The sequence below is a fragment of the Humulus lupulus genome, chromosome X, assembly GCF_963169125.1.
Source record: "Humulus lupulus chromosome X, drHumLupu1.1, whole genome shotgun sequence".
NCBI lineage: Eukaryota > Viridiplantae > Streptophyta > Magnoliopsida > Rosales > Cannabaceae > Humulus > Humulus lupulus.
In genome coordinates, this window is record NC_084802.1 from 220520159 (window position 1) to 220592247 (window position 72089).

General features: G+C 38.6%; 1 long non-coding RNA gene and 1 other non-coding gene across 2 annotated transcripts; one reads left to right on the forward strand and one right to left on the reverse strand.

Moving 5' to 3' along the window:
- Positions 1-28534: 28534 nt before the first annotated feature.
- LOC133807960 (small nucleolar RNA R71) lies at positions 28535-28641 on the reverse strand. The gene has a single exon (XR_009879838.1). It is a non-coding gene; the product is annotated as a small nucleolar RNA R71 (small nucleolar RNA).
- Positions 28642-31420: 2779 nt separating this feature from the next.
- Positions 31421-35356, forward strand: LOC133804490 (uncharacterized). The gene is made up of 4 exons (XR_009878506.1): positions 31421-31663; positions 32285-32409; positions 32778-32951; positions 35252-35356. It is a non-coding gene; the product is annotated as an uncharacterized LOC133804490 (long non-coding RNA).
- The last annotated feature ends 36733 nt before the right edge of the window (positions 35357-72089 follow it).

The window sequence follows — 72089 nt, forward strand, 5'->3', positions numbered from 1 at the left end:
GTTTCTTTCAAGGATGAACTTTCCTCTATTTTTCTTTCTTGGTGGGTATTCTGGGTCAACCTACAATTTATGAACAATAATCTTGGGGTCAATTCCAGTCATGTTCGCATGGGACCATGAAAAACAGTCATAATTATTAGAAAGGAATTCAATAATCTTTGCTCTGAGGTCAAGGTCTAGTCTTGATCTGATTTGGACTTTGTGGTCAGGGAAGTCTTGATGGATCAAGGCTTCATCTAACTCCTCCATGTCCGGTTGGTCTGGCTATGAGTTAGTCGGTCCTTCCTACTGTAGCTGCTATAACTGGGATGGTTTGGATTTCATGGTGGTCTAGTTGCATGCCCTCGAGTCCTTCTACCGTCCTCTAATCTCCTTCACCCCCCATTTGGTTGGGAACCTCAGTACTTTGTGGTAGGTTGATGGCACAACCTCCATCTCGTGTATCTATGGTCGGCCTAGTATGGCATTATACGATGAGGATGAGTCTACCACCTGGAACCTTGTGTATGGGATGACTCCTTCTGCGTAGGCAGGAAGCTCAATTTACCCTACTGTGTTCTTTTGTTCTCCACTGAATCTAATGAGGACGTTGATCTTCTTTACAATCTTGGACTCGTTTATCCCCATTTCCCTGAGAGCATTCAGAAACAAAACATTGGCTAAACTGTCGTTATCAATGAGAATACATTTAGTCAAAAAATTAGCAATATAAATGCAATAACAAGAGTATCATGGTGTGGGTTGACTCTGATGTAGAGAAGCTAAGGGCTTGATATGGTGAGTTGGTCGTCATCTTCTCTGTTCCACTTGACTCCCCATTGATCCAGCTGGTCTGTCTGGTATGTCTTCTAGCTTCTAAATGGGTGACTCTACTTACCTCAGAGCCACCTGTTATTACTTTGATGGATCGTTTATGGGTGGGGGGTCTGGGTGGAGTTAACTCTTTCTGGCTTTCTGACTTGTCTTCCCTGCTTTGGAAGGTTCTTTTTCCTTTGTCTATTAGAAGGTCGGTTAGGTGTCTGCGTTTCAATAGGTTTGATACTTCAAGCTTCAGGGAAATACATTTGTCTATCCGGTGGCCATGGTCAGCATGGAATTCGCACCATTTGGTTTTGTCCCTCTGGTCGGCTAGTGTTCTCATTTTTTTGGGCCACCCCGCTCTATCTCTAAGCCCTTTTAATGTCACTACACTTCAATAAGAGATATTGAGAAGTTGTACTCTGGTATTTTTGGTCCATCTCGGGGGCGTGTCTCGGATGACTAGTTGTACTCCCTTCTTCTGTTCTCAAGCCTGCTAGGATATGGGTATGACTCAGATCATCTGTCACTCTGTTGTCTACCCACCCTTGAGTTTCTTCGAGTGTCCTTTCATGGGGAGGAGCAATAATAGTTGGCTTCGTCTTCCTCCCACTAGATCTCTACCCAGGCCTTAGCGAGGAGGTCTTCCATTATCTTGCAAGGGTACTTGGTAAGTTCTATGTACATGATTAAGTCGTAGTGGAGTCCTTTCCTAAGGTTGAGATGGCTGTGTCCTGATTACAGTTGGTAATGGATACCTTCTCCTTGTTGAAACGACCTACGTAGTCTCGAAGAGGCTCACCACACCACTAGACTATGGCATACAAGTCTTCTGCAGCCTTATCAAGTTTCCTGCTACGGGGAAATTGCTCAACAAAAGTTTAAGTTAATTATGCAAAAGTGGAAATTGAATTATTAGGTAAATTAGTGTACCATTGGAGGGCTGGTCCAATCAAACTGGAACCAAACCCCTTACATATGGAAGCTTCCCTCATGTCACATGGGATGGCCACCGTAAACATGCTCTGTTTGTATTGGGCGATGTGGTCATCAGGGTTAGACATCCCATCGAACATCTTCATGTGACAAAAGCTGGACTTTTTATACATCTCGACCATAGCTATATCGTTAGCGAATGGGGAATTGGCATAGATACTTGTTGTGTTCTTCTTGATTGGAGCAGGCATCTCGGGGATCTGCTGGATAAGTGCCTCCTCCTCAGCCAATTTAAAGTCAGGAGTTGGGAAGGAACTGGTGATGGGTTGGTGTGCTGGCTCGGTCGTGGTTGGCTGACTTTGTTCGAAAATGGATGGTTTCTCTAGAGCACTCTGTCCAACTCCAAAGGTAGGCTGACCGACTCCCATGGTTTGCTGTTGTCCACACTCAAAGATCGGTTGACCAATTCCTGGTGTCTGCAACTGTCCAGCAATAAAGGCTGGCTAGCTGATTCCTGGAGTCTGCTGTTGTCTGGCTCCAGAGGCTTGCTGGCTAACTCTTAGAGCCTAGTGTTGTGCAGGGGCAGATGAATATCCACATTCAGTCATGGTTACATGTTCACCTGCATTGAAAGTAGAATTCTGTGTGTTAGGCATGGTATGTGGAGTTTGATAATTCCTTACCGATGATGATGGATCTGTCTGACTCGGTCCATCATTATTAGAGATAGGGGTGAAATCACCCAAAGGTTGTATCAACTAATTGAGCCTCAGAAGCGGAATGGTTGAACCTCGGTAGCCTGAGAAGACATGGCCTCCATTTGTACGAGCATGTCAGCATTCTCAGCTTCGAGCTTCCTCATTTTCTTGCAATCTTCATTCATTTAGGACGTAAGGGTAGCGAGCTAGGCGCCCAGATTGAGTGTCTCAGCCATGTTTGACATAGTTCTCTGAACGAACTCTTGTATCTTTTGTCAATCGTTTGATTGCTAGGGCCCCACAGTGGGCGCCAAATTTTAGAAGTGATTTCCTACAAATGATTAAACGGGCACCAACAACCTAACAAGAACAAAGAGAGAGACAATAGTTCAATTGGGAGCACTGGTGGGGTGTCAGCCAAAGGGACTCTGACACTCAAGTCAGTCGGATTACTAGAGAATAATTAGAAGGGAAAGTAAGTCAAGAAACCAATAATGATAAACAATAAGTAAAAGAAACAGTGGTGACGATGGAGCTTGAGGGCGATGACTGGATCAGAAGACTGGTGAAGTTCACTGAGTCTGAGTAATTAGTTTCAGTATTCTATCTCCTCTGGCCTAAGGACTCCTTTCAATTTTTCTTATAGAGCCCTCTCAGGTGACGTTCTTCCTCACTCGTTCCAAGGTCTCGCCCTAGAATCTCGGCAGCTAAATAACATCTCTCTTAACTCATTCTTCTTGACTTCTTCTTTGGCCTTTTTGGCTGATTGGGTGTTCTTAGGCCCGGGTGCAAGTTAAGTTATTTGTTTCATCCCGTTACGTGAATATGGGATTATTTTGTGCTTTGGGCCTAGTTTGTCAGTCTGATTACCTCATGCCTTAAGTGCCACAGTAACACTGACTCTGTGTTACTTTGGGTTGAGCTGACTCTTTTGTCTTTCTTATTTGGCTTGATACGCATACTAAAATAATACTTAGATTTTTGCCACTACAAATGTCGCAACATTATCATAGGAAAATGGCAAAGGAAAAAAAAGGTTTTGACCATTATTACAGAATGCTCACTGCCCCTGTTGTGAGCATTATGGTTGACCATTTAAAAAAAGGATGGCATCACTCGAAAAGTACAAACCTTTGTTTCTTTAGCTCCTCGTGGATGACCTAGTCGTCACCCTTGTTTTCTAACTATCCTCTTGTGTATCTCCATCCACCACACTGCCATTTCTGTCTACCATTTTTGACAACCTATTGTGTACAACTCACCAATCTAGATCCAGATTGTTGATGTGGATAGACATCTTAGTAAATGTACTTTATATAATTAGATTATATATGACTGGACCGATGTGAATTAATTTCTTTATAAACATATTATTTTCCATAAAGATTTAATTCATATAAAAAAGATGATCATATGTAGATCAGTCTAAATCCTGAGTAGTCATATACTCATGTTTATGTCTATTGTATCTTTTGATTCTCTCATTAAGTTCTCTTAGAATAATGAGGCCGGTGACTTTTGTTTTAGAGATTCAATAATATGAATGACTGAGAACATGATCTTACAAGAATGGAATCCAAGCTTTCCTAACAGATCAGATATTGGTTCTTTTATGGGTTAATTTTGGAACTAATGTAGGTTTCCTTAATTAACTATTCGCTAGTGAGTAATGATACTTAAGGAACAAGAGGTAATTAAAAGGGTAAAACAGTAAATTTCATCAGCTCTAATTAATGAACTAATAAATTATTGCCAAACCTACATGAAATGATTATATCAATGGAAAAATCGAGACAACTCTGTAAATATAATTCTATAATTACTAAGAGTGCAATTCAATATTTATATTGGAGCAATAATGAAATTAATAAATAAGATTATTTGATTAAAGAGTTTAATTAATAATATAGTTTATTGGAGCTTAGTATTATAGGTCTATGGTCCCTAAGTCACCTTTATACCACACTGTCAAGGACGTGGATATAATTGACAAATTAAAAGAAGAAAAAGACTTAATTATCAATTAATTAATTTTCTAGGTCTAAGTAATAATTATGTGATAATTAATTAATTATGAATATATAAATAAACTAATATGTTTTATTTGAAAACTATATATTAGTTGTATTAATTAACTTTGAGTTCATTAATAACGAGAGAGAAAAATATTAATTTATTATATGATAACAGAACTTTAATTATTTATTTATTAAATAATTATTTTAATTTGATTAAAAATATTTATTAAATAATTTACATTTAAAAAAACCTAAATCAGTTTAGACTGAGTCTAAGTTTATTATATTAATTTTAGGTTTATAAAGTTTTAATCAAAGAATGAAAGAAAAAGAACGAAAGAATTTGATTAGTTTTATGAAAACATGAAAACTTCGTTTCTCTCTAGAGAGCCTTTGTCTTCACCAAACATCTTTTGATCTCATATGTTGAGTACATCAGTAGAGTCTAAATATTGTCATCTATATCCTACGTACCCACACACATGCTTGCGTGTTGAGGATTGACTTGTAAGAACTTGGTGTGGATCTCAAAGCAGTCTCATTGCATTGGATGATCGTTGTTGGTTTACGAAATTATATCAAGGATTCTTGATAGGCTTCGAGAGGTACGATTCTATGATTATGAATCTTGATTTAATGTATAGGTATATATGTGATCTTGGATATGGTAGTGGTTAAAAAATTTATTATCACCCTTCCACTGCACACTCTGATTTACAAAGTCAATACAACCAAAAACACCTTTAGCTGAATGTAGCACACCAATTTTTATTTATTTATTTATTATTAATTTGTTTATGTGTTAGGTTATTTTAAATTTAATTATTTAAATGTTAAGTGTTTGATTTTTTAATTTATTTTTAATTGCTTTTATTTAATAGATTTATTAGTAAATTATTGTGCATGAGTTTTGATTGTGTGCATGTGTGTTCATGGTTAGTAATGGTATAATTGTTGATTGTGTATCTGCATGTACATGGTGAGCAAGCAAGAGAATGCCATGAACCTAGACTAAATAGTGGAAGTGTGAGTTTTCTGTATTTTAGAAAAGACTATGAATTAGGAAGCTTTCTAGAAGGTTGTGATTCACAAAGTGTGAAAGGAAAACCAACTTGTAAGAGAGAGAGGATAGTGTCTTGATGCAATTGGAAGAGCGAAGGAAAGAAAAGTTTCTTTATTTATATTTTGGTTTGCTTTTCTTTGTTTGAAATTAGAGGAAATAAAATAGTGTACGAGATAGAGAGAGAAGAGAAGGAGGCGTGTGGGAGAGTAGAAGACAACTCTAGTTTCCAATTTAGGTAGTTGACATATCCCTTTAATTTGTCACCATTATTCCAATTTGATTTCAAGATAAAAATCAAGGGAATTAAAATTGGGTTTTTGCTTTTTCCCATTAGTATAGGGGTCAGCCACTAGGGTTAATATACACAAAAGAGAATAGCTTGTGAGCTCTCATTTGTGGCTGCTGAAACCTAGAGGAAAGAAGGAGAAAATAAGATGAAAGGAAGAAGAGAAACTCTAAGTATGTGTCTTGTCTTGTGCTTTGAATCCTTTAGCCTATGTCTTCTCTTTTTACTTTTCTAAGAGGATGTGTTTTGGGTTTCAAAAATCCTAGGTATTCAAGGGGGTTGACCATAGCTAGTGTTTTCTTGAACACTACCAAGGATGTAATGGAGAATCCTTGCCTTTTTACTATTATGATGTTGATTTATTATTATTCTTCTTTATGATTTTGAAATGTTGTTTGTTTTTTTGAGAAGACATGTCTATGGTGGATGTTGGTGTATATGTTCTAGTATATATTTTTTATAGTGTTGCTATGATGAATACATTTGTTGGTATGATATTTTGAATAGAAGCATGTTTGGTTTTAATTGAATAATGGATACAAGAATGTGTTTTGATGTATGTTTCAACATAGTGCACGTTTTAGGATTTAATTTGTTTCTTTTGAATTTTTATAAACATGCTTATTGATTTGAGTATATTGTGTAAATTTTGAGCATTATATCTACGATGGTTGGTTGTATATTTTTCAATAGGAAGCATGCTAGGGTATGAGTGATTTATGATGATGAGCTATGTGGAATTTATGGTTCATGAAATTTTTATGGTGGTTTTGGGTTTCGGCTATGGCATGTTTTAGGCTTTAGGTTCCTTTGTTTTATTTAATTATGACCATGAAAAGTTTAGTTTGATTTTATTGCAATAGGAGCATGTTAGATTTTTCAATGAACTAATGAGGACATATTTGAGTTTAATGTTACTTATATTGTAATGTTGTGTGTCTTGGATATATTAAGGTATATGTTTGAGTTAGGAAGAGCATGGTAGGGATGTTCTTAATTTATTTTGCATTTTTTTATCCTTGTTTGTGTGGTCACGGGAAAGGCTTCCATTTCGGGTGTGTGTTTTTGGAATGGCTCAATTTTATTGAATTTTTTGTTTTCATGCTAATTGTAATATTAAAATGCATAAAGTGTAGAAACATGTTAGGTTAATTTGTTAAAATGGTTAAAAAGGATTATGTGCACGTTTAGAATGTTGTGCAAATTTATGCTTGTTGATTTTATTATTTTTTAGAATAATGATTTGTAGAAATAATTTAAAAGGGAAAAAATATGTCTTGAGTTCATATTTTAAAAGTAAGATGAGAAAATGAGTAATTTTGTACCCGTGTCTTGCATTTTTTTTTTTAATTATGACATATGCTGAAATTCTAGTAATTAAAAGTTGTAAAAATTGGATTTTAAATGTGCTTAAAATTTGGTTATTGAAATAGTGCATATTGTGAGTTTTTACCAAATTTAAATGATTATGACTAATATGATTTTATGACCTAATAATAATTTCTAGGAAAGAAAATAATTCAGTCACGTTTTTTTTTTGGTAAAAGAAAAACATTATTCTTTTAATTTTGCCAAATTTAAAAGATAGCATTAATAAAGTTAATTAATTAATTTGAAAAGAGGGTTTCCAAAATAAGTTATTAAATAATAAACAAGTGTTGTACCTTAATTTCAACACGAGTTCATTTACTCAGCTCGCGTACAGTTGGCAAATAAAAATATGGAGAAATAAGAAAGGGAGTGATATCTGCCTTTATCCACAAGGACAACTCGAGATTCACAGTGGGCATACGAGGTGTAAGGCGTCCTGAGTTTATTCCGAACAAAGGATGCAATCGCTGTGAGGCACGAGCTCATAATTTAAATAGTTGTCGAAGCACGGGCTTGGAGGAGATATCTAGCACGTGGTAATTCTAGTATATTGCATACCTGCAGATCCCCAGAGACTCGGAGTCTCTTTTTACGTTTATTGTCCAATATAGTAGGAACATGCTATCCTGTTATCAAATCATATCCCAATATAAATGGGAATTATTTGTATTAAGTGTAATCATTATGTAAATGCATGATTGACTCACGCTGTTACCCAAACCTGTCCATGGAATTCCCTTATAAATATTGAGAATCTTAGACAGGAAAAGGGACCATTATTCTGTAATAACAAAACTCTGCCAAAATAGAGAGATAAACGACAATAATATTGACTCGTGGACTAGGTGGATTTTAACCACTGAACCACATAAAAATTGTGTTCTTGAGTGAATTCAATTTATTTGTCATTACGGTTTATTAAGCACTAATCTTCCCTATTATTTCATAATACACTGTTGGTGAAAAATAGCATCAACAGTTTAATGCTTTCATTGAGAGAAAATTAGTGCTACATCAAAATTCCAGTCGATTCTCATCATGGTGCTCACTCTCTCAATGAGCGATAATGAGATAGAACAGCCTGGTGGGCAGGAGGCCCATCATACAGCTGTTTTGAACGAGCACGGCCCTGAAATCCAGCAACGTCGGGGAAAGTAACAGACGGGTCATAGCGACACTGGGAGTTCGGCGTCATTTCCATCGAATCCAAACCCAGACTACCTAACGGCCGTCGAATTGGAAAACATTCAATTGAGAAGCCATCTCGCTAAGGAAAATAGGCATATTGAGGAGGTTTTTGCTCAGTTCCCACCTCTTGCAACTGACATTAATGTCAGAAAGAGGAAAAGTGGGTTTCACAAGTCCCATAGGAATAATCGATCCAAACCAAGTCGATCAGTCAGAACTGCCACCCCAAGTTTTGTACCTACAGGGAGAGATCCCCAGAATGGTCAACCCAGTGGCCCTCATAGGGGTCATCAACATGTTAGTCGGTCGGTTAGAACCGCAACCCCAAGTTCGATGCCTCTTTCACCGGTTTCTAGGAACGCCTATGGAAATCCACGAGGAAGGGTTGGGATAGGCTCACAGAGACAAAATGTTCCAGCAAACCCTGCTACGTCGCGATTGGATTGTCGGGCGCAGAGAGCTAGAGACAATGGGGAAGAACAGAGGCGGGCTAATCTAGTTCGCCCTGATGCAACAAGGATTGCTTCGCCAATAAGGCATCCCCTCTCACCTATAAGACATCCGATGCCACCTCGTCCTACATGGGACATTCCAGCTTATGGAGACTTTAGGAGAAATCCTCCTCCATCTGCCAATACCTACGTCTCACGGACACGTGTTGAAAATCCAGATCCTCGGCCCCAACCGCGAGCTGTAAGCTTCATAAATGGAAGTTACTGGACTGAAATTCATCGTAGTGGTAGGTCCAAGGGTGATCTAAGAAATTAGTTGAGTTCAGCACAAAGCCCTCGACCCAATTCACAACCTGATTTCCGTGATCGTCTAAATTCGCAGAGAAGGAATCCAGATCGGAATGAAGATGTTAGTTATACTCAACAAGAGGGAGGTTCGTCCATAGTACGTGATAATGGGAATGCCCCACAAAATCAAGCTCGAGCTTGGAGGGACAATAACCCATCAAACGCATACGATAGGATGGGAGCTATTGAGCAGCCCCCAGGTAACCTAGGAACCAGAGACCAAACCCTCAAGAGGCTGTCTCTGATGGAAGAGCAAATGAAGAGGCTTTTATCTGGAAAAGACAAAGACGATTGTGACTCAGAGGATGAGCTCGAGCCTTTTGCTCCAAATATTGCGGCGGCCACATATCTAATAGGCTTCAGAATGCCACACTTGTCAAAATTTGATGGAGATGGAGATTCGTCAGACCACCTCGGAATGTGTAACACCATGAAGATGGCCCATAATGTTGGACTCAATCTAAGGTGTATTTTATTCCCTACAACTCTGGTCGGGCTAGCCAGGCAGTGGTTTAAGCAATACAAGAGACAATCCATAAGCTTGTGGAAGAAGTTTTCCTCTGAGTTTAAAAAAGCATTCCGAGCTTCACAAAAAACTCGAGTAGAGGTTGATTCATTGGCCAATGTAAAGCAGGCCATCACGAGCTAGAGATGAAGGCATATCTGAGTAGATTTTCCAATGTCGTTGCACGAGCTAGAGATGCTGATGATAGCTCCAAGCTCATGGCAATGAGGACGAAAATCCTCGTCAGGGGCGATTTATGGCAGGAACTCCAAAGGAAAGGAGGTAAGAGTGTGGACAAATTCTTGGCCCGAACTCAAGAATGGATTAACCTAGAGGAGGTGTGAGCTTCCGTCACCGGAACCAGCCAACTCCCTGTCCAGCCCGTTGGAGCGGTAACAGATGTTGCAGCAACGGCTCAAACTGTTGCCCAGAATAACCTGTTTACGCTACTTATACCAACCTAACAGATACTAGGGAGCACATCTTCCTGGCAAATTCTGCTCGCCTTCCGTGGAAGAAGCCTGAACCGTTGAAGAATCAGAGTGTCAAGAGAGATTCTTCAAAGTTCTGTAGATTCCATAATGATATCGGTCATAACACTGATGACTGTCGATAGCTGAAGGATAAGATTGAAACTCTCATTAGAGCGGAACCTTTGGCCCAATAGGCCCGAAATAGGGTGGTCCCTAATCAGCCCGCTGGACCAAACCCTCAATCAATCCCCGATGCTCCAATAAGTCAAATCGGAGCTCAAGCAAGTTAGGTCGACCCTCCTCCAATAGTAGGGGGAGATAGAACCACCATATCTGGAGGACATCAGTTGGCAGGCACGAGCAGCGTGGCCCAGAAGAGGTACATTAATGAGCTGAAGTCCCATAAAGGAGTGGAGTTCGTCCCGGAATAGCGGTTGTCAAAACAACATCGATTAGAAAAGCAACCAATCATTTTCTTGGAAGAGGACTCTATCCACGTCCAGTTCCCACATAATGATCCATTGGTCATAATCGTTCAGCTTGCCAACTGGAGGGTCTAGAGGACACTAGTAGATAACGAAAGTTCTGTGAATCTACGTTTCAGGTCCACCTTTGAAAAAATGGGGTTGTCTGTAACTGACTTGAAGGCAGCCTCAACGACTCTGTACAATTTTTCTAGTGAAGGTTCAGCAGCCATCGGGGCGATCAGATTAGTGGTAACATTGGGAGAGGACTCACGAATTGTTTCCAAGTTACTTGAGTTCATGGTAATCGACTGTCCAGCTGCATACAATGCGATTTTGGGCCGACCAGCACTGATGGAGTTTGAAGCCATAACCTCTATCCGCCACCTAGCAATAAAATTCCCCTTATCTGCAGGAATATGCACCATCAGAGGTGATCAGTTCTCTGCCAGAGAATGCTATAGCATTTCTATGAAGGGAAAATCACAACCGGGCAACAAGCTATGGTCATAAAGTAGAAGTTACTTGCGGGACGGAAGAACCTCAACAAGAAGAGGACAATAACGTTGCCCAACGCGATGACATTGACCCACAGATAGGTAAAGACAGGTCAGAACTCCAAGCTATAAAGGAGCTCGAGGAAGTAAACATTGACCCAAAAGAAGCTTCAAGAGTCGTGAAGGTTGGGAAGAATCTTGATGACAAAAGAAAGAAGGAGCTGGTCAATTTCTTACAAGAGAATCTGGACGTTTTCGCCTGGTCACATGAAGATATGGTGGGAATAAGCCTGATTGTAATCATGCACACTTTAAATTTAAACAAAAATGTGCATGGAAAATCCCAAAAACGGAGATGCTTGGGAATAGTCTGAGCTGAAGCTCTTGAGGAAGAAGTAGCTTGACTATTAAAGTGCGGGTTTATCCGTGAAGCAAAATAGACGATTTGGGTCTCCAATCCCGTGCTGGTCCCAAAGCCAAATGGGAAATAGAGGACCTGCATCGACTTCTCCGATCTGAATAAATCTTGTCCCAAAGATTGTTTCCCACTACCATAGATTGATCAGTTGGTAGATGCCACGGCAGGTCACGAGCTTATTTCCTTCATGGATGCGTATTCTGGATATAACCAGATCGCGATGAATCCTTCTGACTAGGAACACACTAGCTTCATGACCCCAAATAATGTATATTGTTATAAAGTTATGCCCTTCGGGCTAAAGAATGCTGGAGCTACATATCAACGCTTGGTCAACAAGATGTTCACTAATCAGATCAGGAGAAGTATGGAAGTGTATGTCGATGATATGCTTGTTAAATCAAAAACTGCCGATAACCATGTGTCCGCTCTAGAAGAATGTTTTGGGATATTGAGGATGCATGACATGAAGTTGAATCCTCAGAAGTGCACTTTTCAGAGTGGCATCTGGAAAATTTCTGGGATTCATAGTCAACACGAGGGGGATAGAGGCGAATCCTAATAAAATCAGATCATTATTAGAAATGCCCTCGCCCAGGTCGCGTAAAAAAGTTCAAAGCCTGACTGGAAAGGTGGGAGCTTTGAATCGCTTCATTTCAAAATCAACTGAAAAATGCTTGCCATTCTACAACATGCTCAGGGGAAACAAAAAATTTGAATGGACTGAGGAGTGCGAACAGGCATTCCTCGACCTCAAAACGCACCTGGACGAGCCCCCAGTGTTATCTAAGACTATGTCTGGAGAACCTCTGTTCCTTTATTTGGTCATGATAGAAAATGCAGTCAGTGCCGTGTTAGTTCAAGAAGAATATTTGTGCTCAAAAACCAGTATATTATATAAGCAAGAGACTTCTCGGAGCCAAGTCACGATACCCACTGATAGAGAAGCTGGCATTTTGTCTGATATTGGCTTCCAGGAAGCTTCAACCATATTTCCAGTCCCATTCAATCAACGTCACGACCGACCAACCTTTAAGGCGGGTGTTGCAAAAACTTGAAACATTGGGACGTCATTTAAAGTGGCTATCAAGCTAGGATCATCTTAATCTCCCCAAAAGGACATCGATTTCATACAGCTCTGAGATTCAGATTCAAGGCCTCCAACAACGAAGTCGAATATGAGGCCTTATTAGCTGGGCTGAGAGTGGCAAGGGAGCTCAAGGTGAAGGTCATCCAATGCTATAGTGATTCTCAGCTCGTGATTAATTAGGTGTTGGGAGAATATCATGCTCGGAGGTGCCAAGATGGTAACCTACCTAGCTAAAGTGAAGGGAGAACTGTCTGAATTTGAGTACAGTACTATTGAACAGAGACCTCGTGACCAGAACTTTAATGCTTATGCTTTGGTGCGGCTTGCCACCACCAAAGAAGCTAAGACATTGAATGTGGTGCAGTGGAGTTCTTGGAAAGTCCAAGTGTTACAGAAGAAATGATAGAGGTCAAAATGATCGACACAAGACCGACCTGGATGACTCCAATAATGGAATACCTCACAACAGGAAGGCTACTTGACGACAGAAAGGACGCAAGAAAAATACTTTATCAAAGCTTTGCGGTATGTAATAGTGGATGGGACCTTGTTCTGACGTGGTCATTCATTGCCTCTCCTACAATGTGTTCTGCCCGTGGATGCTAAAACCATTTTACAAGAAGGGCACGAAGGCTTTTGTGGAGATCATGCTGGGGGGCAAAACCTAGCACTGAAAATACTGAGGAATGGCTATTTTTGGCCCACTTTAACAAAAGACTCAATATCCTATGTTCAAAAGTGCGAAAAATGCCAGCGTTTCGCCACAGTTGCTCGAGCTGCTCCAATCGAGCTAACAATGATCTCATCCCCATGGCCATTTGCGGTACGGGGAATTGGCCTAATAGGGTCCCTACCTATGGGAAAGGGAGGAGTTCGTTACGCGGTGGCGGCGATCGAATATTTCACAAAGAGGGTAGAAGCCGAACCTCTGGCAACCATCACTTCAAAAAGAGTCCTAGTCTTTGTGGTGAAGAGTATTATATGTTTGTTTGAGCTCCCTAGAAAGATCGTGTCAGACAATGGGACACAGTTCGAAAGTGATCTCTTCACTGACTTCTGTGAAAAATATGACATTACTAATAGTTTCTCCTCAGTAGCATATCCGTAGGCCAACGGGCAGGTCGAGGCTGTGAACAAAACCCTAAAGGTGAGCCTGAAGAAGAGGTTAGACGAAGCCAAAGGATTATGGCCCAAACAGCTCCCGCAAGTACTTTGGACCTACCGAACTTCTCACAGAACCTCCACGGGACATACTCCTTTTTCCTTAACTTTTGGAAGCGAAGTCGTGCTTCCAGTTGAAGCCAAGGTAGCCACCCATAGACAAAGGACATTCATCCAGGAATAGAATGATGAACTACTTAATGCATCTCTCGACCTTATTGAAGAAAAATGAGAAGAATTGCAGTTACAGCTCGCCTATTATCAACAAAAAATCGCTCACTATTTTAATTCTGAAGTTAAGAGGCGTAGATTTGGACTGGGCGAACTGGTTCTCCGAAGGGTCTTTTTCACGAATAAGGATCCCAAGGAGGGTGTATTAGGCCCGGACTAGGAGGGACCATATCAAGTCATTGAGGTTTTGCGTGAAGCAACTTTCAAGATAGCTCGGCTGAATGGGGAAGTAGTCCCACGGACCTGGAACGTCCTACATTTGAAAAAGTATTATAAGTAGTACCACCATCAATGTAAGGCTTATTTATAAAAGCTATTTGATTAAATAATAGATGGACTATTAAATAATTTTTTTTTTTTAAGATTGTATTAGTTCATGTTCTAATGTTTGTAAAAGCAACCAAGAAAGTTTCTACATTCTGGTTACTTGGGGGCACATAACAGGAGGTTGGCAAAATTAAGCCTGCTTGATAAGATTAGGAAACTTAGAAGCTTGGAAAATTTGAATATTCAATGACTTTTTTAAAGCTTGAGTGTTCAATAAACCTATCGCAAACTAAGTTTAAAATCATTTAAAATCTTGGACGTAACCAGGTTCGAAATTTAGAAGCTTGGAAAACTTGATTATTCAAGAGCTTTTTAAAGCTCGAGTGGTCAATAAACCTAGCGCGAACTAAGTTTAAAATCATTTAAAATCCTGGACATAACCAGGTCTTAAATTTAGAAGCTTGGAAAAATTGATTATTCAATGGCTTTTTAAAGTTCGAATTTTCAATAAACCCAGCGCGAACTAAATTTAAAATCATTTAAAATCATTTAAAATCCTGGTCATAACCAGGTCCGAAACATAGAAGTTTGGAAAAATTGATTATTCAATGGCTTCTTAAAGCTCGAGTTTCAATCAACCTAACACAAACTACGTTTAAAACATTAAAAAGCTTTGATATAACCAGGTTCAAGGCCTAATTCTTGACAGGTATGGTACAAATAACCAAACAAAAACTTGGATATAACCAAGCTCGATAAAATCTGTCTCGATCGAAAAATCGATTCCTAAAATCTTTAATGTACAAATTTAAGGACTCACAAGAATGAGAGATAATAAAGGAAAGATAAGTGGATCAAAAGATGGATATATATCGAAATAAAGCCAATAAATTACACGAGGAGAAAAAACCTCAAACTGAGCCCGAAGGAAATTGTTTAATATCAAAAAACTGTTAAACAAATACAAAAGGGATATCATTGGGCTCCATCAGCTTGCCCCGAAGATGTGACCTCCTCGCCATCTCCCTCCGCCATTCCAGGCACATCACAAGTCTCTGACAGTTCTTGCAAGGTACGGATCCCACAGCCCGGGTTCCATGAAAGACAAGTTCCCATCTGGGTTGAAGGCCCAGCAATGGTACAACATCTCTTCCATGGTCGATGATGATGCTGCATTTTCTTCTTTGGCTGTGACTTTGGCCTCGATCAGCTTTGCTTTGACCTCATCAACCTTGGCCTGAAGTTGTGCAGTTTGAGCCCGTGAGGTAGACAATGCAATCTTTGTAGCCTGCTCATTTTCTTGGGACGAGGTGAGAGCAGCCTTGGCATCATGCTCATTCTTCTGAGCAGCCATCAAAGTAGCTTTGGTGGCCTGCTCGCCTTCTTGAGAAGCAGTCAGGGCATTTTGGCAGCATTCAGTTCGACCCAGAGCTCCTCATTTCTAGCCTTGGCACGGGCTATGCTGCGGTACTGGGCCAGGGCAAACTGCAAAAGAACGAAACAGTCAGAGATGTACACCAAGTCACAATAAAAACAAAATTCACCAAGGAAAGAGAACTTACAGTTAGATTCATCCCTGTGGCTGATTCCATAACATTCTCTGGGCTGCGTTCCTCGATGGTCCTCAGGTCCCTCACGTTGGCCTTGTAGGCGTGCCCCACCATGTGAGTTGCAGTCTCATAAACGATACCCCGAAAGGCTTCAGGGATCATCTCCAGGTCCTGAGGGTCTACTTGTATTCGGACGGTGGGGGTTGGGGCCTCGGTCTGTATAACTTGAGGGGCCATGAAGCGAGGTGGGGGAGGAGGAAGTTGCTTGGTAGTGACCTTAGCTACCGGAGCTGGCTCTCGAGTCAAGCTCGTCTCCTTATTTTTGGCGAGGGATTTTGAGGTGTTCCCCATTGCAGGGGTGGCCTTCTTCGTAAACCTAGGCGTCTTTACAATAGGGCCCAGGCCGGCTTTCTTAGCATGGAAAGTAGTTCGGAGGACAAAAGCTCCATGTTGATCCATCTCTTCGCCTAAAAAGCGCAAAGGTAGTTAGTTCATAAGAAAATGTTTCAAAAAGCATTTATAAAGAAAGAAAGAAAACAAAGATCCTACCCTTCGGGTTGGGGGAGGAGTCTATTATCACCAGCTTGGGTGTTTTGACCAGGATAGGCACGACCTCTGGCCTTGTAACTAATGGAGGAGAAGGGGGATCTATAGTTAATATTTCTGGGATCCAAAGGGGTTCAGGTCCTTCCTCGGGGCTAGATTCATCTACATACTATCTAAATCCAGGGGCAAATGCACCCTGGAGCAGAGAAGGCCAGGTCCTACGGTTGGTCCCATATTCCTAAAAAATGGTGGATCTAAAGTTTAAGGTGTTATCAACTACGATTGTGCCCTTAGGATAACTATTGTCTTGGCGTACCACTAGGTGGTCTACGCACTAGAGCAGGGTTACATTTAGATCTGGGTTGTAAGGATGACGGTGGATGAGCTGATTTGGATTATAACGAACTAACCTAAGATCGGCAACAACCCTATCTAATTCCATAAAGGGGTATGGGTTACCTTGGACAGAGGGGCTGTTTGTTGCCCTTGGTGCAACTCGTTCTAGATCGGGTTCCCAGACAGCCTCAGGAGTCCGCCTTTTTTGCACTAGAGGCACCTCATCCTCAATGGCCGGCAAGGCCTCTTGAGAGGATGGGAGCTCGGGGATCGCCGGAAGGGTAGCCTGGGTCCTCAACGCTAGTGTTTGACCTTCACCGATCAACTAGCAAGCCAGCATTGTGACGTAATTCACAACCTGGTGATAGTCCTTTTTATTGGGGGGAACTCTGGATAGCTTCTCATACTAGCCCCCTAGGGTCACAGACTTTTCCATCCTCGCAAATATGGCTGCATGAGAAATAGATTCAATCAAGACATGTACAAAACAAAATCTCAAAGGAACAAAAGTTCATGAATTGAATTTATAAAGATAAGGAACTTACGAGGTCGATTGAAGTATCGATGTTTGCAGTTTTGGAATCCATTCAACATAAAGAACAAGTCTTTGTAGTCATTTGGATGACTAGGAAGCTCGATGACTGGGGGAGAGTTGGGAAACCGCGTGAGGTAATAGAATTCGTCACCTCGTCCTTTCTGATCAGGGATAGCTTTGAGGCAGAAGAAGTACAGTATGTCTGCCAGGGTGGGGCCCTCCCACTCGTGCTTCAAAAACAAGTACTTCAACCCCGCCAAAAGTCTATACGAATTGGGTGGAGCTGGAATGGAGCCAGCTTCACGTAATTCAAGAAATCCGCGAAGTACTAGTCCAGAGGAATGAAGGCCCCAGCCTTCAGGTGCTCATCACTCCAAGCCACGAAATTGTCTTGGAGAGGGGAACAACTCTATTCCCCTTTGAACGCTGGTTGGACAAGGATAGTTCCAACTCTGACCTCTATGTTGTGGCTTAACATAATCTTATTTACCCTCCCCTAGGTTGTGATCTTTGAAATGATACGCTCAGCCTTGAAGTATGCATTGGGGTCAACCACGAGCTCCCTCTCCAAGTAGTGGGCAGGCGTGGTTTTATGTAACAGAAGTCTAAAATTCCCTACTGTGTAGGTAAGAAAGTGACGACATCAAACGTGAGCAGGGACTTGGGGGGCAAATGTTGTACTCTGATTTCAGCACGAGTTCATTTTCTCAACTCGGGTACAGCTAGCAAATAAATATACGGAGAAATAACCAAGGGAATGATATCTGCTTTTATCCACGTGGAAAACTCGAGATTCATAGTGGGCATACGAGGTGTAAGGCATCCTGAGTTTATCCTGAACTAAGGATGCAATGGCTCTGAGGCGCGAGCTCATAATTAAAATAGCTGTCGAAATACGAGCTTGGAGGAGATATCCAGCTCGTGGTAATTCTAGTATATTGCATACCCGCGGATCCCCAGAGACTCGGAGTCCCTTATACGTTTATTTATGACCAGGCCGTCATATTTATTGTCCGAGATAGTAGTAACATGTTATCCTGTTATCAAATCATATCCCAATATAAATGGGAATTATTTGTATTAAATGTAATCATTATGTAAATGCGTGATTGAATCACGCGGTTACCCAAACCTGTCCATGGAATTCCCTTATAAATACTGGGAGTGTTAGACAGGAAAAGGGACCTTTATTCTATAATACCAAAACTCTGCCAAAATAGAGAGAGAAACAGCAATACTATTGACTCGTGGACTAGGTGGATTTTAACCACTTAACCATGTAAAAATTGTGTTCTTGAGTGAATTCTTTTTATTTTTCATTACGGTTTATTAATAACTAATCTGCCCTATTATTTCTTAATACACTGTTGGCAAAAAACCACGTCAACAACAAGTTTATTATTTTGTACAATTTAAGCTATGAATATTATGAGTAAAAGAAATTTTTGTAATAAAATTTATGTATGACATTTGTATGATTTATAGAATAAATGATAGTAACAAAATTAGTAATTTATTTTGAAATGTAAAATGCTTGTTGAATCTTTGTGAAATTTACAAGAAAACAAAAGAGTTAATATTACCAACTTTAACTGAGTATTTATGAATATTCCCACGTATGCACGTTACATGCAATAGAATTTTTACGTACAAATATATGTTATTTGATTAAATCCATGGTTCTTGTTTTAAAATTATTGAGAATTAATTAGTGAAAATGACATTATTCTTTTGTGATTTTATGTGAGGTTTGATGTATGAATTGAGTTGTGGTGTAACTTGTGTGCAATAGGTGCCACTTGTGCTTGTATGTTATGCATAGTTTTACTCTGTATTAAGACGAGAGTTTGATTGATTATTCTAGGCTAGTTGTGAAACTATCTCACCATTTTAAATAGTTTGGACTTGAGGAAAGGAAGTTAGTTAGATTTCTTATACGATTATGTTGACCGTATGAGAAATAAATTATGAGAAAAATTGTTTTCTATGTATGTCGTGTATGACAGTATGAAAAGTAGAGTGTTAGCATGCTGAAACGCGACACAATAAAGGAGCTACTAAGGAATGTCTTGGGGAGCTATGAACGGAAACGATTTAGGAACGCTGTTGGAAATATTATGAGTTTTGACATGTTTTATTAAACTTTCGATGGGCTCATAATGCATATTTTAATAAAGCCCACTAAACTTTTAGATAATTAATGATATTTTTCTAAACAAGTATAAAAATGTTATTTTTGCAAAGATAGTTGAATGTATGAGAAATAAATTGTTATGTATGTATGTGTTGTATGACTGTATGAAAAGTAGAGTGTCGTTAGTGTGTTGAAACGCAACACAACAAAGGAGTTACTAAGGTATGCCGTTGGGAGCTATGAACAAAGATGATTTAGGAATGCTAATAGACATATTATGAGTTTTAACATGTTTTATTAAACTTTCGGTGATACTTTTGTTATTTTTCTTTTACGAATTTCATAAAAGACATTATATTTTGCTTTAACAAATGGGCCCATAATGCATGTTTTTATAAAGCCCGCTGAACTTTTAGATAATTGTTGACATTTTTCTAAATAAGCATAAAAATGGCATTTTTACAAAGATTGTTGAGACAGGGCGTTTTACAAATGGTATTCAGAGACATGTCATTCATTTTTCAAGGAACCCCTCTACGTACATACTAAAGACAGGGAAAGCCTCATCTCACCGTGTCGTAAGTATATTTTCTACTTGTTTAACAGTTTTACTTGCTTTTAAGTTTTAGTACTATGGTTGTAGAATAGACTCTATGCCTCCAATAATTAGGACGACTAGGAAGAAACTACTTAAGGAAATTCTTGAGATTCCGAGGGTTCGCATTGATGAAATTAACGATGGAGATATATTGAGTCTAGTTTTGTGTTGTGTTTAGGTTGTGTTTTAAGTAGTTTTTATTAAGTTGCTCTATTGTTTAGTGCGGTATTATCCTTGTTTTTGTTTATTTTTAGGTTTTAGCTTATAAATAAAGAAAAAGAATAATTGGAGCAAATTGACCGAAAAATGAGGAAAATTTGGATTTTGGTGTTTATTCCATGAAAAGATGAATCGTCAAGCAATTTTATGGCTCCGGTAAATTTTCGGTAACAAAAGCACAAAAATTGAAGAAGTTGTTAAGGGTCGCAGCGCTACAATGCTGAGCTGCGACAAGGTCCAAGGAAAAAAGCCAATTTTTTGAGGTTTGATACGGGCCGCTACTCTGATGAGGGTGTTTGGCCAGAAAATTTACAATGGTCGTGCAATGAAGGGGTTAGGTTGTGGCCCGTCTGATAGAAGCCCAGCTATAATTTAGACACTAGTCGTGGCACTGGAATTGTTCTTAAACCTAATTTCTTGATGGATTAATCATATTGGGACAGAAGGATGAATTGTGAAGCAAGGAACACAACGTGGAGCATCTCCATTCGCTCTCTACAGTTCTTCTTCTATTGCCTTTTAATTCTATGTTATTTTTAATTGTTGTTTATTTTTAGAATGACAATGTTGAACTAAAGCTTTATTAGGGTTTTTAATGGATTCTCTTGAACTCCTTTCATGATCTAATGCAATATAAAGAATTTTCTTCTTCGTCTATGAGGTAGAACAGCCTGGTGGGCAAGAGGCCCATCATACTGCTGTTTTGAATGAGCGTGGCCCTGAAATCCAGCAACATCCGGGAAAGCAACTGGCGGGTCACAACGACAATGGGAGTTCGGCGTCATTGCCATCGAATCGAAACCCAGACTACCTAACTGTCGTCGAATTGGAAAACATGCAATTGAGAACCATCTCGCTAAGGCAAACAGGAAAATTGAGGAGGTTTTGGCTCGGTTACCCCTCTTGCAACTAACGTTAATGTTAGAAAGAGGAAAAGTGGGTCTCACAAGTCCCACAGGAATAATCTGCCACCCCAAGTTTAGTACCTACAAGGCGAGATCGTCAGAATGCTCAACCCAGTGGCCCTCATAGGGGTCATGAACATGTCATTCGGTCGGTTAGAACCGCAACCCTAAGTTCGATGCCTCTTTCATAGGTTCCTAGAAATGCCTATGGAAATCCACGAGGAGGGGCTGGGATAGGCTCACAAAGACAAAATGTTCCAGCAAACCCTCCTAAGTCGTGATTGGATCATTAGGCACAGAGAGCTAGAGACAATGGGGTAGAATAGAGGCGGGCTAATCTAGTTCGCCCTGATGGAACAAGGATTGCTTCGCCAATAATGCATCCCCCGTCACCTATAGGACATCCGATGCCACCTCGTCCTATACGGGGCATTCCAGCTTATGGAGATAGTAGGAGAAATCCTCCTCCATCTGCCAATACCTACGTCCCACAGACATGTGTTGAAAATCCAGATCCTCGGCCCCAACCGCGAGCTGTAATCTTCGCGAATGGAAGTTACTGGTCTGAAATTCGTCATAGTGGTAGGTCCAAGGGTGATCTAATAAATTAGTTGAGTTCAGCACAAAGCCCTCAACCCAATTCACAACCCGATTTCCATGATCGTCTGAATTCGCAGAGAAGGAATCCAGCTCGGAATGAAGATGCTAGTTATACTTGATAAGAGGGAGGTCCATCCATAGTACGTGATGATGGGAATGCCCCACAAAATCAAGCTCGAGCTTGGTGGGACAATAACCCATCAAACACATACGATAGGATGGGAGCTGTTGAGCAGCCCCCAGGTAACCTAGGAACCAGAGACCAAACCCTCAAGTGGCTACCTCTGGTGGAGGAGCAAATGACGAGGCTTTTATCTAGAAAAGACAAAGACGATTGTGACTCAGAGGATGAGCTCGAGCCTTTTGCTCCAAATATTGCGGCGGCCACATATGCGGTAGTCTTCAGAATGCCACACTTGTCAAAATTTGATGGAGATGGAGATCCGTCAGGCCACCTCAGAAAGTTTAACACCATGATGATGGCCCACAATGTCGAACTCAATCTAAGGTGTATTTTATTCTCTGCAACTCTGGTTGGGCCAGCCAGACAGTGGCTTAAGAAATACAAGAGACATTCCATAAGCTCGTTGAAGTAGTTTTACTTCGAGTTCAAAAAATAATTCTCATCTTCACAAGCAGCTCAAGTTGAGTCTAATTCATTGGCCAATGTAAAGAAGCAACCTGGCGAAACGTTGAAGACATATCTGAGTAGATTTTCTAATGTCGCTGTACGAGCTAGATATTGTGATGATAGCTCCATGCTCATGGCAATGAGGACGGAAATCCTCGTCAGGGGAGATTTGTGGCAGGAACTCCAAAGGAAAGGAGTTAAGAGTGTGGAAAAATTCTTGGCCCGAGCTCAAGAATGGATTAACCTAGAGGAGGGGCGATCTTCTGTCGCAGGAACTAGCCAGCTTCCTGTCCAGCCCGTTGGAGCGGTGACGGACGTTGTAGCTACGGCTCAAACCATTACCCAGAATTACCAAGGGGGGAATAACAAAAGGAAGGGAAATGGTGAAGGCGACAAGAGCAGAACGAAGAAAAATAAGTCTAGGGAGAAATTCAAACCTATTAATGCTACTTATACAGACCTAACAGACACTAGGGAGCACATCTTCCTGGAAAATTCTGCTCACCTTCCATGAAGAAGCCAGAACCATTGATGAACTAGAGGGTGAAGAGAGATTATTCAAAGTTTTGTCGATTCCTAAATGATATCGGTCATAACACTGATGACTGCCGATAGTTGAAGGATGAGATCGAAACTCTCAATAGAGTGGGAACTTTGGCCTAGTATGCACGAAATCGAGTGGTCCCTAATCAGCCCGCTGGAACAAACCCTTAATCAGTCCCCGAAGCTCCAATGAGTCAAACTGGAGCTCAAGCATGTCTGGTCGACCCTCCTCCAATAGTAGGGGAGATATAACCACCATATCTAGAAGACCTCATTTGGCAGGCACGAGCATCGGGGCCCAGGAGAGGTACATCAATGAGCTGAAGTCCCATAACGGAGTGGAGTTCATCCCGGAACAGCAGTTGTCGAAACAACAGAGATTGGAAAAGCAACCAATCATTTTCTCGGAAGAGGATGCTAGCCATTCCCACATAATGATCCATTGGTCATAACCGTTTAGCTCTCAAAACGAAGGGTTTGGAGGACACTACTAGATAACAGAAGTTCCGTGAATCTACTTTTTAGGTCCACCTTTGAAAAAATAGGGTTGTCTGTAACTGACTTGAAGGCAGCCTCAAGGATTCTCTACGTGTTTTCTGGTGAAGGGTCAGCAACCATCATGACGATCGGATTAGTGGTAACATTGGGAGAGGACTCACGAACTGTTACCAAGTTCCTTGAATTCATGGTAATCGACTGTCCAGCTGCATACAATGCGATTTTTGGCCAACCTGCGTTGATGGCGTTTGAAGCCATAACCTCAATCCGCCACCTAGCAATAAAATTCCCATAAGCTATAGCAATATTAACTATCAGAGGTGATCAGCTCACTTCCAGAGAATGCTATATCATTTCTATGAAGGGAAAATCACAACCCAAGCCGGAAGCTAAGGTCATAAATGACGGAGGTGAGGAGTCCCAGGAAGTATAAGTTACTTGTGGGATGGAAGAACCTCAACAAAAAGTGGACAATAACGTCACCCAACGCGATGACATTGACCCACAGATAGGCGAAGACAGGTCAGAACTCCAAGATATAGAGGGGCTCGAGGAAGTAAACATTGACCCAAAAGAAGCTTCAAGAGTCGTGAAGGTTGGGAAGAATCTGGATGATAAAAGGAAGAAGGAGCTGGTCAATTTCTTACAAGTGAATCTGGACGTTTTCGCCTGGTCACATGAAGATATGGTGGGAATAAGCCAGAGTATAATCATGCACACTTTAAATTTGGACAAGAACGTGCCTGCAAAATCCCAAAAATGGAGACGCTTGGGAACAGTCAGAGTTGAAGCTCTTGAGGAAGAAGTTGCTCGACTATTAAAGTGCAGGTTTATCCGTGAAGCAAAATACCCGATCTGGGTCTCCAATCCCGTGCTGGTCCCAAAGACAAATCTGAATAAAGAGTGTCCCAAAGATTGTTTCCCACTGCCAAGGATTGATCAGTTGGTAGAAGCCACGATAGGTCACGCGTTCATGTCCTTCTTGGATTCGTATTCTGGATATAACTAGATCGTGATGAATCCTTCGGACAAGGAACACACTAGCTTCATGACCCCAAATAACGTATATTGTTATACAGTTATGCCCTTCGGGCTAAAGAATGTCGGAGCTACATATCAACACTTGGTCAACAAGATGTTCGCTAATCAGATCGGGAGAAGTATGGAAGTGTATGTCGATGATATGGTTGTTAAATCAAAGACTACCGATAACCATGTGTCCGATCTAGAAGAATGTTTTTAGGATATTGAGGAGGTATGACATGAATTTGAATCCTCAGAAGTGCACTTTCGGAGTGGCATCTGGAAAATCTCTGCAATTCATAGTCAACTCGAGGGGGATAGAGGCGAATCCTGATAAAATCAGATCGTTGTTAGAAATGCCCTCGCCCAGGACACGTAAAGAAGTTCAAAGCCTGACTGGAAAGGTGGCAGCTTTGAATCGTTTCATTTCAAAATCAACTCACAAGTGCCTGCCATTCTACAACTTTCTCTAGGGAAACAAAAGATTTGAATGGACTGAGGAGTGTGAACAGGAATTCCTCGACCTAAAAACGCACCTGGCCGAGTCCCCAGTGTTATCTAAGCCTATGGCTGGAGAACCTCTGTTCCTTTATTTGGTCGTGACAGAAAATGTAGTTAGTGTCGAGAAGAAGATTGTGCTCAAAAACCAGTATATTATATAAGCAAGAGACTTCTCGTAGCCGAGTCACGATACCCACTGATAGAGAAGCTGGCATTTTATCTAATATTTGGATCATATTTCCACTCTGATCATATTTCCAGTCCCATTAAATAAACGTCAAGGCCGACCAACCTGAAACATTGGGACATCTTTTAAAAGAGGCTATCGAGCTTAACTAGTTTGAGATATTTTACATGCCACGGGCCTCAATCAAAAGTCAGGCCCTTGCTGATTTTATGGCTGAAGGCACCGCATTTCAAGTGGAACTCTTGGAGGAACCGATGCAGGTGTCATGGAAAATCTTCATGGATGGATCATCAAACAAGAATGGATCGGGGGCTGGGATCATCTTAATCTCCCCAGAAGGGTATTAATTTCATACAACTCTAAGATTTGGATTCGAGGCATCCAACAACGAAGTCGAATATGAGGCCTTATTAGCTGGGCTGAGAGTGGCAAGGGAGCTCAAGGCGAAGGTCGTCCAATGCTATAGTGATTCTCAGCTCGTGGTTAATCAGGTGTTGGGAGAATATCAAGCTTGAGGTACCAAGATGGAAGCCTACCTAGCTAAAGTGAAGGAAGAACTATCTAAATTTGAGTACAATACTGTTGAACAGATACCTCACGACCAGAACTCTAATGCTAACTCTTTGGCGCGGCTTGCCACCACCAAAGAAGCTGAGACATTGAATGTGGTGCCATTGGAGTTCTCGGAAAGTCCAAGTGTTACAGAAGAAATGACAGAGGTCGAAATGATCGACACAAGATCGACGTGGATGCCTTCCATAATGGAATACCTCACAACAGAAGTCTACCTGAGGACAGAAAGGACGCAAGAAAAATACTTTATCAAGCTCTGTAGTATGTAATAGTGGATGGGACTTTGTACTGACGTGGTCATTCATTGCTTCTCCTACGATGTGTTCTGCTCGAGGAAGCTAAAACCATTTTTCAAGAAGTGCACGAACACTTTTGTGGAGATCATGCTGGGGGGAAAATCCTAGCACTGAAAATACTAAGGCTATTTTTGGTGATACTTTTTTATTTTCTTTTACGAATTTCATAAAAGACATTATATTCTGCTTTAACAAAGGGGCCCATAATGCATGTTTTAATAAAGCCCACTGAACTTTTAGGTAATTGTTGACATTTTTCTAAATAAGCATAAAAATGGCATTTTTACAAAGATTGTTGAGATAAGGCGTTTTACAAATGGTATTCAGAGACATGTCATTCATTTTTCAAGGAACCCCTCTACGTACATATTAAAGACTAGGAAAGCCTTATCTCACCGTGTGGTAAGTATATTTTCTACTTGTTTCACTGTTTTACTTGCTTTTAAGTTTTAGTACTATGGTTGTAGAATAGACTCTATGCCTCCAATAATTCGCACGACTAGAAAGAAACTACTTAAGGAAATTCTTGAGATTCGAAGGGTTCGCATTGACGAAATTAACGGCGGAGATATGTTGAGTCTAGTTTTATGTTGTGTTTAGGTTGTGTTTTAGGTAGTTTTTATTAAGTTGCTCTATTGTTTAGTATGATATTATCCTTGTTTTTGTTTATTTTATGGTTTAACTTATAAATAAAGAAAAAGAACAATTGGAGCCAATTGGCAGAAAATGATGAAAAATTGGCTGTTTGGTGTTGATTCCATGAAAAGATGAATCTTCAAGCAATTTTATGGCTTCGGTAAATTTTCGGGAACAAAAGCACAAAAATTGAAGAAGTCTTTAAGGGTCGCAGCGCTACGATGCTGAGTCGCGACCAGGTCCAAGGCAAAAAGCCTGTTTTTCGAGGTTTGATACCGGCCGTTGTGCTGATGAGTATGTCTGCCTTGAAAATTTACACGAGCCGCAGCAATGAAGGGGTTGGGTCGTGGCTCGCCTGATCGAAGCCCAGCTATAAGTTAGACACTGGTGGTGGCACTGGAATTGTTCTTAAACCTAATTTTGAGATGGATTAATCAGATGGGGAGAGAAGGATGAATTGTGAAGCAAGGAACACAACGTGGAGCATCTCCATTCGCTCTCTACAGTTCTTCTTCTATTTCCTTTTAATTCTATGTTATTTTTAATTGTTGTTTACTTTTAGAATGACAATGTTGAACTAAATCTTTATTAGGGTTTTTAATGGATTCTCTTGAACTCCTTTGATGATCTAATGCAATATTAGGATTTTCTTCTTCGTCTATTAAGCCTGTCTCAATCTATTTTAATGCAAGAAATGTGATTGGCCATCTCATTTCATTATCTATTTGTGTTTGAATTGAAATTATGAAAAGTGAAATTTAAACAAGTTTTGATTGAAACAATATAGATTTAATCTAGAACGAAAGTATCTATGTTATTTGTGTAGCGTCTAGGTTGTGAATTCAATGTCTCTTAATTGTTGAATTTACCATAGAAATATAGAAAGTTCATAATTAGGTCGAGTTTTATAATTCCTAATCCTATTATAAAATACCTTGACAACTTGTTAGCTTAATAAGAAGAAGAATCTTTAATATTGTTTTAGTGATTGAGAGGAGGGATTGTAGATGAAATTAAAACCCCTAATTGTTTAAATCCTTGGAATTTTATTCTTGTTTATGCTCTTACAATCTTGCATTATTTTTAGTAACTTTATTATTTTTAATTATCATGATACAAAACAAATTTTCGTTAACCAAATAGAAACTAAGAATTTATTATCTGGTAATTGATAATTCAGTCCTTGTGGAAGGATACTTGGTCTTACCAAGAAATTATTACAAATTGCGACTGTGTGCACTTGCATAGCTTTAATTTTCGCAACAAGTTTTTGCTTCATTTCCGAGGACTGAAAATTATCAATATCAAAGTAATTAATTTTATTTCTTATTTGGTTGTTCTTTTAATTGTTTCTAACTTATTTTGTGTGCACTCTTGACCATTTTTTTCAGGTAGTCCTGTTATATGCGTAGACGAAGAGGAGCAGATAGGCTTGTTCCTATTAATCATGAGATTGAGAAAGCGTGCTGGCAGAATCATAGAAACAAGAGAGCTAATAGTCCAACTGTGGTTATGGAAAATCCTCAAAACAATGATGGGTTGAATGGAGGGGTGCCAGAAGTGGTGCAAGGACAAGCTCAGAATCCCGCTTTGAGAAACTTATGGGATTATGTACTCCCAACTATTACGGGAGTGCAAACATGTATAAGACCACCGAATGTGGAGCCTAATAACTTTGAGATTAAGCCGGCGATCTTACAAATTGTGTAGTCCACCGTGAAATTTGGTGGCTTACACTCAAAAGATCCTCATATTGACATAGCTAATTTTCTAGAGCTATGTGCAACGTTCAAGTATAATGGGGTGAGCGACGATGCAACCAGGTTGAGGCTATTCCCATTTTCACTGCAGGATAGAGCTAAAAGTTGGTTGAACTCCCTTCAATCCAATTCCATAAATACTTGGGTGGATTTGGCTCAGAAATTCCTTGCCAAGTTCTTTCCTCCATCAAAGGCTGCTACATTATGGGGGGAGATCAATAATTTTTACCAACTTGAGGGGGAATCTTTATATGACTCTTGGGAGAGGTTCAAGGAACTGTTGAGAAAGTGTCCTCATCACGGCATTGAAAAGTGGATGTTGGTCCACAACTTTTACAATGGATTGTGCGGTACTACTCGCACCATAATTAATGCCACAGCTCGAGGGGCATTTATGAGTAAAAGTGCCAACGAGGCATATGAGTTGTTGGAAGATATGGCTACAAACAACCATCAATGGTCTGATGAGTGTGCAACTAGTAACAGAAAGGTAGCTGGGGTTCCTGAATTATATGCAATCACTGCTTTAACTACTCAAGTTGCAACATTGGCTAAGCAATTGCAGTATAATACAATATCAGCCAATGCCATTCAGTTACAGATAGGGTGTGAAATTTTTGGTGGTACTCACCAATTTGAGCAGTGTATGACAACAAAGTTCAATATCACCATCCTTATGGAGTAAGTCAACATGATGAGTAATTTTAATAGGCAAGCCAACAATCCTTTCTCCAATTCATTTAATCTAGGGTGGAGAAATCACCTTAATTTTTCATGTAGAAATAATCAGGGCTAGCAACCTAAATTCCAACCTCATTCTCAGCAGATTATGCCTCAACCTCTAGCACCACAACCTAGGCCACCAGTTCCTGAAGAGAAGTCAAATGAGTTACAAGTTGCACTGTTGACCTTGACCAACTCCCATGCTCAGTTTATGACTGAAACTCGGTCATCCATCAGAAATCTCGAAGTGAAAGTGGGGAGACATTGGACTATGACTCTAGGGATAAGTCAACAGTGGAGGATTACAGCTTTTCCTTCACCAAATCCCTAGACTTCTATTAAATAAATGGGAATTTTTTTAATATTTTTATTCGTTTGAATTATTTTGGATACTTGGATATTTTGGACATATTTAAGGATATTAAGTATTTATCATATTTTGATTTTTGCAAACATTGGATTTTATGTGAATGGATATGAGTATGCATGTCAATTCATTGCAATTAAGTCTCTAAGTGATAACTTGTTGTACAAATTTTCTCCTCTTATGATGGTTTCTTTTGTGCCCTAGAATATCAACATGTCTACTACAGGAAGAGGCACTAGGGTTGGCAGAGGAGGGGGTAGAGGTCGTGAAAGAGGTGCCCCTGCTAACCAAAATGCAACAGAATCCTTGGCATGGAAGTGCCACCAGTACAACCAGCAGCCCCACCTGCACTAGCTATTGACTTAGCTGTAGAGGCAGCAAGATTAAGGGAATAGTTGAGACAGAGGGAAGAGGAGTTGGCCTAAGCCTAGCAAGCACCTCCAACCAAACAAGTACTGTTGGCACAACCTGAGACTCCAGTACAACAAGCGCCCCCTGTGCCCCCACAAGCACCAATGAGCTATGGATTTGAGCCAGTATATGAGCGCTATAGGAAATAGTCTCCCCAAAATTTTGAAGGAAAGCCCAATCCCATGATAGTTGAGGATTGACTGAGGTTGATCGAGGCCATTTTCGACCATATGTAGTTAAACGATCAGCAGAGAGTCTCGTGTGTTGTCCGCTTAGTAAAGATGGACCCCAGAAACTGGTGGGACGTGGTGAACAAACAAGACCTCTAGATAACATGACTTGGGAAAACTTTGTCCATGCCTTTAATGAGAAATACTATAGTATTGCAGTGTTGGAAACCAGAGTCGACGAGTTTGTGACCCTAACACAAGGCAATCTTTCATTCATAGAATATGCTCAGAAATTCAACAGATTTGCAAGCCTCGCTCCAGAGATAATCTCCACAGAGACCATGAGGGCTCAAATGTTTATAAGGGGACTAAGACCTATGATCACTAGAGATATGAAAATGATCAGCACAGAGCTGGTTAGTTATTATGAGATTTTAGAAAAAGCTCGAGAAGATGAGTATATGGAAGACTGTATATGGAAAGACAATGCTGCAAGGGTGGAGGCCAACAAGAACAATGTCTTATAAGAGAGCAATATGAGGAAGGCACAGAGGGACAAAATAGTGGCATAGACAAGAGGCCTAAAGCTATAGGTCCAAATGGTAACAACCACAACAACCACAATAACCATAGCAACAATCATAATCGCGAGAATCACCAAAACCGTAGAATAGAGTACCCCAATTGTCCTAAGTGCTCACACAAAAATTTAGGGGAATGCAAAGCAAGCTCAAAAAATGCTATAAGTGCGGTCAAGTAGGTCATTTGAAGAAAGATTGCCCACAGTGGAAGGCAGGAGTTGGACAAGGGAGCAATGGCAATCTAGTTCCAGCAAGAGTCTCTTCTTTGACCCAGGGAGAGGCAACCAACAGTAACACGATTGTCACAGGTCAGATTTCTATTTTTGGTATTATGTATGGGGTCCTCATTGATTCTAAAGTGACTCATTCTTATGTTGCTTACACTACTACAAAATACCCTTTACGGGACACTTTTTTAGGACACATCTAAATGCAAGTCCTTAAAAATGTTTATAGAGTTTTTTAGGACACTCATCGAGAGTCCTGAAAAAACACAATTTAGGACTCGTAATGAGTGTCCTAAAAAAATATGCGAGTCCTAAAAAAATCTAGGCTAAAAATATGCTCTTTTACTTAACAATTTTAAGGACTTGCTTTGAGAGTCCTTAATACTGCGAGTCCTAAAAAAAATGCGAGTCCTAAACAAATCTAAACTAAAAAATAAGTATTTTTTATATACTCATTTACTTAACAATTTTAAGGACTTGCTTTGGGAGTCCTAAAAAAGTAAAAGAGACACATTTCTTTTCTTTGAAAATTGGGGATTTAATTAGGTTATTGGGTAAAACTTTGGACTACCACGCCGTACGTCATTTTTTTTGTTCACTCTCACCAAAAAAAATTAAGTCCTCCTCTTATAATTTCACGACTCAATCTCAGTCTCTCTCTCCCTTTGCCGTCACTCTCTCTCTCTCCCTTTCTGGTTTGGTTGTTCCCCCTTGCCCTCACACTCTCTCTCTCCCTTCCTGGTTTGGCACCGCCATTGGCTCTCAATCTCTCATCCTCTTTCAGCTGCGGCGAGGGCTTGAACGGCGCTGGCGAGGGTCGACTGCATCTGTATTGAAGAGGTCGAACAGGTAAGTTTTTTCCTCAGCTTTTTTTTTTAAATATCTGGGATCAAAATGATATTTGGGTATATATATTTTTCTTTGAGATCTCTGTATGTATATATATATGTGTGTAGCTGGGCGTGGTGTAGTGCTTAAAGAATGTCCTTACAAATATACAATGCATATATAAATATATATATGGTCATATTGATGTTTCTGTGACATCAGCTACCTTTATTGTGGCAATGGCAGTATATTTACAGAGAGGAAATCCTGATTTTTCACAGCTTAGTAGTACCATGTTTGGTATATTTTATATGGATATCTTCCTTGTTTCTGGGTCAAGCTTTGATGCGGTCTGGTAGTGCCAACCTTAAACACTAGTAAGGGGTTTAATATATGCACTTAATTTAAAATTTGGCTGACTCATCATATAGGCCATGCCTTTTCTATCTTTTATCTTGTCACTCCCTTGACTTTATATGCATAGTGGATTAAGCAAAGATAAATGGTTTGGAATTGTGCCAGTAATGTATGTTCTGTGTATATGTTAAGTCATATGTGGCCTAGTGAATAGTTTAGTATTATGCTTTTCATCATTTACTAGTGTTGTACGTAGAACCAAAATTCCATATCACTTTTTGGCAGCAATAGGAGCTTCATGGCCTACTGTTCTTGGTGGGCCAACTCACTGGACAATTGGGCTTGTTGCAACCTTAATCTCTATCAGTAGCATCATTGCAGCTGACACTTACACATTTCTGGGTGGCAAGGTATTCAGTCATTCAAAGTTTCTCTAATTTACTTATGTCTTATCAAAAATAATATCTGGTGAAGATATCACTGGACAATTGGCCTTGTTGTTATGTTTCTGAAGAAGATTCCAAACCCTCATAAGCAAATTATTTATGGTTCTATTATAACAAGACTTTTATATGTGAAAGTTTCAAACCGAGATGCATTTTCTTGCAATTTATTTTGTATTCAACTTACACTCCACTAAAAACCTTAGTTTCAGATGTGATGGAATTGGTATTTCAGACATTATTTAGGACTTAATGAGTATTAAGGACTCCCAAAGCAAGTCTTTAAAATTGTTAAGTAAAACACTTAAAAAACTATCATTTTTTCAAAATTATAGGGTTAAAACACAAGAGAAAACCCATCAGCACTACACATTTGGGGATTTATTCAATCACACCATTTAGGGCTGGTTTGCTTTGAACGGCGGCTGCTAGGTGAAGGACGCTCAACGGCACACATTTGGGGATTTTGATTGGTCTTAAAGCATTGGATTTGTAGCTAATTGCAAGAGGTATGTTATATTTAATTTAGTTTTAAAAAATTTCAATATTTTATAAATTTGAATGATAATTGTATTACTTTAGTTGAATTTGAATATCTTAGATATTCAACCGTAGTGAAGTTGATTATGGAAATTCTGTGTGCTGTGGTGATAACAGAAGATTGAGAACTTGCATGTCTTAGTGAAGTAGGTTCTGAGAATTTTGTGTGCTGCGGTGATATATGGATGAAAACCTATGTGTTGTTTGATTTGTTTGACATGTTGGTGTTGATTGTGACAGATGGCTAGGCTAGTAAATTAGGGGATATGTTGTCCGATTTTCTATAGATTTTTTTGTACTTAGTTTTGTGTGGAAATATGAAAAAAATGACTCACTTTTATGCTAGCAAAGACACAATTTTTCTAAACAAGATAGAGTGACAAGCAAAGGAAAAAGCATAAGCTATAGCTTTGAGATGAACAAGTAATCTATTAAAAGTAGGCACTAAAATTCTAGAGTTACAACACAAACAAACAAGCAGAGGTACACTTAAAAAATCACAACATCCAAAGTGATAATGTCATAGCCGAGGACACATACTATCACAACATCTAAAGATAAGGATCCAGAAATATACAAACAAAGGAATTGCCCCTAGAAATTTTTATTTTTGAAAGGAAACTGAACTTGTATTAATATTTCTAAAATAAATAGAAGTCAGTATAGTAGAACACCAGATTGATAAATTAAAGAAAGTGGCAAGTTTCATATAAGTACAAAAAGTCCAGCACAAAACCCATCGAAGTGTCAAAACTAATTGTCAAATGACCTTGAAACTTAAAAAACTTTCCAGTACAGAACTTAATCACTCTAAATTGAGCTAAAATTGGCTAGTTAAATGCTTGAAGTCTACTTGAAGAACAATAAGCTTTATGCATAAATACACAAAACCACAACATGCTCACACTTTTTTCCGTTAGAGTGTTCTCTCCTTCCCTTTCATATGCATCAAATCAAAAGCACCTGATCACAGTTCTGTGTACGAATATAATGAGCAGAATAACATTACTACATCCAATTCAAAAAGCCATTTAATTAACTTCAAACTTATAAATCTAAAGGGGCAAATGAGATTAGATGCGATAATATGTAGCATTTTTTATTTAAATTTCGACCAAATACAAATACAAATACAAGTATTTTCCAGAACGTTTAAAATAAATAAAAATTGGACTATATACATAATATATATATTTAAAAAAAAACACCTTGGTATGTAACACCTATGATCACAGTCTCATCATATTGCATGTATAACTTATGCATAAGTATCTACTCATTTCCATTTTAGAAATGAAATTTAATGTACATTTCTATGGTTTATTCTTGAAACATATAATATTCAGAAGAAGCAAGCCAACTTGGTCAAGTATCGACACAACATGTGGCTAATAATTGGGCCAACATGTAACCAGTGAAAGTAAGTTCTCATTAAATATAAAAATTAGACATGACAGAATAGAAAAGCTCTATTTCTAGTTAGCATAAACTACAAGGTAGAATGTGGTAAACCTTGAGAAGAGAAGTAAAAATACCAAAATAGAAAGCATAGTAGCAAGTAATCAAGAAGAATCTAAATGTATGAAGTTTATATATATATATCAATGGATTCTATTTTTTGATTAATTATGACCTATATACCTGTAATTATTATTATGATGACCTTGTATCAACACTTGGCTTTGGGTCCGGCAAATTTATGCTATGCTAATAATTGTAGAGAAAAATAGAAAAGCACCATCTTGGGCTATGAGACTTCAATTAAGTTGAATATATTACTTCTATTCTATACCAAAGTCTCAGCCAACTGTAGTTCCTTTGGCCTGTAAAAAGTAAAAGACCTCAATTCAATAGAACAATACATTATGAAACAATAGAAATGGCAAAACAAAAAGAGAGAGCACGAACTCCAAACACATAATCCTTATCATTAACAGATCCAATATCATATAGTTGGGATTCAAAACATAATATATATATATACATAAATGAATAATACGTAACAGAATTACTACTCAATACAATTAGTAGACCCATTTTCAATAACAGAGCACAACTATTTTCTCCATACAATTATTTAGTTTGGAGTAAACTATTTTCAATAACAGAGCACATCTATTTTCTCCTAAAGCAAAACCGATTTATGACCCTGGCTAAATCTAATTCAATAACAGAGTAAAGATGTATATGTAACCAATTTATGTATATGTAAAGATGTTTAAGATATTTAATACTAAGAATTGTACATGTATTACCAATCTTTATATAGTGTCGTAAACAACCAAACAATATCGACTGCGGATATTACGTTATGAGGATGATGAAGAATGTACTTATCAATGCCCCTCATATCAAATATTTCTTGTCGAAACAGGTAATAAACAATATAAAACTACATAGTATTAATCTAGTACAATTTTTATATATGCTTTGAATTTATTACCACTAATATAATTATAATTAAATTTTTGTTTTTTTTTTTCAGTTCACCTCCGAAAAACCATATACTACTCAAGAAATTGACGAAGTTAGAGAAGAATGGGCAATGTCATTTTTACAATTGGTTAGAGCGAAATGAATGATGCTATAGCTAGATAATTACAATACATGTTTAGAAATTTTTAATTTATTTCGTAAAAATTTTTTGCCATTTTTTTAGTATTTTCTTTTCAAATTTCTTTTGATACATATTCGACACTCAAATGGATATATATTTTTAAATCAAAATTAAAATTATAGCTGTATTTTTTTAAAAAAAAATTACTTTTAAGGTCATGCAAAGCGAGTCCTAAAAAATTACTTAAAGGCACTCAACTAGATTTTTTAGGACTCGCATTGCGAGTCCTAAAAACATTCTTTTAGGACTCGCAAAGAGAGTCCTAAAAACTTAATTAAAGGCACTCAACCAGATTTTTTAAGACTCCCATTTTTTAGGACTCGCATTGAGAGTCCTAAAAACCTTAGTTTTTAAGGCTCTCAAATAGAGGACTCGCAATGCTAGTCCTAAAAATCTCTTTTTGTAGTAGTGTTAAAATGTAATTGATAAATTGGGATTACATTGTAAAATATTTGGGAGTTGCTTTAGGAAATTGTTACCATCAGGAGAGATTATGTTATCATCTAGATGGTTACAATCAGTCTCTACAGCAGTTGAGCGTAGGGAATGTCCAAAAGACCTTATAGAATTAGATATGTTGGATTATGATGTAATTCTTGGCATGGATTGGTTGACTAAGTTCAAAGCAACTATAGACTGTCGAAGGAAAACAGTAGAGTTCAGACCAGATGAAGGGGAGTATTTTTCTTTTAAATGAGAAATGACAGGATTCTCCACACCTATCATTTCGACATTGGATGCTTAGAACATGATGCAACATGGGTGCTCAAAATACTTGGCGAGTGTGGTAGAAAAATCTAGAGAGACAAAGTTGAAACCAGAAAATGTTCACATAGTCTGTGAATTTCCGGAAGTGTTTCACGAGGATCTTCCAAGTTTACCCCCGAACAGAGAAATGGAATTTGTGATCGAACTTGCACCAGAGACAACACCAATATCTAAGGCAACCTACTGAATCGCACCTACAGAGTTGAAAGAACTTAAGACAAAACTACTGGAGTTGTTGGGAAAGGGTTTCATTCGACTGATTAATTCACCTTGGGGAGCACCAATATTGTTTGTAAACAAGAAAGATGGGAGTATGATAATGTGCATCAATTACCAAGAACTCAATAAGGTCACAATAAAAAGCAAGTATCCTTTGCCTAGGATAGACAACCTTTTTGACCAACTATAAAGGGCAGCAATGTTCTCCAAGATTGATCTATGATCTGGGTACTAGTAGTTGAAGGTGAAGGAGGGAGATATTCCCTAGAAGGTATTCTAAACTAGCTATGGGCACTATGAGTTTTTACTGATGTCTTTTGGATTGATTAATGGTCCTTCGACATTCATGGATATGATGAACAAAGTATTCGAGGACTTCTTGGACAAGTTTGTAGTTGTGTTTATAGACGACATCCTAATATACTCTAAGACTAAGGAAGATCATGAAGAGCATTTGAGACTGACGCTCAAAAGACTTCGAGAACATCAGCTCTATGCTAATTTTTCTAAATGTGAATTATGGTTTGAGTAAGTAAAATTCTTAGGGCATATAGTGTGCAAAGATGGAATATCAGTGGACCCAACTAAGATTGAGGCCATAAGAGACTTACCCCAACCCAAGATTGCCTCCGAGGTCTGAAGTTTCTTAGGACTAGCGAGTTACTATCAAAAGTATGTTAAGGGATTTTCTAAGATAGCAACACCCTTGACCAATCTGACCCGCAAACACCAGAAGTTCACCTGGACATCAAAATGTGAAGAGAGCATTTAGACTATGACATACAAGTTCATATTTGCACCTATTCTTTGTGTGCCCACCGAAGAGGGAAAATTCATGATGTATTGTGATGCATCTAAGAATTTGTTGGGATGCGTGCCGAAATGGAAAGGTAGTGGCTTATGCCTCAAGACAACTCAAGGAATATGAACAGAGGTATCCTACACATGATCTGGAGCTGGCAGCAGTAGTTTTCACACTAAATATATATGGAGACACCGCCTATATGGAGAAAAGTGTGAAATTTATACTGATCATAAAAGTCTAAAATACTTCTTCACTCAGAAAGAGTTGAATATGAGACAAAAAATGTCGTTATAACTAGTAAAAGACTATGATTGCAAAATTCTATACCACCCAGGCAAGGCCAACATATTGGCTGATGCATTGAGCAGGCGGGGACATGGAAATGTCTCGACACTGAGTACAATAGAGACACCATTGTAGAAAGAGATTATAAGTGTTGGAATAGAGTTGGTGATAGGAAGCCTAGCGAATCTCACCCTATAGTCCACCTTGCTAGATCAGTGAAACAAAAGGCTTTGGTACAAGAAAATGGTGACGATGACTTCTCTATGTCCAAGGGAGGGTTACTACAATACAAGGATATAATCTTTGTTCCTAATTAAGATGAGATTAAGATGAGAATTATGAAGGAGGCGCATACGACACCCTATTTCTTACATCCGGGATCTACAAAAATGTACCAGGTGCTAAAGACTTTGAACTTTATGGCTGGGGATGAAGAAAGATATCGTTGAGTTTGTCGCCAAATGCCTATCTTGTCAGCAAGTGAAGGCAGAACATCAAGACTAGCAGGGTTGCTACTGCCACTTTATATTCTAGAATGGAAGTGGGAAGACATAGCAATGGATTTTTTTGTAGGGTTACCTAGGACAACAAAATATCATGACTCTGCCTGGACAATAGTAGATAAACTGACCATGTAACGCCCTGCTAATTAGGGTCCGTTACCACGTGTTTAAAATTAGTGCTGGACTCACTATACAAGTCATTTGGACTAAAACATGTGATTAAGCCACTAAGGGTTCATGTATTAAAAATCTTAGACAACGAATAAACGTTTCCATTAAAAGAAAACTTTAGTCTTTACATGGGATCCCAAAATACAAGTTTAAAAATTTGTTTACAACTCAAGGAATACAAAACAAACCGACCAAAGCAGCAAAATAGGGTCCAACCCTAGATTCCCATGCGATAACTCAGTCGTGGTGGTCGAGAAGACTGCATATGTACACACCGCCCCTAACGCTCTCCAACTCATGGCAGGAAAAGCTCCTCCCTACCCTTACATGCACCACAAAGCACCCGTGAGCCAAAACACTCAACAAGAAAACCTACTAACAGAATATAACAACATGCTTGACAGTAATAACCTAAACCAAGCACACGCACTGTACTAGTAAGTGGCCATTGGGTCACACAAGTTTGTGTTGCACTCCCATTCATTGATATGGCATCCGAGCCAGTCAGGTGCATAATGCACTCCAAGGGTGGCCTATCCATATCGGCCTGCGCCCAGCGCACATAATGCTGATCATGACTGATAATCCTCGACTTATAAGTCGGGCGTTATGAACCCTCGACTTATAAGTTGGGCCTTGTGATCCCTCGACTTATAAGTTGAGCGTGTGATTCCTCGATTTATAAGTTGGGCCTTGTGATTCCTGGACTTATAAGCCGAGCCTTATGAACCATTGAGTTATAAGTCGGGCCTTGTGATTCCTTCACTCATAAGTCGGGCCTTGTAAACCCCTCGACTCATAAATCGAGCCCCACAATTGACAGACTTCCGACTTATAAGTCGAGCCTCCTAGTCAAGAACAGACATACATATATTACCCTTATCATACATAAATACAACACATTATAATGTACTTACACAGGTATACACATGCATATTACATTTAACAGTTGGGTCGAGCCCTAATCATATTACATTTAACAATTGGCCCGAGCCCTAATCATATTACATTTAACAGTTGGGACGAGCCCAAGTCATATTACATTTAACAGTTGGGCTGAGCCCCAGTCATATTACATTTAACAGTTGGGCCGAGCCATAATCATAATACATTTAGCAGTTGGGTCGAGCCCTAATCATAATACACTTGACAGTGGGTATGAGCTCTAATCATAATACACTTAACAATTGGGTCGAGCCCTAATCATAATACACTTGACAGTGGGGGCGAACCCTAATCATAATTAACTTGACAGTGGGGTCGAGCCCTAATCATAATACACTTGACAGTGGGGTCAAGCCCTATTCATGTATCTCATGCATCAGGTGCAGTTTTCTTACCTAGATCCCCGTGTGAATAATGAAATGACCCCAAACGCTAATCTTGACCCGAGCCTGGTGAAAACCATAGTCACAACACACATATATGTTCATTAGGACTTAACCCCAGAACTCTAGTTCCAAACCAAAATCTAACTTTTAAAACCATGGTTCTCAGTTAACGGGGCGCTAGAAATGTCTCCCAGCCCTCAAGTGGGCTCCTAAGTTAGATTCCCCGAGCCCCCGGGCCTAGCCCTAAAATCAGCATTGCATCATTTTAGGGCCTTTGGCGCGGTCGCGCCTACCCTTGGCGGGGTCGTACCCCTCAACTTGAGCCCCTAAATTGGAATCCAATTTCCCCCTTTCTGGGACACCAACGCGGTCGCTCTAGGTCGCTAGAACTCAAAAAATCTGCCCAGAACACAAGTGTTCTTCCCCAAATCGAAACCCTGCAATTTCCAATGAATTCCAAACCTCAAATCCAACTCAACACAACGTTTCCAACGAAATTCCAGCCACATAAACTATACTAAGCCTAGGCAATAAAACCCACCATTCAAGCCATCATAACACATTTAGAACCTTAAACTAAGAATCAAAAATCATAAACTCTCAAGAACACCATTTTAATATCAAAACAAGGAAATCTCACCACTGAATTTCAAATTTCCTGAGGTTGATGATGACCTTAGTAACCTTAAGTCCCAAACCCAGCTATTAATCCACAAGGATCCCCCTTCAATCTCTACCAAAAATCAACTCCTTGGCCTAGCTTTGGACTTCCTTGTGTGTTATTCAAAGAGAAGGGCTCCCAAAGCTCAAGGGAAAGTCTTCAACGTGAGTGAGCCTAATTGGTAAACCATGTGGTCAAATTACCATAGTGCCCCTTGCCCCATTTAACCTCAAAGATACCTCAAATTATCTTATATAAATCCCAAATAATCTATCAAACCAATATTCATCAATTAATTCCCGTTACTCTATAATTCCCTGATAATTTACCAAATTACCGAAATACCCCTAAGCTCACTCTGAGCCGGGTATTTTACCCCATTATGACTTTTTCGCTAACTAGCTCCCTAGGATCGCCTCGTGCCGAGTAAGTTAAAAATCATATATCACACATATTTACAATTGTACCCCCAATGGGTAAAAATTACGAAAATGTCATTCTAATAAGAAACGAGCCCACATGCATATTTAATACACTTAAACATGCAAGCATAATCATATCATAATACAATTCACATAATAACATGCTCATAACACACAAGCACCTAATTAACTCAATTATTTCCTCCCGGTCCCCTAATCTAGGCACTAAGCCGTATTAGGGAGTTTGGGGTGTTACAATTATCCCCTCACAGAAATTTCATCTTCGAAATTTTACCTGAACAACTTGGGATACTAATCCCGCCTGTTGGACTCTCGATCCCAGGTCGTCTCCTCGACCTTAATGTTCCTCCATAATACCTTAACTAAATGTATGGTATTGTTTCTCAGGACCTTGTCCTTCATGTTTAGTGTCTGGGCTGGTAGTTTCTCATAGGAGATATTTGTTTGAAGCTTCAGACCCACATAACTCAATACATGAGTGACGTCTGACACATACTTCTGAGGTGTCGAAATATAGAATACATTGTGTACGATCGACAACATGGAGGTAAGGAAAATGTATAGGCCCACTTGCCCGATCCCCTCCAGGATCTTATAGGGTCTCACAATTCTAGAGCTCTGCTTGCCCTTTCTCCCAAAATCTCCTCACCCCTTACCATGGTGACACTCTAAGGAAGACATAGTCTCCCACTTGGAACTCTATGTTCCTACGCTTCAGATATGAGTAACTTTTCAGTTTACTCTGTGATGCGAGCATCCGAGCTCTAATCTTCTCGATAGCCACATTGGTATTCTGAACTACTTTAGGACCCAAATATATTCATTCACCCATCTCATCCTAGTGAATGGGTGATCCACATTTCCTACCAAACAACATCTCATAATAAGCCACTTGAGTGGTTTCCCGATAGCTGTTGTTGTAGGAAAACTCTATTAGAGGCAAGTACTTACACAACGACCCTTCAAAGTTCAGTGCACATGCTCTCAGTATGTCCTCCAATATCTTGATAGTCCTCTCAGACTGACCATCTATCTGAGGATGATAAGTTGTACTAAACTTCAGCTGTGTGCTCATCGGACACGATCGAACTCGAATTCCATAAAGGCGTACTATTTCTCTTACATAGAGATATGCATACTGCTCAATTGTATAAGTCGTCCTTACTAGTAAAAGTGGATGATTTGGTGTATCATTCTACGATAACCCACACGAAGTCGCGTTGACCCACCATCCTGGGAAATCCCACCACAAAACCCATGGTGATGTCTTCCCATTTCCACTCTGGGATATTCAAGGGCTGTAATAGCCCCACTGGTCTCTGATATTCAACCTTGTCTTGCTGACACATCAGACACTTAGCCACATGCTCAGTTACGTCCCTCTTCATCCCCAGCCACCAATATAAAGTCCTCAAGTCATGATACATCTTTTTGGTGCCGGGATGCAAGAGTACGAGGTAGTATGGGATTCATCCAGAATATCCTGTCTGATCACAGTATCCATCGGAACACAGATCTGACCTTCCTTTATTCCCTTCAATAGTGTAGACTGTACCGTAACGTTGACCACCTAGCTTAACAGCAACTCTATTCCCTGTAATTGATCAAACCGGTCATCTATCCTTGGCAAATGATACATATTCTTAATGGTCAACTCATTCAGTTCCTTGTAATCTATGAACATCCTTAGAGAACCATCCTTCTTCACAAATAGGAATGGCGCACCCCATGGTGAGAAACTGGGTCTGATAAAACCCAACTCTAACAACTCTTGTAATTGTACCTTCAGTTCTTCCAGCTCTGCTAGGGCCATTCTGTAAGTTTCCCTAAACACCAGCTCTATCCCAGGTGCTAGTTCAATAACAAATTTTGTCTCTCTCTGCAGCGGCAACCCTGGTAATTCCTCTAGAAACACATCTAGGAATTCACAGACTAACCTAGTCTCTTCTGGTCCCACTTGCACGACCTGAGTGGTGTCCACCACGCTGGCCAGGAATCCTATGGAACCTCCTCGCAATAGATCTCTAGCATTCAATGCTGAAAGCATAGGGACTCAGGGTCCATGCATAGTGCCAACAGATTCAAAGTGGTCCTCACCCTCAAGCTCAAAGGTTACCATCATTTTCTTACAATCTATGGTTTCCCTATACTTCTCTTAACCAATCCATACCCGGAAATCATGTCAAAGTTGGTCATAACCAACTCTACTAGGTCAACTGACAACTCTTTATCGTCTACTATCACTGATGGTGATCTAACCCATCTTTGGGATACTACCAACTCCCTCAGATGACATCTTCTACATCTGGTGCACCCTAGATATGTCCTCCAGTTCCTGTTGGCGCTCTAGTGGCCAGCCTATACACCCTGTGGCCTCCTATCAGGGCCAGAAGCAAACACAGTCTCCGGGGTCTTTCTTTTCTAGTCACTAAGGCCTCCGCCCTACCAGATCCTATAAAAGGGGGATCCCATTCTCTCGGTATCCATTTTGGCCACACTCTCACGCCAGATCTTATTTTCAGTGCCATTTGTAGTAAGGACTCTCTTTACTACCTAAGCGTATGTCTTCACTCCAAGTATTGTCGTAATTCTAACATCACGGGCTATCATAAGTTGTAGCCCCTGAAGGAATCTTTCCTTCCTTGTCCCATCAGTGGGCACCAAGTCTTCAGCAAACTTGGATAATCTGCCAAACCTCAGTGTATACTCTATCACTAACATATTCCCTTGCAACAGTTTACTGAACTCTTCAGCTCTTGCTGCTCTAACTGCCTCATTGTAATGTTTCTCATTGAACAGAGTTCTAAACTCTTCCTAATCCAAGGTGTTAATGTTCCTAGTCAGGGATACTACCTCCTACCAGATTCGGGCATCTTCCCGAAACATATACATGGCCGAGGCCACTTTCTCATTACCAACCATCCTCATATAATCCAGGATGGTGGTAACCATACTCATCCACTGCTCTGCCTAAGCCGGATCTGCAATGCTCTCCAATACTAGAGGGTGTTGTTTCTTAAACCTTTCATAAAAAGGTTTCCATCTGTTCCCAACCTCTGGCGGCTGCTCTACTGTTAGCACCATCATAGGTGGTACCTCTGACTGACCGTTCCCTACCAGAACCTATTTTTGTCTCAGGAAGCGGATCTCTTCCTCCTGCCTCAGTAACCTGGCTTGCATGTTAGCAAACACTTGCTGCCAGTTCTCAGGAGCTGACGAAGGGGTCTGACCTTGATGATCATTTTCAGCCTGTATTCTCTAGCTGACTTGCAGATCTTACTATCCTGGAAGCATACTTCTAAACGTGTACGTTGATGTGGTAATCAATTCGGCCAATTAAGTAGTAATAACTAAACCTTTTGTCGCCCCTACAGTCCAAGACCGAACAAACAAACGTTCACACTCAACAGTCATGCTAATAAGCATGTCAATTCATATTCATATCCAAACATGGTGCTAATAAGCACTTCCTACCATTTATAAACAAGTAACAGTGCTAATAAGCATTTTCTAGCACTTACAAACAAATAACGATGCTAATAGACCTTTCTTTAACATTTAACAGTGCTAATAAGCATTCCTTAACATACCTGTATCTATAATAACACTAATGAGCGTGTCCTGACCTGCATGACCATATAACAATGCCAATAAGCACTTCCTTTTTCATTCACAAGCAATGTCAATGCTAATAAGCATCCCTATACTCCCACACATATACAATCATGCTAATAAGCATGGCGATACTTATTCATGTTCAAACAAAGTGCTAATAAGCATGTTCTTAACATTCACAAGCATTAATAGCGCTAATAAGCACGTTCCTGCCATTCATATACATAACATAATGCTATTAAGCATGTCTAACATTCAAGAGCAATAACGATGCTAATAAGCATTTTCTGGCACACATAGGCAGCTAGCGATGCTAATAAGCATTCTTTTTAACATTTAACGGTGCTAATAAGCATCTCCCGACATACATGCACATATAGCAATGATAATAAGCGTTTTTGACATTTAAGAGCAATAATGATGCCTAGAAGCAATCCTACATCATTTACAAGCAACTTGTGTGCTAATAAGCACATCTTTAAAATGCAAACAACAGTCAAGGGCCAGGCCCTATTAGAATAGCTCATGCTTTCTATTTAAACAAGCAGGTAAGGCATATATATTTCATTTAACCAACTGCACACATAACTATATTAATAGTTACCGAACCCTGAGTAGAGCTTGTCTTTAGCGGGGACTGTACATGCCCAGTCCATCATCAGGAACCCTTAAACCTTGGCAGCTCTGATACCAAGTTGTAACGCTCTGCTAATTAGGGTCGGTTACCACATGTGTTTAAAATTAGTGCTAGACTCGCTAAACAAGTCATTTGGACTAAAACATGTGATTAAGCCACAAAGGGTTCATGTATTAAAAATCTTGGTCAATGAATAAACGTTTCCATTAAAAGAAAACTTTAGTATTTACATGAGATCCAAAAATACAAGTTTAAATTTTTTTTTACAACTCACGGAATACAAAACAAGCCGACCTAAGTGGCAAAACAGGTTCCAACTCTAGTTCCCCCTGCGATACCTCAATCTTGGCGGTCAAGCAGAATCCATATGTGCACACCGCCCCTAACGCTCTCCAACTCATGGCTGGCCAAGCATCTCCTTACCCTTACTTGCACCAAAAAGCACTCGTGAGCTAAAAAAAAAAATCAGCAAGAAAATCTACTAACAAAATATAACAGCATGCTTGATAGTAATAACTAAAACCAAGCATACACACTGTACCAGTAAGTGACCATAGGGTCACACAAGTGCATGTCGCACTCCCATTCATTTATATGGCATCTAATCGAGTCAAGTGCATAATGCACTCCTAGGGTGGCCTATCCATATCGGCCTGCGCTCAGCATGCATAATGCCGATCATGACTGATAAGCCGAGACTTGCAACCCTCGACTTATAAGTCGAGCCTAATGAACCTTCGACTTATAAGTCAAGCCTTGTGATTCCTCGACTTATAAGTCGAGCTGTGTGATTCCTTGACTTATAAGATGGGCCATGTGATTCCTTGAAATATAAGTCGGGCCTTGTGATTCCTTGACTTTTAAGTCGAGCCTTGTGATTCTCCAACTTATAAGTCAAGCCTTATGAACAATAATGAATTAACAAATTTTACAACACATACAAAAAGTCACAACCCGACATAAAACCCATTTATTTACCCAAATACTCCATATTTAAGTAAATTAATGTTTACATGAATTTCGTTAAGAAAAACAAAAAATTTATTGAAACAATCATGAATTAACACATTTTACAAAAGCAACTCAAGATCTCGATATTTGAAATAAATCATGTTTTACATGCACGTCGTAAGTAAAAATAAATGTTTAATAAAAAAACATAAAAGCAAAGGTTAAAGGCTTTTATAACAACAATGCATAAGTAGCACCCTTTAAACCCCAGGTCAACCAATCATGACATGCACACATTAGACCGAGCTTGCTCCAACTCATCGCCTCATTTACTACGCTTTTGCCCTTACCTGCAACACAAAGTACATGTGAGCAAACGCCCAACAAGAAAATCTATGTAGGTCACAACCCCAAAGCCCAAATAGGAAACATAAACATAAAATATAACCTAGTTCAAACTATGACAACCTAATGCATATAATATTCTGTTATCACAACTTAAGTCATATACTACTCATAATCTCTACCTTAACATATATAGAGTTCAATAAAAATTCATATCGCATCACATCATTCTCATCGCATAACTTAACATAACATAACATAGTATACGTATCATTATTATTACATAATCATAGCAGACTATATCCTATCACAACATCACATAATCATAGCGTATCATAGCATATCACAATACAATCATAACACGTATTATCGACATCATTTCGGCCGTAAGTCGAGGCTAATCTGGTCAAGTGTGCTACTAAGCACAAGAAACGCAAGCATGTCACAAGCATGCATCAAACAAACAACGTAAGCAAGTGTTGACAGTTTATAGTAGCGAGTGACGTCCCACCCTAAACCTCCGCGACCTCGAACACCTTACCTGTTCCAATAACTACCCTGCCCAACATCTTACCAAAAACCAAACAATGTCATAACATAAACATAGGGTATTACAACTATGCTTAAGTATATTCACACCCATATCAACATAAGCATGCAGCAACGTACATAAACATCCAATATTGATAATGTGATAACATACATGAAAAAATCATAATTTAACCATACATATACATAATTAAATCATATATACATAACATTTGTGCCTTCATTGCTCACCCTATGTTACAATGACCACTCTTCTTACCTTAGATCCAACAGCGCTCCAAAACGCATTCCTTGTTCCATTCAAGTATCTTTTAGCAAGTCCTAAGGCAAACAACATATAATCTTGAACATAGAGACCATACATCATATTAGACTTACGCAATCTCTCTTAGACTTTCTTGGACTCCTAACAGCCTTAAAGTGTCCTTAAGAATGTCCTAAAATCCCCAAACAGAAAACCCATAAACTATACCATCAAAGCCCCAACCAAAGCCATCAAAATGAGGAAAACCATGTTTTCTGGGCATGTAGCCTGGTCGCGACCAGCGGAGAACCCAAATCACGAATGTTCTTCAAATAGCCATAACTCTCTCAATTTAAATCTAATTTGAACGATTCTTTTTGCATTTTTCTCATCTTGAATCCCTCTATATCATCATTCAATTATTAGAGATCAATAAAATACCAAAAATTCATGAAAATCCCCTAACTCAATAACTCTAACAATTCTTATGTAATAAGACTCATTCTTCCTAAGTTATGAACATATATCCCAAAACCAGTCCTTAATTCATCATTAATTCTTCTATAGCTTGTTTATAACATTAACACATATTCTTAAAATACCCTAACATGAAATTCTAACAACTAATTCATATCATCTACCCTTAAATTCCATGAACAGTCATAAACATGACTTAGATTGTAAAGAGTAATAGGAGCTTACCTTCAAGGTTATTCTTAGTTCTCCAACCTTATAGACCTCAACCTCTGAGAGAATCCTTGCTTTAATCGATACAGTGACTGAAAATTATACGATAAATTAATCCTAATTTTATTTTAGTCTGCAAATACTATCCCTAAAACCAAAAGATAAATTTGCCCCTAATTCTAACCATATCATAATTAGGATCAACTCTTTTTTTTTAATTTCCCCTTAAACTAATAGTTTTGACTTATGAAAATTACAATCTCTACCACAAGATTCATAATTATACTTTACCCCCTAATTTCCAATATCTTTGGTACTTAAGCCCCTGATACTTGAAGGAACTGTGTTTTGACGTTGCCATACATACACATACACATATCATATTCATGAAATAAATCACATATTATCATAAAAATAACAAATAAAAAAATTCTTATGCATCAACATAAATTATGAAATTTCCCTCACAGGCCAAAATTACCACAATACCCATAAGATGCAAAGGCGGATATTACAACTATCGCCTCCTTAAAAGGTATTTCATCCTCGAAATTCCTATGCCATAACATCTCAAGGTTCTCTTAACCTCAAGAGCATCTAACAACTCAACCTTTCCTTGTGACCTCAAAATTCCATAGGATCTTTTCATCATAATTGATCCCCACTACTCAGGATCCTCACGATATAACTTGGCTAAGCACTATAGCCACGTTCAATTATAACCATCATACACCCAAATACATTTTTGGGTTTACATCACCCATAATCTAGTTATATTCACTATATCACTTATTGTTTCCTTAATTTTAAACTTATTTGCCACTTGATATTCCTAACATTTTTCTGTCAATATTAGTATTAACCCATCCATATCAGTTCTACTTCATGTTTCAGCAACTGTTGCAATATTTCCAAATTTATAATCCATGAATTTTTTTCTACAGCTCCTTAGTATCCAAAACATTTATGTGTATACTTCATACTTGCCCCTTTGTATAGAATCCTTATTAACTTGCAAGGTATATCTTCTTAATTCCTCTTCCCTTAACAATTAGATCATGCCACCATGTAACTTACATTTGATACATATTTTCAAAGATTCCATCATAAACGTCTTCTAACGTCAGAGGTTCACTAATTCCTTTAAGGAACACTTACGGGTCATAATGCCCATCTCATTTTTCCTTTCAGATTTTCCTTACAATAATTTTCTATAAAGACACTTATAAAAGTACTTGCTGTATGTTCTCAATCTTGCAATCTATCAATTCCACTATACTCATCTAAGTACTTTATCCATGTATGTGGCTTTTCTATTAACCCTCAGAAGTAGTCATTTACTTCTAACCCTTATGAATTCCTTGCTTCTAATGTGTCCAATCAAATGAGTGGGTATCAACTTTTTTTACCCCACCGCTCAAGATGTTGTTTGAAATTTATCACTTATTAGTTTAAACAGTAGCATAAACTTGTTTATGCATAAGTTATAATCTGATACAATAAAAAACTGAATTTGTATCAAGTCCCTTAGAACACGAGTCTATCTTTCACTTATCATTTCGTTCGATAATAAGGGTCTAAGTCGCCCTTCCTCTCTATAGCCATTGTTTTCTAAACTTTTTCACAAATCCTTAAGATAATCTTAAATCTTTTATAGATCCTATACAAATTTGCAGTCTGTAAATCTTAAATAATTTTTTCTTTGTTTCCAAATCTAAGATCAATTCATCATGATCGTCGTTTTACAGAAATAAACCACGTTATTTCATAAATAAATCCATTCTTATCACTAAAAAATCTTGTTACCTTGAATCCTTACCCTTCATCCATATTGATCTTACTTTAATACATCCATGAGTTGTAACATTTCTACATGTTACTCATAATCAAATTTCTTCCCTACACTGGGTTTCAATCCTTTGTAATGAGTCTAGAATATCTTCACGCCTTGAAAATGCAAAAATGTCGCCTATCATATCCATAAACTACCGACATCTTTGTCAAGTTAGTCCGTCTTAAAATTCCATACTATCCAAGTATAATCTGTTTCCAAAATATGTTCATATATCATGGTTTACTAACATCTTTGTCCTTTCTCATAATCGTATTTCCTTTCACCTAATAATAGTTTGGGCATATTACTATTGCCTCGGCTTCATCCAAAACAGTTGCAATCACTGCAGTCTTAATCCATAACTCGTCTCCCTAAAGGTCCTTGTCCATTGCTCGTGCATCCATGTCGTACGCTCCTCTGTTCTTCTTTGATCCTCTGAATTATGTACTCTTCATATCCTTATTGTTAGAAGTGAAATCTTAATGATCTCGTGCAATCCTTCCATATGTTTGTAGCCTCTGTCATCCCATGTGAAAAAGTGACGCCTCCATTTCTTGAGTATCCTTCGTGTGGTCGTATCGATCATGTCATGTAGTAAGCTTCTATGTTGTGCTTTATGTGGTGATCTCTCCTTCTATGTCAATCAATTGTTGTCCTCATCTAGTCCACTTCATTCGCCTGTGGCTGTCTACCGTCTTTTTTGTAGTGAGTGCTTCGCACTTTCTTGTCATCCTTATCATTATTTCCAAAATAGAAGTGCCCAATCCTCTTTTATACATAAATGTCATTCTTCGTTGATTGGTTCTCTCACTTCTTACCGAGCGAACTCCTTTAATTTGAAGAATTACACTCGTTATGGGATTCTTTCCACTGCCTCCCATCCCATTCGATCTTTGCTTGATCATGATCAAACTTTCAGGTCATCTTTGTTCTCATAAATTTGTGTTGTCCTTAATAGTGTATTCTCTTTTCCACTCCATTATTTCCTCCACATCTGAGACTTTAGCCTCACCTGTAAAGCCGAACTTAATTTGTACCTTCTTCCTTATCGCCACCAAATCCTTTATGATTCTTGGCAATACCTGTGTTGAGTCAACCAACTTTGACAGTCCTGCTCGATTAGTTTGTCCAACTTTCTTTGGAAACCTTCCAACTAAAGCTTTAAGCTTTCTAAATAATACATCTTAAACTCACGTGAAAAATCTTATACCAAGTACTTGTTGGTTTCCCATCCGCTTTTTCGTGCCGCATCAAAGCGTGAACCAAAATCATTTATAAATAAAACCTCTATGTCTATCATAAGCGCGATTAGGATTTCATTCTCCTATCGGTTAGTCCTTATGTCACTAGTTCATGGTTGCCATCTAGCCAACCAGTCCCTCATATCCCAACAACTTAACTCCTTCTCAAATGTTGGAGATCATTGAATCTAAAACCATTACGAGTGGCATTCAATAGTCCTTGCAGCCAAAATAATATCAAGGGCATTCCAATCATGCTCTACCTTTGCCCAATGAGTAGCTCACCTTTCATCTAGAGCCGTAATAGTTCCTTAACATCGGAAAAATATCCCTTCCACCTCAAGAATAGCTAACTGGTCGCCTTCTCTGGCTAACTCCTCTTAACCAAGACATGCTGAACCAAACACAACATGACTTCATAAATTGTTGACAAACAACAATCAAACATACAAAAGATCTAGCAACTAACCGCACAAAAGCTAGCGGTACAACAACAATAAGCATACATGCAAAACCATTTATAACACATATAATACGCATACAAAAACACACCATAAGTGTAGGGTGATACAGGATTATGCCCATCCTCAAACTATTTCGGTCAACAGGGCACCTAGTGGCATCACCACACAATACGCATGCCTAACTTCCTCTTAGTGTCACCTAGCGCATTTTATCCCTTAAATACTTACAAGTTGGCTCTTACTAACTCCCAATCCAAAGACAACGAGCTACTATAACAAGTCTTTTCTTATTGTCTATCCTCTGTTTACCATACTGAATCACCTTAGGCCATTCTACTCAATAATGACCAAACTAGTAGCCTAGTACTTTTTCTTGTCTTTCCTCATGTACATAATCAAACTTAATCTCACAAACTAATGAAATCATTATCCTTAGAACAATCTCATAAAGTCTAACCACTTATACACTTGCTACCCATAACCATATTATGACAACACATCATTTTGACACCACTTCTATCCTTATTATATCTTTTTGAATTTTGGCTTAACTATATCATCTCAATTACAGAACCTAACTTCTTATCTCACTAATTGATACAACATATCTCTAATAAACCATCACGATCATGCCTAAAACACACACAGCGCGATGCGTTAAACGTAGCGCAGAGCGTTGAATGTAATGTGACACGTTAAAAGTAGCGCAGCCCGTTAAATGTAGCGTGACGCGTTAACCGCAACGCCACTCAACCCTAATTCATATTCACAAAACCCAATCTTCCTCACATGTGGCTTCCAATCACACTAACACAAACCATAAAAAAACATACAACTTATTGAGTCTACTCTTACTAAATCTGTGTTGACAAGCAGTAGCAAAGCGTAAAAAAAACTAAAGAAAAAAAAATAAACCTAAGAACTAAAAATTATAGTGCGATGAGTCAAGTCTTCTCGGTCTTCATGTGCATATCGTGAGGGTCTACATGAACGTTAAAACCATTTCTATGATGCCAAAAGTCACGACCCGAATTAAAACCCATTAATATACCCAAATACTCCCTATTTAAGTAAATTAATGTTTACATGAATTTCATTAAGAAAAACAAAAAATTTATAAAACAATCATGAATTAACACATTTTACAAACATGCAACTCAAGATATCGATATTTGAAATAAATCATGTTTTACATCCACGTTGTAAGTAAAAATAAATGTTTAATAAACAACATAAAACCAAAGGTTAAAGGCTTTTATAACAACAATGCATAAGTAGCACCCTTTAAACCCCAGGTCAACCAATCACGACATGCATACATCAGACCGAGCTTGCTCCAACTCATCGCCTCATCTACTACGCTTTTGCCCTTACCTGCAACACAGAGTACCCATGAGCTAACGCCCAGCAAGAAGAGCTATGTAGGTCACAATCCCAAAGCCCAAATAGAAAACATAAACATACAATATATCCTAGTTCAAACTATGACAACCTATATCATATATTATTCTATTATCACAACTTAAGTCATATACTACTCATAATCTATACATTAACATATATAGACTTCAATAAAAATTCATATCGTATCACATCATTCTCATAGTATAACTTAACATACAATAACATACTATATGTATCATAATTATTACATAATCATAGCATACTACATCGTATCACAACATCACATAATCATAGCGTATCATAGCATATCACAATACAATCATAACACGTATTATCAACATCATTTCGGTCGTAAGCTGAGGCTAATCTGGTCAAGTGTGCTACTAAGCACGAGAAACGTAAGCATGCATTTTCATAACGTAAGCATGTCACACAAGCATACATCAAAGAAACAACATAAGCAAGTTCTGACAGTTTATAGTAGCGAGTGACATCCCACCCTAAACCTCCGGGGCCTCGGACACCTTACCTGTTCCAATAGCTACCCTGCCCAACATCTTACCAAGAACCACACAATGTCATAACATAAACATAGGGTATAGCAACTCCGCTTAAGTATATTCACACCCATATCAACGTAAGCATACAACAACGTGCATAAACATGCAATATTCATAATGTCATAACATACATGAAAAAATCATAATTTAACCATACATATACATATTTAAATCACATATATATAACATTTGTGCCCATTGCACACCCTGTGTTACAGTGACCACTCTTCTTACCTCAAGTCCAACAGCGATCCAAAACACGTTCCTTGTTCCATTCAAGTATCTTTCGGCAAGTCCTAAGCCAAACAACATATAATCTTGAACTTAGAGACCATACATCATATTAGACCTATGCAATCTCTCTTAGACTTTCTTGGACTCCTAACAGCCTTAAAGTGTCCTTAAGAAAGTCCTAAAATCCCCAAACAGAAAACCCTTAAACTATACCATTAAAGCCCCAACCAAAACCATTAAAATGAGGAAAACCATGCTTTCTGGGCATGTAGTGCAGTCGTGCTACCCCTTCGGCGCAGTCACGGCCAACGGAGAACCCAGATCACGAATGTTCTTCAAATAGCCATAACTCTCTCAATTTAAATCTGATTTGAACGATTCTTTATGCATTTTTCTAATCTTGAATACCTCTATATCATCATTCAAGTATTAGAGATTAATAAAATACTAAAAATTCATGAATATTCCCTAACTCAATAACTCTAACAATTCTTATGCAATACAACTCATTCTTCCTAAGTTATGAACATATATGCCAAAACCAGTCCTTAATTTATCATTAATTCTTCTATAACATGTTTATAAAATTAATACATATTCTTAAAATTCCCTAAACATGAAATTCTAACAACTAATTCATATCATCTACCCTTAAATTCCATGAACTGTCATAAACATGACTTAGATTGTAAAGAGTAATAGGATCTTACCTTCAAGTTGATTCTTAGTTCTCCAACCTTCTAGACCTCAGCCTCTGAGAGAATCCTTGCTTTGATCAATACAGTGACTGACAATAATACGATAATTTAATCCTAATTTTACTTTAGTCTGCAAATACTAACCCCAAAAACAAAAAACCAAATTTGCCCCTAATTCTAACCCTATCATAATTAGGATCAAGTATTTTTTGTAATTTCCTCTTAAACTAATAGTTTTGACTTATGAAAATTACAATATCTTCCACAAAATTCATAATTATACTTTAGCCCCTAATTTCCAATATATTTGGCACTTAAGCCCCTGATACTTGAATGAATAGTGTTTTGACACTTCCATACATACACATACACCTTTCATATTCATGAAATAAATCACATATTATCATAAAAAAAAAATTAAATAAAAAATCCATAAGATGCATCAATATATGCATCATCATAAATTATCAAATTTCCCTCACAAGCCAAAATTACCACAATACCCATAAGATGCAAAGGGAGATATATCAGTTACCCCTCGGACCGCCTTGGCGTCGTGACCCTTAGTGGGCATTGCCGCAACGCAAAATGAGAAAATATTTTAGGTTGGCTCTTTAACAAATAAGGCATCGCGACCCTTAGTTATGTCCACCGCGGTGCAAAATGCCTGGAAATTCAAGTTGGCCTCTCGGCCAAGTGTGGAGCTACGACGCAGATGTGGGGCGCCACAATGCTAAATGGTATTGTTAGAATGTGTTCATCTTGGGTCTTGGCAAACTGAATCATAGGGTCGGGAATGATTCTACTACCCAGTTTAATGGAATTCGAGGTTCGGAGGAGTAAGGCTTGGACTAGAAGCTCTCCATTGATTCAGTTCTTGATGGATATCCTTAATGTGTTGTGACTAGGTGTTTCTGCTAGGCTCGGGAGGAAAGGATAGTGCTCAGGATCTTCTTGCCTTATTACTAAGAACTCGAGGTAAGAAAATCGACACCTATAATAAGATAAGTGCTTTGGCCTCGGTTATTGAACGTGGTTATAACCACGCCTTGCATATCTGTTTAATGCGAATGTGTTTGGATTATGTATAACTGTGATGTATGTGTGATGCCTATCTATTGTATTTGTCTGGAAATAGGTGTTTGTTGAAATGCAAGCAAGGTTACAAAGGTAGGAAGAAGAAATTAGGCAGCTTAGGCTACAGGGTCCACCAACGAATGTTGCCCTGGCCACGCCACCTGTGGAAGTACTAGAAATTAAGAATCGATGGGAACCCTTTTATAAGAGATTCAGGAAATAGCACCCTCCAACCTTTGAGGGAGGTCTGGATCCACTCAAGGTTGAGTAGTGGATGAGCCTAACCACCTCCATCCTAGATTTTATGAGGGTGGTAGGTAATGACAAAGTGGCTTGTGCCACATTTATATTTCGAGATGATGCTCATATTTGGTGGGAAGTGGTGTCCCAAACACGGAATGTTGCCACTATGAACTGGGATGAGTTCTGAGATGTGTTCAACAAGAAATACTACAATAAAGCAGTTCGAGCTATGAAAGTGGATGAGTTTACCAGTTCTGTACAAGACGACATGACAGTGACTGAATATGCCTTGAAATTTGTTAGGCTAGCAAAATTTTCACCTGATTGGGTGCCTGCAAACGCAGCAAGACAGGATCGTTTTGTCTAAGGGCTAAATGTTATGATAGGTCGTGATGTTAGGATTACTTTAGAGCCTGAGGCATCTACTTATGCCTAGGTTGTTGAAAAAGCCCTTATCGATGAGGAAGTAGAGAATAAGATCTGGAGGGTCACTTGACGTGATGTTCAAAGGGTATTGCCTCCATTTGTGGGATCTGGTATGGGTGGAGGCCCTAATGACCAGAAGAGGAAGACCCCAAACACCTCTACCACTGTTGGTCCTGATAGGAGGGGTCGAAGCATTCAGAGTGGCCGCCAGGGAGGCAATGAGGCTTGGAGGAGTTATCCAGAGTGTACTAGGTGCAGGAGGTGCCATCTGGGACAATGTCAAGCAAAGGCATGCTTTTTGTGTGGGGTGGTTGGACATCTCAAGAAAGATTTCCCTAGGGCAAAGAAGGTGGATGTAATGCTCTGAAATCCTTAATGCGGTTTGATGGCTGGATTAGTAGGCCGGGAGGGCCATAATTGTTTAATTATGCCATTAAATGATTATATGCATGTTTATGTGAATTATATTATAATATGATGTTAAATGCATGCGTGTGGGTCCACATTTCATTACAGGGGTGTTTTGGTAACTTGGCCTGTTGAGGGCATAATTGTATATTTGTATGTATGTCGGTGACATATTGTTGAGACCACATTATAATGTGTATTTGTTCGAGCTATTCTGCATGAGACGATCTTGGAATATTCATTAGCGGTCTAGTCATAACAGGTTTGAGTTCGGGGCTTGGGATGAGTCTCGAGGTGATTTTAATGATTAGAGTGTTGCTAGGAATTAAAGAGTAACGGGATATGAATTGTTGATGTTTGAGATTATCGAGAATAATGGGAATTGGAGAGCGTTAATTATAATTAACGAAATAGGTGGGAAATGTCAAATTTTCCCTTGGGAGCCTTTAGAAACCCTTATTTGACCTAGGGGTATTTTGGTCTTTTCACCCCTAGGATAGATATAATCCATTGAAGGCTATAGAAAGAAGAAGAAAACAGAGTATAGACTGAAGCTTCTCTCATACCTTTTCTCCTTCTGTTTTCTTTGTGATTTTTTAGCCATTCTTGAGGATTCAAGCTTGGGAAGTAAGCCTTGGGAGTTTGGGAGTGTGTTCCACCATTGAAGAGCATCATAAGCTGAGCTTGAGGTAAGTTTCTAGCCATTAAAATCCCTGGTTTGCCATGTTTTATTTCTGGTTTTCAGTTTGAATTTCTAGGTTGAATGATTGGTTTTGTTGGGAGTTTTGGCTAGGGTTCTTGTGGTTGTGATGCTTGGGGTATGTGAGGATGGTTTTGGGTTCATTTGGCAACAAAAATGGGATTTGGAAGCATTGGAATCATGTTAGAATTGAAGGAGTTGAAGAAGGAGGTTTCAAGGGAGGATCAGTCTAGGGGTAGCGCTACAGCGCCCATTAGAGAGCGCTATAGCGCTACACAGGATGTTTTCTGGGCGGTTGGGGGTGCTGAGTATAGCGCTGGGGCGCTAGTGAGCGATGCTGTAGCACTACTCTGTTCCTCCAGAATCCCATTTTGAGTGTTTTTAAGGGTTTTTGGCTCGGGGTTTCAATCCTTAAGGCTTGGGATCGAATCTACTCACCTTGTGGGCATGTTTCGAGGTCCCGAGAGTGGGGTTTAGTTTAAGACCCTTTCATTGTTGATTTTCATTAATGGAGGTTATAATTGGTTGTGATTAGGTAACCGCTAAGGAACCAAAGGGTTGATCATTCTCAGGAGTCGTGCTTATTATATTTCTCGCTCGAACCGGAGGTAAGAAAATTGCACCCTGTGTATATGACATGCATGATTGTTTTTGAGGCATGTTGGTTGATAAATGTGGACATTGATTGCATATTAAATGCTAGCGAATGTTGATAACTTGTGTATGGCGTTGATTATTCAGGGACGACATTGGTCGCGTATCACTGACCTAAGAGTCAAAAACGGCATAAGCGTCCTGAACGCAGGGCCGAATGAAGATTAGATCTAATCGATATCAGCATTGAATGACTCTAAGGCATTAATGCTGAACCGACCCTAAGGTCGATGAAACCTATAAGCGCTTGGCTAGTCTAGGACTAATTACTCAGAGCTAGGGCCTAAGGCCTAGGTGATTGCTTATCAAATGGCTAGGGAACGGTGTTCCATGGTTTTGACTCTATGGTCATGAGGTAGGTTATGTTGATGACTATTCATCATGCACCTAACCTATTTAAGCTAGTGAAAGGATCACTTATCTTTAAAGCCCCGGTGACCCTATCGTCATATGGCTATTGGGAACTGAACCCACCTTAGTGACTTTTCCAATTGTCACTTCTTTATTTTGGACTGAAAGTCCTGAATGATTATTATGATCATTGTTTCTATTATATTCATGTTATATTGTGTTTTCTTGCTGGGCCTTGGCTCATGGGTGCTATGTGGTGCAGGTAAAGGGAAAGAAAAGCTCACCCAGCCTTGAGTGGAGAGCTTAGGTGGTGATGTGTACATATGCGGCCGCTTGACCACCATGGCTAAGGAGTTCTCAGAGGAACTAGGGGGTTTACCCTATTTTAGCTGCTTAGGTCAGCGGGTTTGTAAATTTGAAACAGTAATGACCATTTTGATTTGTAAATAAAATATATCATTGCCTTTTTGATTGGTTTTCCACCTTAGCCTGTTAATAACCCTTAGATGAACGTTTTTAACCAAAGGACTCGAGTAGCGAGTCAAATTTCTGGTTCACCGTAACTGTTCTGGGGTAACTAGGGCGTTACAGTGGACAACTTGACTACAACTCAAGTGTTCACCTTGACACAGTTAGAGGCTGAGGCTAGTACCTTAGTAACGACTGGTCAGATTTATAGTGCTGGTTCTCCTTACACTGTGCTAGTTGATTTCGGTGCTACACATTCTTTTGTATCTAGTAAAGTGATAAACAGATTGTTTAGACTATGTGACTTCTATGTGTGGAGTTTGGGACATTATTACCTATTGGGGAGTTGGTAGTCCCTATGAGATGGATTAGATCCTTACCAGTAGAGGTGGATAGTAGAGAGCTATAAATGGACCTGATTCAGATAGCCATGGAGTATTTCTATATGATCTTGGGTGTGGACTAGTTAGTCAAATATAGGGCCAGAAGAGGATGGTGACTTTTGAGCCTGAGAGTGAAGACCTATTTTTCTTTGTGGGTACTGTGAACGGCCATTATGTTCCTATGAATTCAGCACTGAAGGCTAGAGACCTATTGCAAGGAGGTTGCATAGGATTCCTAGCTAGCATGGTGGATACCACCAAAGATGTACAGGTTGGACCAGAGGAGATCATAATTTTCTGTGAGTTCTTGGATGTATTCCTAGAGGATCTACCAGGGTTGCCACTTCATCGAGAGATTGAGTTCATCATAGAGTTGGCATCGGGGACAGAACCGGTATCCAAGGCACCTTACAGGATGGCACCAATAGAGTTAAAGGAATAGAAGATTCAATTGCAAGAATTACTTGATTTAGGATTTATCAGACCTAGCTTTGCACCGTGGGGTGCATCGGTGTTGTTTGTTAAGATTAAGGATGGGACATTGAAAATGTGCATTGACTCGAGAGAGTTGAACAAGCTGACTATCACGAAGAAGTACCCACAGCAGAGGATTAATGATTTGCTTGACCAAATACAAGGCAAGATGGTGTTCGCAAAGATTGATCTTTGATCTGATTATCATTAGCTGAGGATCAAAGAGGAGGATATATTGATGACATCTTTTTCGTACGAGGTATGGGCATCCCAAAATTCCTAATAAGGCTTGGTGCCTTGATTAGGGTGTCGGGACGACATAATTGAAATTATGTGTGGTTTACTGAATATTTTTGTGATTATGTGAAATACATGAGTTATATTATAATATGACTAATTATGTGTGTTTAAGTGTATTAAATGTACTTATAGGCCCGTTTCTATTAACAATATGGCATTTCAGTAATTTTAACCCACTGTCGGTATATTCGTAATTATATGTGCTATGTTTGAGCCCACATTGTTATGTGGGTACATTTGAGATATTCGGCAGGAGTCGGGCCTTTTGAGCAAATAGAGATAAAGTCACAACGGAGATTAATACCCGGCTCGGGTTGAGCTAAGTTGTATTTCGATAATTGGTGAGTTACAAGGACTCATTGGAGTATGAGTCGTATTCAGGAAAAAATAGTAATATTTCATGATTGGTGGAATTAATTGAGAATGATAAGTGAAACTTGAGGTTAGTGGAATTAGAATGTCAATGACACTTTTACCCTTGAGAGGCTTTGAGAGAGAATTTCGAGCTAGGGGTATTTCGGTATTTTGGGAAAATTGTGTGAAATAGGCCATGGCTGAGTTAATTAACTCAGATGTCTCTCTCTCCCTCTCTCTCTCATTTTATCTTTCTCTCTCATCTTTCCTTTGTTCCAAGGGAAGCAATTGAAGAGAGTTTTTGAACTCTAGGCTTAGGAGCAATCTTTAGAGGGAATTGGAAGCTGATTCTAGAGAAGTAGAAGCTTTGCAGCTTGGAAATCCAGTTGGGATTCGAATTCTCATAGATAAACTCAATCTTATAAGTCTTTTTTTTTTTTGACTGTTCTTGGGGAGAGTTTGTATTTTGGGTTTGGACATAGTTTTAGTGGGTTTTAAAGGTTGTTGTGTATCTGTGTTGCTAGGACAATTTTTTATGGTCAAATTTGGTTGAAACTGACTTTTTGGGTCGGATTTGAGAAGTTGCGATTTTGAAAAACCACTGGTATTTTCGGGGTTCAGGGTGGTGCCACTGCGATTGGCAAGAGTGTCGCAGCCCGCTTGAATATTCTTAAGGTATGGGATGCCTCTGACCACCTTAGTGTTGCGGCGTAAATTCAGTGGAGAATTTGGTGGGCTCTCTAACTAGTCAGGCACCGCACCCTTAGTCGTGGCCGCCACAATGCTAATTGGGAAAATTCCAAAAATTATGGGAATCCAAACCTAAGGGCTCATAATGATTATAGTACCCGGTTTAGTAGGATTTGAGGTCTCGGGGCTAGTGTTTGGTCATGAAACCCTTTATTGGGTCAATTCTTGATAAGTACCCCTCAATATGTTGTGACTAGGGAGTACCGCTAGCCTCAGGAGAAAAGGATCATTCTCGGGGTCGCCTCGCTTCATTACTCAGGACTCGAGGTAAGAAAACTAGTATATGCACATAGAGCTAATCGGTTGGTATGCTCATTAGCATTGAATTATCTTCGAATATGTGGTATAACTAATATTTGGCCATTGTGTTGAACGTGGGGCCAGACGACCAAAGCAATTAGCGTGGGGCTGGTCAGCAAAGCGTGTGGAATGTAGGTTGTGAAGGTGAGTTCAGTATGAGGTTGCAGTCCCCAATCACCTGACATGAACTGTGACCTGAGTACCTGAGTACGCATCTCGCTTGGTTGGGTTTCTCAATAGGACTGTTTTCCTAGGCCATGTAATTGAGGGAAAGTTCAGTTTGAGGGTGCGGTCCCCACTTGCTCGGCGTGAACCATGAGTTGATTGTCTGTGTATGCATCTCGCTCGGTTGGACCGTGTAATGCCCTAAACTCCAGGGACCATTACGGTGTGCCTTTTAAACAGTGCTAAACTCACTATTCGAGTGATTTGGCCAGAATCGTGCAACTAAGTATGATTAGCGGTTTAGGGTTAAAAAATTTGGTTAAGATATAACGTTTCACTAAAATGTTTACTGTATACATTGGGATCCCAAAAATATAATTTAAAGGTTAATTACAAGAAAAGCATTTACAACCAGCCGATCTAAGCGGCAAAATAGGGTTTAATCCTAGTTCCTCTTTCAACCCTCGGTCGTGGCGGTCGAGCAGCCGCATATATACACATCGTCACCTAAGCTCTCCAACTCAAGGATGGTCTAGCTTTCTTTTGCCTTTACCTGCACCACATAGAACTAGTGAGCCGAAGCCCAGCAAGAAAACTCAATATGCTCATGATTAATAATATCATGTCAACAAATCATAAAGTGCATGCCTAGCAATAACAGCCTTAAACACGCATGCAAATAAGTTCAAGTAATGATGGGGTATCCAGGATAAGGAATCCTGCCCTCCTGAATGGATGACTATCAAGTCAATCCTAATCTGATAAGTGATTTAACACTGGTGGTTCCGATAACCATGCTGGGCTTATAGCCCTAAATAGAAGAGTGACAGTTATAAAAAGTCACTAAGGTGAGTTTCGTTCCTTTTACAGATAAGTGATCATGTCACTAGCTTAAACATAATAAATGATTGATAAGCAAGTCACCGATGCAAACCAATCAAGTGACCATAGAGTCACTACTGTGGGTACCGTTCCCTTAGCCATGTGACGATAGGGTCACCTGGGCTTTACAAATAAGTGATCCTTTCACTAGCTTAAACAAGGTAGGTATTTAATGTAATAGTCAGCAACATAAACCTACCGAGTGACTATAGAGTCACAATCGTGGGTACCGCTCCCTTAGCCATGTGACAAAACAGTCACCTAGGCCTTTGGCCCTAGCCCTGAGTAACTAGTCATAGACTAGACAAGCTCTTATAATTTTCATCGAACTTAAGGTCGGTCCAGCATTAATGCTCCATATGAGTCATTCAATGCAGATGGTCATCGAACTTAGGGTCAGTCCAGCATTACTACTCCATATGAGTCATTCAATGCCGATATCGATTAGATCTAATCTTTTATTGGCCCTGCATTCATGACGCTTATGACATTTCTGACTCTTAGGTTAGTAGCACACGACCAGTGCCGATTATGACTAGTCAATGCCACACACAAGTAAGCAATGCTACAGGGCATATATCATATGTCAAATATCCAAATATAGGACATTCAGCATGCTCATTTAACAATTTCTAGCATAATTGGGAGCATGCACAAACACAGAGACTCAATCTCTGAACAATCTCACATTTAACATTCACGGCATGCCCTAACCACATGTTTCTCATGCATCACATTTAAACACTCGACATGCCTCAACAATAACCATGCATGTCATATATATAGGGTGCAGTTTTCTTACCTCTGGTTCGAGCAAGAAATAACAATTGAACGACCCTTGAGAACGATCGATCCTTTAATCCCTTAGCAGTCACCTTGTCTTAACTGAATATAACCTCCAATTAATGAAAATCAACAATAATAGGGTCTTGACCTAAACCTCACTCCCAGGACCCCGAATTGTACCCAAACGGTGAGTAGATTCGATCCCGAACCTTAAGGATTGAAACCCCGAGCAAAAAACCCTTAAAAAAGCCCAAAATGGGAATTTGATGGAACAGGGTAGCGCCCCAGCGCCACCCCACTAGCACCCTAGCGCTATACTCAGACCCAATGCCTCCTGAGTAGCATTATAGCGACCCTTAGTGGGCGCTATAGCGCTACACCCAGCCAGAAAGTGCCCTGAAACTTTCCCCTTTGACTCCTCCATTTCCAACCTGAACCAAAAGCTTCTAAACTTCATTTTAAGTCTCAAATAAACCCAAAAACCATCTATACATAACCTAGGCATCACAACCTAAGAAACCCTTGCCAAAAACTCCAATTGAAACTCAACTTTCAAACCAAAAACCCAACTGAAACTCAATGAGAAAACAAAGCAAGAACTATGGTTTTAATGGCTAAAAACTCACCTCAATCTCAGCTTAGCATCCTCTTCAATGGTAGAACACAACCCTAGATCACTTCAAATCCTTTTAAGGCCACCAAGTGCAAAACTGTCCTTTCCCGCCTGTTTCGTTAATTATAATTAACACCCTCCAATTCCCGCTATTCTCAAAAATTGTCAAATGCCAATAAATCATATCCCATTACCCTTTAATTCTCGGTAAAGTTCCAATCACCAAATCACTCCGAGACTCACCCCAAACCCCGAACATAATCCCGTTATGACCAGACCAAAAACTTACATTCCATGATCATCTCATGCCGAATGGCTCGAACCAATCAACATACAATGTGGTATTATTTATAACTCACCCACAAGCATGAAAATACACAATTACGCCCTCAATGGGCCAAATTACCAAAATGCCCTTATAATTAAAAATGGACCCATATGCATGCATTTATCATCATATCATAATATAATTCACATAAACATGCATATAATCATTTAATGGCATAATAAATCAATTATGGCCCTCCCGAACTCCTAATCAAGGTCCTAAACCTTATTAGGAAATTTGGGGCATTACAGACCGTTCAGTATAGTTGTTTTCCTGGTCTGTGTAATTGATTATATGATTAAAATGAATATTTTTGTAAACTGCGTAACATGTTTACATGTTATATGATTGGAATGAATGTATCTGATATCTGTGAAACATGTGTTTATTGCTTTTGAATATTTGGATTACTCTGTGAGGTTTTCTTGCTGGGCCTTGGCTTACGGGTGGTCTTTGGTGCAAGTAAGGGCAAAGAGAGAAAGAGAGAGCTTCAGGGGTGTTGTGTACATTTTCAGCCTCCTCGATCACCGCGATCGAGGTTTCTTTTGTGGATCTAGAATTACTGATCATTTTTCCGCTTAGGATGACTAATTTGTATATTGTTTGTCCTGTATCAGTTTATAAATTTTTTCTGGGATCCCATGTATATATTAAACTCTTTTAATGAAAAGTATTACTCCTTTGGCCAAATTTTTTAACTTTTATCCTTTATTCAGTTTAATTACATGTTTTAGTCCAAATGAGTCATTTAGCGAGTTGAGCACTATTTAAACACACAATGTAATAATCTTGGATTAGTAGGGCATTGCAACTTGGTATCAGAGTTGTCAAGGTTTAATGGTTCTTGAAGATTGCACTACTACAAAAAGGCTTTTTAGAACTAGCATTGCGAGTCCTAAAAAAGTGTTTAGGACTCGCGGGGCGCAAGTCCTCTATTTGAGAGCCTTAAAAACCGAGGTTGCGAGTTCTAAAAAATCAGGTTGAGTGCCTTTAAGTAATTTTAAGAATGTTTTTAGGACTCGCAACGCTAGTCCTAAAAAATCGGGTTGAGTGCCTTTAAGTAAGCTTTTAGGACTCGCGTTGCTAGTCCTAAAAGAATGTGGTGTAGTAAAATAATGCACATCAAAAATTAAATTAATTTAACATTGGCAACATTAAATTTATATTTGATTAGTTCTAACACTTTATAATAAAACAAAAAAACTTATAATTATTTTATTCAACAATTTTATAAATTTATTACACCAACAATAGTCAACAATAAAAAAATAAACCAAATTTACATATTACAAAGAAAAAAATTACATAGCAAACTTAATCAAAATATATTTCATCAGATACAAATATAATCTCAATTTATAAGTAATCAGTTATGTGCAACATGAACAAGTTATAAGTATACTCGAGTATTGTTATATGAGTTGTTCAACTCTATCTTGTATTTCTCATGTTTATGTTGAAGTGACTTGAGTGCAGTAGCTGCTGTGCTCTTTCTCTTTAGTTCCTGAAACACTAAAAGTTGTAGCTCTTTATTAAAAGAAATGCACACACAGTGATACAATATACAACAATTTATTCTGGAACAGTTGGTATTTCAAAGAAAAAGCGCTGCAAAAGAACCATTAGAACTAAAGCATATCTAACAAATTCTCCATGGTTCCATAGATGTAATCATACTTGGCATGAAGCCATTAACAATAAATAATAGGTTCAAAGAAGAGTGTGGTAACAATAAAAAATTATCTGTGTCAATAGCTCATCATTTGATTAAAAAATGACAACTAAAACAAAAGAAAATAAGTTACAGGTGAAGAGAAATCTATTAACCTGATATGAAGTACATTAAATGCCTCACATTTAAAATCTTTCTAAGTAATAGATTGCATAAAGTTTTACAAATTCAAAGAAAAGTATATCAAACTAAAAGTATACTAAAATCCTTATTTATGCTTTATGTCAGTCATGTGTATTGCATGAAAATAGCTCAAACCTTATGAAGAAGCTATGAAGTATCTGATTAAATATGCTGAATTATCTAACTTATAATCAAATTTAAAAAATGAAGACAAAACACTTTCAATCTCTTTCTCTCGTAATCTACCCACATATACAAAAAAAAAAAAAAAAGACTCTTATCATATAAAATTACAATGTGGTTGACAAAGACTTGGAAAGCAAGTAAGTTTTTATTTGCCTACCACAACTTATATAACTTTTATCTTCATTTAATCACATATAATTGGAACTTATGATGGAAAAAGATATTAAAACTATTATATTGCACATCAAATTCTTTGTTTATTTGCTTGATGTTGGTTTTTTTTATCTTTTATGTTCTTACTATTGAGAAGTTAAAAAATTCTCGAGTAAATAGAGACAATAAATATAGTTTAGGTATAATTTACCCACAGAATACAACAATCCACCATATGAAGCACATTCTATAAAAGCTCTTCTAATATAAGGCAGCAAAATAAAATTCTATATTAATCCAACTAATGTACCATTTAATGGAAGAAAAAACAAAGGAAAAAGTGTGATGAAGCAGTCCATGAAAATCCGCATGCTAGAAAGCGTGTTAAATAGGCCACTAAATCATATTATAAAAATCATATCTACCAATGAAATTGTACACATTTAAGTTCTTTGCAATATCACGAAAATAATAAGATTTCTAACATACATTCTCAAATAAAACTCATTCACTACAATGCTACTAAGAGTTCTCTCAATTGCTCTGTCATCATTGTTTTCTTAATTAATAGAAGGAAAAAATTCATTTGGAAATAAATAAAAAGACAAGTCGATCTATATATATGAACTAAGCAGTTTTACTATGGTCAGTCTCAGTAGTGATCAAGATACATATTAATTCATTAGCTACACAATTTTTAATACTTACACATATATACATAATCTACTTGAATATATCCTAGTCTTGCTACTACTATATAATCTAGAGCAGCAAACATTAAACAACTAGCAAAGCAATTATATATTACATTTTATTATACTACTAAAAAAATAAAAGGAGGTTATGAATGTGAGTCTTTATTAAGCCACTTTAGTAGTACCTGTATAGGTAGTGAAATGAGGTCTCAATCATGATATCCCACAACACAATATCTCTTAGCTAGGGACATTTTATGAATCAATTTTTCGCATTGTAAATACGATCAATTATAACATATAACAAAATCAAAATCCTCCCCACAATTACACATATTTCACGAAATGGAACCTATAATTACTATAACAGAAAGGCAATTGGTACACGAGAGGAAGAGTAGAGGTTGCATCAAGCAAAGTATATTGATTTTGCCCAATTTTAGATAGCCACAAAATGGTTGTATAAGAGATAAGTACGTATAAGAGAACTGAAAGGCATTAACAACTATATTCTTGTTACAAATAGAAAAATAAGATTAAAAAGAAAACATGAAAAAAAAACTCAGAATCTAAACCCAGAAACACCAAATACAAGCACAATTGAAACAAATTGAAAAATATCATCAGGAGTTAGAAACAACTCAACCCTTTAATGAAACCCCTTCTACGCAACTCAAACCATCAAATATTTTTTTTAAAAAATACTCACCTCAGCTGCCTATGAAGTAACCCCAAGCGTTGATTCTAGATAATAAATTTCTTCATGCTATATAAATATATATTCCTAAAACTCAAATATCATTTATCCTAAATCTATTTCAAATCATATAAACCCTAGAAATTAGGTTAAAAAGGTAAGAAAATAGGCCACAGTCACCAACATAAGCTTTGTTAAAGGTTCACAATAGGTGGCAGAACAAACACCGTTGAAGGATCTTTCTAAGATTAATTTTCAGAATGTTATATTATATGTATGATTCTTAAATCTCACGGATAGGGTTTATTCAGCAACCTGTTTTACTCTTTTGGGAGAGAAAAGATGAGGATTTTGATTCAAATTCTAGAAAGACCTATCCTACACTTATAATCTCGAAAGCACAAATATGTGATCACATAGTTACTCTAAATCGGCTCTTTGGAGGCTCAGATTAAGCAAATTTTGTGAATAGTAGAAAATTTTAAATTCAACTTAATTATTAATTAGACGGTCAAATGTTAAATATTCGGATCATAAATTTATCATTGTGGTAGTCATCTTTTTCATATTTCCACACAAAACTAAGTGCAAAAATATCTATAGAAAATCGGACAGCATATCCCCGAATTTACTAGCCTAGCCATATGTCACAATCAACACCAACATGTCAAACAAATCAAACAACACACAGGTTTTCATCCATATATCACCGCAACACACAAAATTCTCATAACCTACTTCACTAAGACATGCAAGTTCTCAATCTTCCGTTATCACCGCAGCACACATAATTCTCAGAACCTACTTCACTACGGATGAATATCTAAGATATTCAAACTCCACTAAAGTAATACAGTTATCGTTCAAAATTGTAAAATTTTGAATTTTTTTAAAACTAAATCAAATACAACATACCTCTTGCAATTAGCTACCAATCCAATGCTTTAACACCAATCAAAATATTAACCTATTCATTTTAATCAACATTATAAAAAAAGAAAAATGTCAGATGTTAAATATCCGGATCACAAAAACCGAATCAGAATATGTATATGTACATATATATTAAGGAACTTTGATCAGGAAATAAGTCTAATTAATACATTGTGAAGCTTTTATCCTTTCATATAATTTATAACTCATGATGTAAAATGTATGATAAAATTCATTTAATTTTGAAACAATTTAATTGCATACGAATAATAAAGTTTATATATATAGTTTTTTTTTTTTTTTAAAAAAAAGATAACTTAAAAATTTTAATTGAAGAAATAACACTCATTTATTTTAGTTGTAGTTAGAAAATTGCACATGGGTATTATTATTTATTTTTTAATCATATTTTAAGTTTTTAAATCAAAAGTATATTTATTTGTATAGTAAACTTGAAATTATATTATTATCTTATATTATAATCTAAAATTATTACCCTATATTATTACCCTATATTAAAATCTGAAATTATAATATTACCATACATATATATATAAATTTAAAATCTGCAACTATAATATATATATATATAAATAACATACATATATATTTATATAGGTAAAGAAATTAAAAAATAAAAAATAAAAAAAACCTGAGATGAAGAGCATGCCGTGAACCACATCCACCATGAACTCAGGGATGCCCACGCCAACAGCACGCCACCGCCACCGAGAACCCGCGCACGCACCTGGAGCTAAGGTCACCGTCGTCGTTCACAACCAACAGCCGAGAACCAACGTTGAAGGAGCAGATTTCTGAGAGTGCCGAGAGCCAATGCAACAACACCCACAGTCGGTCACCGTCGCTGTTCACCACCAACAACCGTCGTCCATCAAAGCCCTAAATCCCCAAATGTGTGTGACTGAAATAAATCCTCAAATGTGTATTTTGACCCTATATTTTCGAAACAATGAGTGTTTTTATCCTCTTTTACTTAAACAATTTTAAGGACTTGCTTTGGGAGTCCTTAATACTCTTTTAGGACTCGCAAAGTGAGTCCTTAAAAGTCACCATTCCTAATTTTTCAGCCCAGGTGTTTTCAGTCCTTAAAGAGTATTAAGGATTCCCAAAGCAAGTGCTTAAAATTGTTAAGTAAAACACTCATTTTTTAGCCCAGATTTTTTTAGGACTCGCATATTTTTTTCGGACACTCATTGCGAGTTCTAAATTTTGTTTTTTCAGGACTCTCAATGAGTGTCCTAAAAACTCCATAAATATTTTTAAGGACTTGCATTTATGTGCATGTCCTAAAAAAGGGTCCCGTAAAGGGTATTTTGTAGTAGTGTTGGTTGGGCATGTACATTCGCCGCTAAAGACAAGCTAGGCTCACGGTTCGGTGGGTAATGGGTTGAATACCTATATATATGTTATTCTAAACTATATGCCTTATCTGCATACTAGAATAGAGAGGATGATATATATATATATATTGTTAAAGATAGACCTATTAATTGATGCATATGTAACGCTTATATGTTCAGCTTTGGACCCCGGGGGTGTTCGGCACCGTTATCATTGCCTGATGAGCCGAGTCATTGATTGCATATAGACTTGGAATTATGCTTCCAAGGCAACTAGATAGACTAGCCTGTGTAGAAATAAACGCTCGAGATGATAACCAGAGTCAAAATCCTCCGCCAGCCCCTGAGATCTGGCAGCAAATGTTTGCTGAAATACAGGCTAGATTACAGAGGCAAGAGGATGAGATATGTTTTTTGAGACAATAGGTTTCGGTAGGGACAGTGCATTAGTTGTACCACCTGTCTTGATACCAGTTGTTCACCCGCCAGAGGTTGAAAACAAATGGGAGCCTTTGTATGAATGGTTTAGAAAGCAACACCCTCCTACCTTTGAGGGAGGGTCAGACCCACTGTGAGTTGAGTAGTGGATGAGTATGATTACCTCTACTCTGGACTTTATGAGGGCAGAGGGTAATGATAGAGTGGTATGTGCCACTTACATGTTTCGGGAGGATGCTCGTATCTAGTGGGAGGTAGTATCCTAGACTTGGGATGTGATTACACAGGGTTGGGAAGAATTTAGAGACCATTTTAATGAGAAATATTATGACAATGTAGTCAGAGCTACAAAAGCATATGAGTTTACCAATCTGGTCTAGGGCACCATGACAGTGAGAGAGTACGCTCTGAAGTTCAATAGGTTGGGCAAGTTCACTTCTGACTTGGTGCCAACTGAGGTTACGTGGAAGGAAAGGTTCCTTAAGGGGGCGAATGCTATGATAGCCCGGCATGTTAGAATCACCTCTATACCTAGAGTTACGATTTGTCCTCAGTTAATGGAGAAGGCCCTTACTGTGGAGGGTGCAGAGAACAAGATTTGGCGTGAGAGCACCGCTAGGATCTGGTAGAGGCGGAGGCCCTAGTGACTAGAAGAGAAAAACCTTAGATATTTCTACAGTTTCAGACCCAGATAGGAGGGCTCGAGGTGTTCAGATTGGCTGCCAGGGTGGCAATGAGATCTAGAGGACTTATCCAGAGTGTGCCAAATGCATGAGGCTTCATCTGGGAGAATGTCAAGCAAATGGATGTTTTCTATGTGGAATAGTTGGGTACCTCAAGAAGGATTTTCCTGAGAACAAAGAAGGTAGACAACTTGACTCCAGCTCTAGTGTTCTCATGGACGTAGTCAAAGGCTGAGGCTAGTCCCTCTGTCGTGACATGTTAGATTTCTAGTGTTGGTTCTTCTAATATTGTGCTGATTGATTCTGCTGCAACACATTCTTTTGTATCTAATAGAGTGATAGATAGATTGTGTAGACCATGTGATTATTATACTGTGGGGTTTGCAACCTTGTTGTCTATTGAAGAATTGGTAGTCTCTAGGAGATGGGCCAGATTATTACCAGTAGATAGTTATCAGTGGATCTGATTGAACTAGCTACGAAAGATTTTGATAAGATTCTGGGAATGGGCTGGTTAGCCAAGTATGGGGCACCCATCAATTGTATGAAGAAGATGGTGACTTTTGAGCTTGAAATGGGTGGGAGGAGATACCTGAGTCCTGAAGCAGTTCAGAGGACCAATGAGGCCATCGAGAAGATTAGAGCTCGGATGCTCACTTCACAGAGTAAGTAGAAGAGTTATGACGATACTAATCATAGAAATATAGAGTTCTAGGTTGGGAACTAGGCCTTCCTTCGAGTTTCACTTTTGAGAGGAGTGAAGCGGTTTGGGAAAAAGGGCAAGTTGAGCCCTAGGTTTGTGGGACCTTTGAGATCTTGGAGAGGATCTGGAACTACAAGTAGACTTATCCTATTAGGAATGACCGGTTCAAATCTTGGATAGAAAAGAAACAGTCTAGAAGAACAGGAATATTCCTCTGGTTGAGATATTATGGAGGAACAGTAAATTTGAGTAAGCGACCTGGGAATTAGAGAGATATATGGGATCAGTATCTCGAATTGTTCAGATAAATTTCGAGGAAGAAATTTCTATAAGGAGGGGATAGTTGTAACATCCTAAAATTTCCACTAAGGCTTTAGTGCCTTGATTAGGGTGTCGGGAGGGCATAATTGGAATTATGCGTGGCTACTGAATATTTGTTTGATTATGTGAATTACATGAGTTATATTATAATAAG